Source organism: Aquarana catesbeiana, linkage group LG09 (genome assembly GCF_042186555.1).
Source record: "Aquarana catesbeiana isolate 2022-GZ linkage group LG09, ASM4218655v1, whole genome shotgun sequence".
In the NCBI taxonomy this organism is placed as follows: Eukaryota; Metazoa; Chordata; class Amphibia; order Anura; family Ranidae; genus Aquarana; species Aquarana catesbeiana.
The window spans coordinates 226,330,933-226,403,021 of record NC_133332.1 but is presented as its reverse complement, the minus strand read 5'-3'; the positions used below and the strand labels follow the sequence as shown (position 1 = coordinate 226,403,021).

The window sequence follows — 72,089 nt, the reverse complement described above, 5'->3', positions numbered from 1 at the left end:
AAAGTCCTTGTAGGTCTTATTTTCAGGGTAGGGCTTATTTTCGGGGAAACAGGGTAGGGCTTATTTGGGGGGTAGGGCTTATATTGCAGCCATCACTGACAATCACGCTAGGTCTTATTTTCTGGGGGAAACAGGGTATTGTCTTGTTAAGGAAAGAAATGAAGCCATGCTACTAGTATTTTCAAATAAAAAGACAATAATGGCAGCCTACATACTTCTCCCAGTACGAAGTTTAGCAATTCCAACCCTTCTTTGCAGATTATGTTGCCTGTTATGTCTGCCCAGAAGACCAGTGGCCCAACAGCAGAAGAAGTGAATGTATTCCTAAAGTCGTCGAGTTCCTTTCTTATGAAGAGCCCCTTGGTCTAGTGATGGCCTTGTTCTCCATTTTGTTCTCCATCATCACTTTGATTGTTCTGTACATATTCCTAAAGTTCCGAGACACAGTGGTGGTAAAAGCCAACAATCGGAACCTCAGCTACCTTATCCTTCTCTCCCTAAACCTTTGCTTTCTCTGCTCCTTGATGTTCATTGGTTACCCTACTAGACTGACCTGTACTGTCAGACAATTTCTTTTTGCAGTTACATTCTCATTTTGTGTTTCATGTATCTTGGCCAAAACTATCATAGTTGTCATTGCCTTTAAAGCTACCAAACCGGGGAGCAATTTGAGGGTATGGCTTGGTCTTAGGACAGCCATCATCATTGTCACGATTTCCACCTCTTTTCAGATGATTATTATCTTGGTGTGGTTGGCTAGATTTCCACCTTTCCTGGAACATAACTACCATGTCTTGGTTGGGACCATCCTTCTAGAATGTAACGAGGGTTCGACTGTAATGTTTTACTGTACATTAGGGTATTTGAGCGTCTTAGCTGTCATAAGTTTTATGGTTGCTTTCCTGGCCAGGAACCTACCAGATCGTTTCAATGAAGCCAAATACATAACCTTTAGCATGCTGACCTTCCTTAGTGTTTGGTGCACTTTTATTCCAGCTTATCTCAGCACAAAAGGCAAATATATTGTTTCAGTTGAGATTTTTGCCATCTTGATGTCTAGTTTTGGACTCCTGTGTTGTATATTTGGTCCAAAATGTTATATAATCATCCTGAAGCCTTCAATGAATACAAGAGAGTATTTAGCATCTAGGTCAAAATAAAATGCAGCCCCTCTCTTTTGTTAGATCAAAAAAGTTTCAGAAATGATTTTCAAGATGCTTATTTTTCTTTTAGTTTTTATGTATGTATTATTTTTTCTTTAAATAGTTCTCATAATGATTAATAGTTTATATACAGACCTATTATTTTTGTTGCAATTAGTAGGGCAAGTTCTGAGAATAATCACAATACTATTACTTAAAAAACACTCAAATTGATCAAAATGCCTACTAAAAAATACAACATGTAGGATAATGGAAATTATTACATACTGCTGCAAGTTAGTTGGTTCTTTTATCAATTATAGTGACAAAAGATGCCAGTGCAAAGTGCAGGTACAATCTCATGGTTTAAAGATCTATCTGACAATAAAAATCTTTTATGTCCATGGACAAAATTTATTAAATCTATTATTAAATGCAGCAAGTGTATATACCAGATTATTTTCTTGATATCACAACACCCCCCCCCCCAACCTCCTGTACAGTAGCACCTACACTACGAAAGTAAAGGGTGCACTAGGAGCCAAACAAGCTTTAGTGCAGTGTACATATATTGCTTGAACCTGCTGAAGGAAGGGGCAGAGTGTGCTGAATGATTGGGTTGGGGAGGCTTTTTCATTGTCCAAGTGGCTGTATGGGCCAATAACAAAGCTTTATTGTTTAACGTCAGTGTTGAAATATGAGGTCACCAACCTAGCCTACATTGCCAGATTACAAATCCTTTGACAAGTATAACAGTTCCTATTCATATATATATATATATATATATATATATATATATATATATATATATATATATATATATATATAGTGGCAGAGCGTTGCCCTGCCAGGGTCTAGAAGGAGGATGTGACCCAGAATTCTCGACCAGATGGATTGAGGGGCTCCAGGGAGCTTGTAACATGAAAAGGAAACTGGCTTTTCAGTTTCCTCCTTTCTTAGAAAGGTCCACTTTGGGACCTGAAACCTGGGGATTTCCGAGGGATCCGGGTGGGATGAAATCCCCAGTCCTGGGTCCTGATTTTGAAAACAGCCAGCATACTGATTGGTCAGGTGTGTGCTGGGCTTTTAGTAGTAACCTGACCATAGTTCTGGGCTTCACCCCGGCAGATAGGAAGTCTGAGTACCAGGTGTCAGGAGGGCTCCACATGGGAGCCAGTGCAGCAAGAGGCTGCTAGCTATATGCACCAAGGTGGTTGGATGGTGAAACAGTCTGTATGGGACAGACAAGGACCTGGAGTGTAAAGCCAGAGCAGCAGTGCTGCAAGTGAGAGCCAACTAGGCTGAATGTCATTTTTGTTGATGGAAAAAGGAATGCTGAAAACCCCTGCGAGGGAAACCTATGTTGTTTGCTGAACTTGCTTTTAAAAAATAAATGGGCAAACATAGTTACATAGTAGGTGAGGTTGAAAAAAGACACAAGTCCATCAAGTCCAACCTATGTGTGTGATTATGTGTCAGTATTACATTACATATCCCTGTATGTTGCGGCAATTCAGGTGATTATCTAATAGTTTCATGAAGCTATCAATGCTCCCCGCTGAGACCACCGCCTGTGGAAGGGAATTCCACATCCTTGCCGCTCTTACAGTAAAGAACCCTCTACGTAGTTTAAGGTTAAACCTCTTTTCTTCTAATTGTAATGAGTGGCCACGAGTCTTAATAAACTCTCTTCTGCGAAAAAGTTTTATCCCTATTGTGGGGGTCACCAGTACAGTATTTGTAAATTGAAATCATATCTCCTCTCAAGCGTCTCTTCTCCAGAGAGAATAAGTTCAGTGCTCGCAACCTTTCCTCATGACTAAGATCCTCCAGACCCTTTATTAGCTTTGTTGCCCTTCTTTGTACTCGCTCCATTTCCAGTACATCCCTCCTGAGGACTGGTGCCCAGAACTGGACAGCATACTCCAGGTGCGGCCGGACCAGAGTCTTGTAGAGCGGGAGAATTATCGTTTTATCTCTGGAGTTGATCCCCCTTTTAATGCATGCCAATATTCTGTTTTGGAGGAAGAATATTGGCATGCCCTTAAAAAGAAGAACCAGTGAGTGGCGGTGTCCTTAAAGCTCTACATTTGACGCTAGTCCTTTACACGTGGTGGAGAAGTGCTGTGGGCACAATCTGAGATCCCTACAAGCAAGTAAGTTCATCTATTATATGAACTGTGTTTTGCATGGTTGCCAACATTGCAAAAAAAATTTGTGGGATACTTTTTTGGCTGTAGGCGGAGCCATATAATAATTAGGGGACGGGGCATGCGTTTGTAGGCGTGGCATAGCATTAAAAAGAAAACTGCGGCGCGAGAAGTGCACCGTGGCGAAAAATGGGCATGGTTTACGTGAATAGTGGGTGTGGCTTAAAGGGGCGTGGCTCAAAGGGGGTGTGGTTAGAGTCTGAGATGATTGAGGGATGGAGAGGGAAAGGGGGAGAGAGGAATGAAGGGACAGCAGCCCTAGATCCTACACAACAATAGAAATATGTGTATTCTAGAAAGTTTAACAATCAGCAGATAAAGATACTCCAAACACCTGGTGTTAGCGCTTCAATCATCCCGGCACCATGATTGTTATGGTGTCAGGATGATTGAAGTGCATTATTTCTATTATTACATTGTAATATAAAATGAAATCATTCAACTCACCATAATGCCGAATCAGTGGGATCCCTGAGCGTGTCACTAGCCACGTCGCCTGCCACCAACAGAGTCCTTCCTTTCATCAGGTGCCCCCGGCAGAGTCCTTCCTTTCATCAGGTGCCCCCGGCAGAGTCCGTCCTTGCATCAGGTGCCCCGGCAGAGTCCGTCCTTGCATCAGGTGCCCCCGGCAGAGTCCGTCCTTGCATCAGGTGCCCCCGGCAGAGTCCGTCCTTGCATCAGGTGCCCCCGGCAGAGTCCGTCCTTGCATCAGGTGCCCCCCCGGCAGAGTCCGTCCTTGCATCAGGTGCCCCCGGCAGAGTCTGTCCTTGCATCAGGTGCCCCCGGCAGAGTCTTTCCTCGTATCAGATGCCCCCGGCAGAGTCTTTCCTCGTATCAGGTGCCCCGGCAGAGTCTTTCCTCGCATCAGGTGCCCCCGGCAGTGTCTTTCCTCGCATCAGGTGCCCCCAGCAGAGTCTTTCCTCGCATCAGGTGCCCCCCAGCAGAGTCCCTCCTTGCATCAGGTGCCCCCCAGCAGAGTCCATCCTTGCATCAGGTGCCCCTAGCATAGTCCCTTCTTGCATCAGGTGCCCCCAGCAGAGTCAGTCTTTACACCAGTGTTCCCAGCCTCAGTCCTAAAACCAGTGTACCAGGCAGAGACATAGTTACCCCCCCTGTACATAGTTACCCCCTCCCCCTGTATATAGTTTCCCCTCTCCCCCTAGTTACCCCCCTGTACATAGTTAACCCCCTCCTGTATATAGTTAACCCTCCCCTCTCCTGTACATAGTTAACCCTCCCCCCTCCTGTATATAGTTAACCCTCCCCCTCCTGTATATAGCTAACCCCCCTCCTCCTGTATATAGCTAACCCCCCTCCTGTATATACATAAGCCCCCCTCCTCCTGTACATAGTTACCCCCTCCCCCTGTACATAGTTTCCCCTCTCCCCCTAGTTACCCCCCTGTACATAGTTAACCCCCTCCTGTATATAGTTAACCCTCCCCTCTCCTGTACATAGTTAACCCTCCCCCCTCCTGTATATAGTTAACCCTCCCCCTCCTGTATATAGTTAACCCTCCCCCTCCTGTATATAGTTAACCCTCCCCCTCCTGTATATAGCTAACCCCCCTCCTCCTGTATATAGCTAACCCCCCTCCTGTATATACATAAGCCCCCCTCCTCCTGTATATAGTTATCCCCCCTCCTCCTGTATATAGTTAACCCCCCTCCTGTACATTAAAGTTAAATTGCTGCCAAGACAAGAGCCTGTGGCGTCACTACAGCTGGTGTCACCCGGTGCGGAAAAAAAATTGGTGTCACCCCCCTCCACCAACTATGGTCCCCCTTCAGTACAGACCCCCCTCCCTCAGTAAAGACCCCCCCCCACTAAGTACAGACTGCCCCTCCAGCAGTATAGATCCTCCTCCCTCAGTACAGACCCCCCCACTAAGTACAGACCCCCTATATAAGTTTAGACCCCCTCAGTGTAGACCCCCCTCATCAGTATAGACCCCCTCAGTACAGACCCCTCTCCCTCAATACAGACCCCCCTCAGTGCGGTCCCCCAATCTATCAGTATAGACCCCCTCAGTGCAGACCCCCTCAGTGCAGACCCCCTCAGTGCAGACCCCTCTCTCTCTCAATACAGACCCCCTTCAGTGAGGTCCCCCATCTATCAGTATAGACCCCCTCAGTGCAGACCCCCCTCCATCAGTGCAGACCCCCTCAGTACAGACCCCTCTCCCTCAATACAGACCCTCCATCAGTGCAGACCCCCCTCTATCAGTGCACCCCCCCTCTATCAGTGCAGACCTCCTCTATCAGTGCAGACCCCCCTCAGTGCAGACCCCCTCTATCAGTGCAGACCCCCCTCAGTGCAGGCCCCCCTCAGTGCAGACCACCCCCTCTATCAGTGCAGGCCTCCCTCAGTGCAGACTACCCCCTCTATCAGTGCCAGTGCAGACCCCCTCCCATAACGCCCCCCAGCACATGTCCATTAGAGCAGAAGGAACATGGCATGAGCGGCCGATGCTGTGTGTTCAGTGGAGAGGGGAGGAGCCGAACCGTGCAGCTAACCCCGGCTTCAGTATTGTAAGAGGAGCAGCCAATTCATTGGCTGCACGGATCAAGCCCCCTTCCTCTCTCCACTGAACACAATGGGAACGATCTAGCGGCGACGACGGCGGCCATTTTGCTGAAGCCAGATGTTGAAAAAAATGAAAAAGCAAACATTCCCGAATTCCCTGGGCAAAATCCTGATTCGGGACAGCCTCCGATTGGGACGAGGGTCCCAAAATCGGGATTGTCCCGGGAAAATCGGGACTGTTGGCAACTATGGTTTCGGTGCATGAGACTGCATATTCTGTGTGTGCAGGTGAGGAGAACCTGCAAGAGAAAGGTAACTATCCTTAAAGAGACAGTGCTTCAATTTGTTGCTGAACTGTGCAAAGCTGTTCTGGAGTGACTGTGAGTATGGGGCGATCAAAGCTCCTAAAAGAAGCAAGGATGGCTGAGATGATAGATAGAGCTCTGTGGCTGGAGGGGTTGTTACCGCCTGAGAGAACCCCATACATGCCTGAACAGAGTTTGCCAAGGAGAAAGAGGGCTGGTGTTGTCCTTAGCAACACTGGTGCAATGAGTGCACAGGTGGCTGCAAGTATGGAGAGTCCACCAAAGTCTGAGTCTGCAGTGGATTGGTGCAAGCGCACCTGGCAGCACTGGACCAAGTTAAAGGGGAAGTGCATGCTGTTGCCCCTGGCAACGAAGGTGCAAGCAGGCCAGCTATCAATGTGCAAAGTCCCAAGCTTACAAGAGAATGCAATTGGGGAGGCCCTGTTAAGAACCAAGTGCACTGTTTGCGCTACAGTAAGTGGGGGCATGCAGTCTCCAAGTGCCCTTTGTCCCAGGCTCCAGTGCAAAGCTACCTAGCAAAGCAAAGGTCTGCATCTGTGTTTGAGAAGCCTGCTCTGAGTGCCAGGAGTGAGCAAAACATAACCGAAAAAACTCTCTCCTGCGCTCGGGTATCTAGACACTCAATGTGTGGTAAGGCCAGAATGCTTCAGTGGTGTCTGCCGTCTTGCAGCCCTCTTCAGAATAATGGGTATTCATGGGCTACGAAAAGAAAAGAAGGAAAAGAGGGCGCACCGACCTAGTGCATTACCACTGATAGCATTTATTAAAAAAAAAAAGGTAAAACAGCAAATGAATACTCTCAAACGAGCATGAATGACAAGCATGAACAGTAGCTGCAGGTGCGCAGTAACAGACATCAGAAAGAAACCGGGACCGGACATCAGGTGGATAAGGCAATGGCTGACGCGTTTCGGGGGAGGACCCCTTTCTTCAGAGCCTAAGTGGGTGGTGACTGCTCGCAAGTAAGAGCTCCTCTATATATATGTATGTGTATGACTATGTGTATACTACCTCCGCTTGCCTGCATAAGAAGTCCATCCTTGTACACTATGATATGGTTTACTAACCGCATTTATTGAAATACTATTGATTGATTAATATACATATATTTTTTTTTCATGGATGTGTGGGGAATATCGCCATGGTGCTACTGTGGCGATATAGTGACACCAGGGAGGGTTTTTTACATCTTGGAGGGCTGTGCTTCCTGTGTAGGTGGGAGTGGCCTCTGTGGGCTGGTGCTGGTGGTGATTGGGATGCATAGTCATACACATACATATATATAGAGGAGCTCTTACTTGCGAGCAGTCACCACCCACTTAGGCTCTGAAGAAAGGGGTTCTCCCTCGAAACGCGTCAGCCATTGCCCTATCCACCTGATGTCCGGTCCCGGTTTCTTTCTGATGTCTGTTATTGCGCACCTGCAGCTACTGTTCATGCTTGTCATTCATGCTCGTTTGTGAGTATTCATTTGCTGTTTTACTTTTTTTTTTTTTTTTTTAATAAATGCTATCAGTGGTAATGCACTAGGTCGGTGCGCCCTCTTTTCCTTCTTTTCTTTTGCCAGGAGTGAGCAACAGGCTTACCAGAAGTTAGAAAGGAGTGCAGTTGTCCATAGCAACGCCTATGATGTCAGGTCAGAGGACTGCAAGACAAAGATATTGCCAATAGAGGATGATCGTGGCAAGTTTAAAGCGACACCTCTTCATAAAGAGAGAAATCTACATATTTGGGAGAGCCAGAAATGTGCAGCTGGGAGAGCACCGTTTCCATTAGCAACTAGAGAAAATGTGCCAATGGGAATGAGGAACTACAGGGAAGAGGTGCCCCACCATCCTCATAGAGATGCCAGTGAGATTCTGCATGTTGGGAGAGTGCCATCTCCCTTAGCAACCAAGAGAAAGTCGCCAAGTAACATTCCAGGAATGTGGTCAACTGGAGCATGGGATCTTTTCTTGTCCCAGCTTGTGGAATACAGCTGCTGATATTGTTGCTGGGCTGTTCGCCTGCAAGCCCGGATTCCTGTGTTAAAATGTTTGCAGTCACCCCTGGCAACAGATAGGAATTTCCAGTTGTGCCTGCTGTAGTTTCATCCCGTGGCCACCAGAGGGAGTCGGGCAGTAGAAGTGCAGTACAAGAAAGTCAATGTACTCAAATGAACATGGCAAGACCTGTTACTCGGATTTGTAAGACTGTTGCTGTTTAAGTCATGGGAAAGACGGACTGTGGGATTGCTCACACTGAAGTGGAAGTGATCCCAGAAGGGAGATCCACTGTTTGTGCAGAAAAGGACTTGCCTCACTGCAGTGCCCTGTCCAGTGGGGAGGCAAGTGTTAACCACTTCAATACCGGGCCAATTCTGACACTTTGCTCCTACATGTAAAAATCATCATTTTTTTGCTAGAAAATCACATAGAACCCCCAAACATTATATATGTTTTTTTAGCAAGGACCCTAGAGAATACAATGGCGGTTGTTGCAACTTTTTATCTCACACAGTATTTGCGCAGGAATTTTTCGAACGTGTTTTTTTGGGGAAAAAAACAGTTTTGTGTTTAAAAAAAAACAAAACAGTAAAGTTAGCCCAATGTTTTTGCATTTTGTGAAAAATGAAGTTATGTCGAGTAAATGGATACATAACATGTCACGCTTCAAAATTGCACACGCTCGTGGAATGGCGCCAATGTTCGGTACTTAAAAATCCCCATAGGCGACGCTTGAAATTTTTTTACTGGTTACATGTTTTGAGTTACAGAGGAGGTCTAGGGCCAAAATTATTGCTCTCGCTCCAACGTTCGCGGCGATACCTCACATGTATGGTCTGAACACCGTTTTCATATGTGGGCGGGACTTACGTATGCGTTTGCTTCTGCGTGCGAGCACACGGGGACAGTGGCGCTTTTAAAATTTTTTTTTTTTTTTTTTATTGTTAATTTTATTTTTTTTTATTTTGACACTTTTTTGAAAAAAAAAAAAATTGATCACTTTTATTCCTATTACAAGGAATGTAAACATCCCTTGTAATAGCAATATGACATGTCAGGTGCTCTTAATAGTGAGATATGGGGTCAATAAGACCCGATATCTCACCACTAGGCTGGGAAGCCTGAAATAAAAATAAAAAATAAAACGATCGCCGCTTCCCAGCCGAAGCGGCGCCGTTTTTTTGAATGGAGAGGCTGGGCGTGACGTCATAACATCGCGACCGGCCTCCGACGATCATAGAGACTCCGGGGACCATCTGGTCCACTGGAAATCTCTATGATCTACATCCGGCGCCGGCGGATCCACTCTCCGCCTCACCGATCGTAACGGTGAGTCGGAGCAAGCACCGGGAGGGCGGCGGGAGGGGGGGACGTCCCCTCTTGCCTCCCATAGGAACGATCAAGCGGTGGAACGGCCGCTATGATCGTTCCTATGGTGTAGAGATTCGCCGGCTGAAACCGGCAATATCTGAATGATGTCTGTAACTAAAGGCATCATTCAGATATACCTGCTCAAAGCCCAGGACGTCATATGACGTCCGTGGGCTTGAAGTGGTTAAAATCGAATGTGATGATGTGAAACATACTAAGGAGTATGATCATACTGGTATTGCTTTGTCTAATGCTGATAATGTGATGCTTAATGAGGTAGCGGTGATCGCTAAGCAGGATATGCTACTCCTCATAGCAACAGTATATAAGGCTGCAGAAGTGTCCCTAGAAACCTCAAGGGAGCTCTGTGTATTGGAGCCAGCGGTTGCCCGGGACAACTGTGGTGCCACTCTGATGGATAAGAGGGTACTTGACCTTGGTGATAATGTGTCAAATGGTAAAACTAAAATGTCTGAAATCACTTGTGGTAATAATGGGTTACTGCGGTCCGTCACTGCTGACAGCAAAAGTCTTCATGAGTTTAATGAAGCGCCACCCGAGCAAGGTGGTGAAGTTATGGTATTGCAACCTGCTGTGTTTAAAAATGTTTTGCCACAGGTTAGTTTAAACAAACACTGCCTTTTTATGACAGATATGCTGAGAGAAATGTTAGAATGTTGGAGTGTACAGCCGGTGTGTATCCCGCCTTCCTCTCCTGTGTTTGGAGAACTTGTACCATGGGGTATGCATAAATGGAGCTGGATATTACAGGCTGTACTATGGCAATCTTTGCAATTTTGGAAGCATGTAATGCAATAGTTGTTTTAATGGAAAATTGTCTCACAGTGTGCTGGATTGCGTCATACGGAGGTTGTGTATGAGAGGCACTCTGGAGTACTGTTGGACAGGACAGAAATTTGGGCGGAAGTGCCAAAGGGCACAAGTACATGGGATGTGTTTGGGGTCAACAATCCAAAGGTGAAATTGGATAGTGAGGATCAGGTATCAGGACAGTCGCTGCAGGAGCATCATGTGGCAGTGGAGTTGGTGACGTTGCCATGGTAGACAACCACTCCACTTTGTGCGATTCTCCTCCAGACACTGCCTTGCAGAACACTGGTGAAAAGAGTTCTGATAAATGTGGCGATACTTCGGACAACGAGGAAAAGTGCAACGCACTGGTAAATGTTTTGGTTACCATGGGTAACAACAAAAATAAGGGAAGACCTGATGGTCAAGGTGACATGGTTGCTCTTAATATTAAAAAATACAGGAAGATGAATGGTATGACAGACACAGAAGAGGGAATAGGTTCAATAGAATTGGGGCCCCTACAGGTTCAGGGTTATAATTCTGGGAAGGATTTCCAGAGGTCCAGGAACCTCCCAAGTTGCAAGAGTAAAAGGTCTGAGGACACTGGCCCAAAGCTTAACAAGGTGTCATTAAAAGAGTTTAATTCCCAAATAAAAGTGCCCACACTTATGGCTAAAAAGGTGTTTAACCATCTCAATACAGTGCACTTTCACCCCCTTCCTGCCCAGGCCATTTTTCAGTTTTCAGCGCTGTCACACTTTGAATGACAACTGCGCGGTCATGCAACACTGTACCCAAATTTTTATTAAGAGTGACAATTTCGAAAAAACACAATATTTTTTACTTTTTGCTAAAATAAATATCCATTTTTTTTTTTTAACAAATTTTTTCCTCAGTTTAGGCCGATGTGTATTCTTCTACATATTTTTGGTAAAAAAAATCGCAATAAGCATATATTGATTGGTTTGCGCAAATGTTAGTGTCTACAAAATAGGAAAATAGGGGATCTGCGTTTTTTTTTTTTTTTTTATCATGACTGCGATATTGTGGCGGACATATCGGACACTTTTGACATATTTTTGGGACCATTCACATTTATACAGCGATCCATGCTATAAAAATGCACTGATTACTGTGTAAATGTGACTGGCAGGGAAGGGGTTAACATTAGGGGGTAATCAAGGGGTTAATCATGCTGCTAGGGAGTGTTTCTAACTGAAGGGGGAGGGGACTCACAAGGGGAGGAGACCGATCGGTGTTGCTCTATACTGAGAACACACATCAGTCTCTTCTCCTCTCTGACAGGACGTGGATCTGTGTGTTTACACACACAGATCCACGGTCCTGCCGTGTTACCGGGCAATCGCGGGTGCCCGGCGGACATCACGGCCGCCAGGCACGCGCATCGGGTGCCCAGTGACACGGCGGGTGCACGCACCCCCTGGTGGGAAGGCGAGGGCGTCATATGACGCCCTCCCTGAACGAGGGCCGCGCCGCCTGGCCGTCATATGACAGCCGACGGGCGGCAATCGGTAAAAATGTGACCACTTTAGAAGTAAAGAGAAAAGGTTGAGAAACAATATCCAAGTCCTTGGCAAGTCCGTTTAGTGTTAAAGCGTTTGAAGGTGTGGCCCTAGGAAAATGGGCAGATGGCATTTTTGGAAGCGCACCTGTAAAAAGTCACTGGGGTGTCTTCGTAGTACCCAAGTCAGTGTAGCAGGGGGACATAGGGAAAGTCACCTGATAAGACTGGGTTTGGCCCTTGTTGGTGGTAACTGGCACTGAGGTGTCATTCTGAAGAGGTTTGGCTGGTGTGTTACGCCCCCTCCAGGGTCAAAACGGGGTGGGAGGATATGTGGCAGAGCGTTGCCCTGTCAGGGTCTAGAAGGAGGATGTGACCCAGAATTCTCGACCAGATGGGTTGAGGGGCTCCAGGGAGTTTGTAACATGAAGAGGAAACTGGCTTTTCAGTTTCCTCCTTTCTAAGAAAGGTCCACTTTAGGACCTGGAGCCTGGGGATTTCTGAGAGATCCAGGTGGGATGAAATCCCCAGTCCTGGGTCCTGATTTTGAAAACAGCCAGCATACTGATTGGTCAGGTGTGTGCTGGGCTTTTAGTAGTAACCTGGCCATAGTTCTGGGCTTCACCCCGGCAGATAGGAAGTCTGAGTACCAGGAGTCAGGGGGGCTCCACGTGGGAGCCAGTGCAGCAAGAGGCTGCTAGCTATATGCACCAAGGTGGTTTGTTGGTGAAACAGTCTGTATGGGACAGACAAGGGCCTGGAGTGTAAGGCCAGAGCAGCAGTGCTGCAAGTGAGAGCCAACTAGGCTGAATGTCATTTTTGTTGATGGAAAAAGGAATGCTGAAAACCCCTGCGAGGGAAACCTATGTTGTTTGCTGAACTTGCTTTTAATAAAAATGGGCAAACAAAGCCCTTAAAAAGAAGAACCAGCGAGTGGCTGTGTCCTTAAGGCTCTACATTTGACACTAGTCCTTTACTATAAATATATATATATATATATATATATATATATATATATATATAATTATACACAGTGGGGACGGAAATTACCGTATTTATCGGCGTATAACACGCACAGGTGTATAACACGCACATTCATTTTAAGAGGGAAGTTTCAGGAAAAAAACTTAAATTTTAAATAAGGAACTTTGAAGTAAAATAAGGGTCAGTGCCCATCTGCAGCCTTACCGTTGCCATCAATGCAGCCTGATCAATGCCCATCTGCAGCCTCACAAGTGCCATCAATGCAGCCTCATCAGTCCACATCAATGCAGCCTTACCATTGCCATCAATGCAGCAGCCTCACCATTGCCATCAGTGCAGCCTGATCGATGCCCATCTGCAGCCCAGAGGGGACAGGGAGGGGGGCGGGACGAGCGCCGACAGATTACATACAGTGAGAATCTCCTATGATAGGCAGAACAGCGGTCCAATGGTGGCCCAGGAGACAGGAGTTCCTATTATAGAGGCCACCAAGTAAACAGGAGATTCTCACTGTATGTAATCTGACGGTGCTCGTCCTGCCCCCCCTCCCTGTCCCCTCCGAGGCAGCTAAAACTGAAGTATTGGCGTATAACACGCACGCACTATTTGCACCCAATTTTCATGGTGAAAAAGTGAGTGTTATACGCCAATAAATACAGTATTCAGACCCCCTTAAATTTTTCACTCTTTGTTATATTGCAGCCATTTGCTAAAATCATTTAAGTTTATTTTTTTCCTCATTAATGTACACACAGCACCCCATATTGATAGAAAAACACAGAATTGTTGACATTTTTGCAGATTTATTAAAAAAGAAAAACTGAAATATCACATGGTCCTAAGTATTCAGACCCTTTGCTCAGTATTTAGTAGAAGCACCCTTTTGATATAATACAGCCATGAGTCTTTTTGGGAAAGATGCAACACGTTTTTCACACCTGGATTTGGGGATTCTCTGCCATTCCTCCTTGCAGATCCTCTCCAGTTCTGTCAGGTTGGATGGTAAACGTTGGTGGACAGCCATTTTTAGGTCTCTCCAGAGATGCTCAATTGGGTTTAAGTCAGGGCTCTGGCTGGGCCATTCAAGAACAGTCACAGAGTTGTTGTGAAGCCACTCCTTCATTATTTTATCTGTGTGCTTAGGGTCATTGTCTTGTTGGAAGTTAAACCTTCAGCCCAGTCTGAGGTCCTGAGCACTCTGGAGAAGGTTTTCGTCCAGGATATCCCTGTACTTGGCCACATTCATCTTTCCCTCGATTGCAACCAGTCGTCCTGTCCCTGCAGCTGAAAAACACAGCTCTAGGAGGGGTTCTGGTCGTCCCAAACATTTTCCATTTAAAGATTATTGAGGCTACTGTGCTCTTAGGAACTTTAAGTGCAGCAGAAATTTTTTTGTAACCTTGGCCAGATCTGTGCCTTGCCACAATTCTGTCTCTGAGCTCTTCAGGCAGTTCCTTTGACCTCATGATTCTCATTTGCTCTGACATGCACTATGAGCTGTAAGGTCTTATATAGACAGGTGTGTGGCTTTCCTAATCAAGTCCAATCACTATAATCAAACACAGCTGGACTCAAATGAAAGTGTAGAACCATCTCAAGGATGATCAGAAGAAATGGACAGCACCTGAGTTAAATATATGAGTGTCACAGCAAAGGGTCTGAATACTTAGGACCATGTGATATTTCAGTTTTTCTTTTTTTTTTAAATCTGCAAAAATGTCAACAATTCTGTGTTTTTCTGTCAATATGGGGTGATGTGTGTACATTACTGAGGAAAAAAATTAACTTTAAATGATTTTAGCAAATGGCTGCAATATAACAAAGAGTGAAAAATTTAAGGGGGTCTGAATACTTTCCGTCCCCACTGTATGTGGCATTTAAAAAAAGAAACACAAATTATTTTAAAATAAATGTTTTGCTGTACTTGATTAAGCAGAATTCTGAACTTACTTTGGCTTTTTATAATCAAATCTCCTTATATTCTTTCCTAGTGTGTGTATCTATATCTATATCTATCAGGGCTTTTTTTCTGCCGGAACGCCGTTCCGGCACATATAACAGCCCTCTCTGTTCCAACCTGTCATGACACACTAGCACTGTGCAGCTCTCGAGTTTTTTTCGGATCACAGCACGGCAACGTACAACTGCCTGCCTGCAGCTTCCGTCCCCGCCTCTACTCACATTGTAGCACAGAGAGCGGAGGAGCCCTGAAACTCTGCCCCAGCTACAGCTCCTCAATCAGCTGAAAAAAAAAGCCCGTGCATACCATATGGATTGGGACACTGGAGGTGGAAGAGGTGAGGGAGCTGGGAATGAAAACAGGGAGGAGGGAGAGAGCTCCACAGATACTGAATTTGTGGAGAGAGAACTGTGAATGGGGGGGGATTGTGCAGAGAGAATTGTGAAAGTGTGTGGGGGGATTTGAGTATGAGGTGGAGGGAGTGTGTGGAGGGGGGGAATTTATGCATAGAGGGAAGCTGGGAGCCAGTTCACCAGACACATTAGGATGCTCTTGCTTAACTTAGGCCTTGACCCCGGTTGGTAATCTGGATATTCCTTCCAGATCAGAGCAGCATCAGCAGCATCACAACACGGGGTACCGGACCATGTCGTCAAGAGAATGGGCAGGTGGAAATCCGCTTGCTTTGCCTGATACATTCTGATTCCTCAAGCAGAAATGTTGCAAGCCTCCAGCCAGATTGCCCAGTAGTACGTTACCAGCTCAATTAAATAATTACCTCCCTATCAAAGTGTTTTGCCCCCTTCTCTTGACATACCGTCCAGCAAACCAGGGCATACTTCAGGTCTACTTTATGATGTTAGTCTTGTGGCGTGTTTATGTGGTTCACATCTCTCCGGTCATAGGGCTCCAAATATATCTTTATCTCTCTATCTCTATCTCTATCAGTATCTCACAAAAGTGAGTACACCCCTCACATTTTTGTAAATTTTTTATTATATCTTTTCATGTGACAACACAGAAGAAATGACACTTTGCTACAATGTAAAGTAGTGAGTGTACAGCTTGTATAACAGTGTATATTTGCTGTCCCCTCAAAATAACTCAACACACAGCCATTAATGTCTAAACTGCTGGCAACAAAAGTGAGTACACCCCTAAGTGAAAATGTCCAAATTGGACCCAACTAGCCATTTTCCCTCCCCAATGTCATGTGACTCGTTAGTGTTACAAGGTCTCAGGTGTAAATGGGGAGCAGGTGTGTTAAACTTGGTGTTTTTGTTCTCACTCTCTCATACTGGTCACTGGAAGTTCAACATGGCACCTCATGGCAAAGAACTTTCTGAGGATCTGAAAAAAAGAATTGTTGCCCAGGCTATAAGAAGATTGCCAAGACCCTGAAAATGAGCTGCAGCATGGTGGCCAAGACCATACAGTGGTTTAACAGGACAGGTTACACTCAGAACAGGCCTCGCCATGGTCGACCAAAGAAGTTGAGTGCATGTGCTCAGCGTCATATCCAGAGGTTGTCTTTGGGAAATAGACGTATGAGTGCTGCCAGCATTGCTGCAGAGGTTGAAGGGATGGGGTTAAACTTGTCAGTGCTAAGACCATACACCACACTCTGCATCAAATTGGTCTGCATGACTGTCGTCCCAGAAGGAAGCCTCTTCTAAAGATCATGCACAAGAAAACCCGCAAACAGTTTGCTGAAGACAAGCAGACTAAGGACATGGATTACTGGAACCATGTCCTGTGGTCTGATGAGACCAAGATAAACTTATTTGGTTCAGATGGTGTCAAGCGTGTGTGGCGACAATTAGGTGAGGAGTACAAAGACAAGTGTGTCTTACCTACAGTCAAGCATGGTGGTGGAAGTGTCATGGTCTGGGGCTGTATGAGTGCTGCCAGCACTGGGGAGCTACAGTTCATTGAGGGAACCATGAATGCCAACATGTACTGTGACATACTGAAGCAGAGCATGATCCCCTCCCTGCGGAGACTGTGCCGCAGGGCAGTATTCCAACATGATAATGACCCCAAACACACCTCCAAGATGACCACTGCCTTGCTAAAGAAGCTGAGGGTAAAGGTGATGGACTGTCCAAGCATGTCTCTAGACTCTAACATCCACCAGCTCCGTGATGTCGGCATTTAGGAGTGGAAGAGGACTCCAGTGGCAACCTGTGAAGCTCTGGAAAATAATGGTGACCACACAAAATATTGACACTTTGGGCCCAATTTGGACATTTTCCCTTAGGGGTGTACTCACTTTTGTTGCCAGCGGTTTAGACATTAATGACTGTGTGTTGAGTTATTTTGAGGGGGCAGCAAATTTACACTGTAATACAAGCTGTACACTCACTACTTTACATTGTAGCAAAGTGTCATTTCTTCAGTATTGTCACATGAAAAGATATAATAGAAATATTTACAAAAATGTGAGGGGTGTACTCACCTATGTGAGGTATGTATATGTGTGTGTATATGTGTATGTGTGTATATAATAGGTTTTACAAATTGGATTTATTTAAAATAGGAATGAAATGAGTGCACACCAATTAGAATAATATAAGATGAATTATTTAACATGTATTTTTGTTAATTACATGTTTGTTTTAATAGATATAAACATTTAAAAATGAGAAATGAGCCATTTAAAAGCAAACTTAGTGGCAGCTGTAGTGGAAATACAATATTAATATTAAAACTTGACACATTACTTAACACATTATTTTATTTAGCATTAAAGCTCTTAACGTATAGTAATACTACAATTTTTTCTAACTCTTAGGAATAATGGAAATCTAGTGAATAAAAATGTAACTGTGGAAAAAGATATAAGAAACCCATAATGATACAGTAGTTTTTATTTTTCATAGATTGCATTTGTTTAAAATAGAAAAATTAAATCTTTGCATGAATAGTGTGGAATTAAAATGTAATATGTGTATTTAATAATTTCACATTTTAAGTAAATATTTGAACAATGTATTCAATCTCTTCAAAAATAGAAATAAAGAATTTAAAAGCAAATATAAAGAAAAATATTTAAATAATGCATTTTGTAACTGGAAATTCTTGCACTTAGTAACTTAAAGTAGTAGTACAGTAATAATATTAACATGTATACATTATTTTAAATCAAAGATTTAATCACTCTAAATTTCTCACTTCTCAGCAAATGTTAAAGCGGAGTTCCATCTATTTTTTAGTTTATTAAATTCAGCAGCTACAAAAAGTGTAGCTGCTGACTTTTAATAAACAGACACTCGCCTGTCCTACAGTCCAGTGATGCAGCCGCCCGGAGCCTCGCTCCTCTTCCCCTCCTCTCCACAGCGCCGTCATAGCAACTGTGGGCACCCGGCCGTGACAGCCTACTGCTTCACAGCCGGGCACGCACTGCGCATGCTCGAGTCGCACTGTGCTCTGCTATTGGCCAGGCAATCTTCTGGATCTGTGATGTGTCCCAAAAGATTACAGGGAGGGAGGGGCCACCTAAGGGGAGAGGAGGAGTCGCCTAGGCAGCCGAGAAGCAGAAGGAGGAAGTAGGACAGGAAGTCCCTCTAAAAATAAGGTACCCACTCCCCTCCAAAAAAAATGACATGCCAAATGTGGCATGTAAGGGGGCGAGGAGTGCTTAAAGCGGAAGTTCCCCTTTTGGGTGGAACTCCGCTTTAAAAAGGAGTTCAATTTACATTTAGATATATAATTACAAGGCTAAGCTAAAAAAGGTAAGAAATGCACACAAATAAGTTTTTTATTTTTATAAACCGTATTAAAGTAGAAAATGTAAATGACTGGGCACATAGTAGAACAACTCAGACGTCTAACATAATACATATTATGTTTATATACAATCATTTAAATGATTTACTTAATCTTTTTTCTAAAAATTAGAATTTAGGAATTTAAAATTAATATATTTTAAGAAAAAAAATCTAAATAATGCAGTTTCTAACTGGAAAAAAAGGCACGCTTTGTAATCTTAAGTGTAGCCATCGGCAGCTGTTGTGTTTAGATTTTGGATAAGCCTGTGTTCAACCAACCGTAGACAAAGGAACCACAGTGGTGCTGTGTTAACCCTATGGAAGAGATGTGGAATTTGAAAGTCCTATAAATAAATTCACATTAATAACGGTAACGTCTTACTTCTGCTTTTTTGTATTCATATTCTTTTTTAAGACGAGGTCAGAGAAGATTTTACATCAAAATATTATGACCATTTTGCATTTACATTCTGTATGTGAACAGCTAAAAAAAAGTACACCCAACAACTTCAAATGAGACTGGCACTTTAAAATAGAGTCTTAACTGCCACAATCTACTTCTTAAATCACTAAGCCTAGTTGTGAACAACGCTGTATCCTGGCCTAGGTAGACAAGGCCCATGCCTAGGGCAGCACTTTGCAGGGGGGCAGCACGGAAAGAGTCCCCGCCGGCTTGCGTTGTTAGTGTAGCACCAGTTTTATGGGGTGGACTGGGCTGAGAGCACCCCCATAAAGCGGCCGCACCGCTTCCGGTATGCAGGCGGCTGGCATTCCGAAACTGTAGGGGGGGTGGGCGCAGCTTCTAATTTTGACTGTCCTATCATCCTGGACTACAAACCTTCCTCACTGTGCTATGTTTTCTGCTGCACCACTGGCATTGTTATATCTTCTTAGTCCTCTCCATGAAATTAAGAAATTTGTGCTTAAAGTAGAACTATAGGAAACACTTTTTTTTTTTTTTCATTTTGGATAGAGTAAAGGAGGGTTATAACCCCTGTCAGTTTTTTTTTTTTTACCATCTCTGTTCCATTGCAGAGATTTCTCTTCACTTCCTGCCCCATAGCCAAACAGGAAATCTATGAAAATTAAGGGAATACATTGCCCCCCCCCCCCCCAGGCCCTCAGAACTAGTGTCCCCACTCGGAAATTTGAGGGCGGGTCTTAAACAGCAAGGGGTGTGGCCTTGACAGGAAGGGGTGGGTCATATTTAAATTAGGGGGGAACGAGTTTAGTCAGGCCTAGGGCAGCACAAAACCTAAATACACTACTGGTTGTGAAGAAATGTTTTTTGAAATGTTTCACATTTTTTTCACATGTCTTAGACATTTCAGAGCCTCTAAAACCTGGTTGTTCCTCAAGCTGTAAATGATAGGGTTTAGCATGGGGGTGACTGTTGAGTAGATCATAGAGACTGCAGAATCCAGCTTTTCTGAAGAACCATTGCTAGGTAGAAGGTACATGAATATGAGGGCTCCAAAGTATAGTATAACCACTGCAATATGGGAAGCACAAGTTGAGAAAGTCTTCTGTCTGCTAGCCCTACTTGGGATTCTGAATATGGTCACCAAAATAAAAATATAGGAGGTTAGAATGAAAATGAGGCAGCTGACGCCAAACACAACAGCTGAAAGTGTAGCCAAGATGTCGTTTATGTGGGTGTCAGAACAAGAGAGACGAATGAGAGGTTGAACCTCACAGTAGAGGCGCTCTATGGAGTTTTTACCACAAAACCAAAGACTTGTTGTGAACACAGTGTTGATTGTTGAGTTTAGAATTCCACTTAGCCAAGAAAGTGCTGTCAAACACAGGCACACCATCCTATTGATGATGAATGTGTAGTGTAAGGGTCGACAGATGGCCACGTAGCGGTCATAAGCCATACAAGCAAGAAGAATGCATTCAGTGGTGGCACACAGTGTAAATAGGTAGACCTGGATGATGCAGCCAGTGAAAGAGATCACATTGATTCCTCTTGCTAATGAGAATAATATATTGGGTATTGTGATAGATGTATAACACATCTCTAGGACTGAAAGGTTAGAGAGGAAAAAATACATGGGAGTTTGAAGCTTATTGTTTACTCTGACTGCCAAAATAATAAGACTGTTTCCTACAACAGTCATAAGAAATATGATCAGAAAGACCACAAACATCACCATGTTCCACTTAGAGAAAAATGAAAATCCAAGAAGGTTGAAATTAGTCACAGTGGTCAGATTGTGCATTACTACTAAATTATATAAAGCTTCAACCTTTAACAATTTAATTTATGAAAATGGTCAAATTTGTTCAACCTGAGAGATAATTCAAAAAGGATTTGTGGAGTGGCTTTTTACATAATTTCCTTTTTTTAATTATAGCAAGACAAAATATACAATCTTATTGTTTTCTACTTCTAGCCAGGTAAATATGAAATATTGCATAGTAAAAGTTTAACATTCTTGTGAGCCAGCAGGTGCACCTTTTGACTTTTCACCTTTGTTTACAGGCTATATAGCTCAAGCTGAACCTTACATCTAGAAGTGAATAACTCATCAGCAGTGACTCTTATTTTGTATGTTTTAGTTTGAATTTTCAGTCAGAGAAATGGAGCTCCTAAAAAAATTATAAAAAGATAAAATAATACAAATAAAAACTACTAACACCTTCCACTGCCCTACTGGCACCAAATTCTGCCCTAATGACACCGTCCACTGATCTACAGAAAACCATCAGTATATATACACATGCGCACACCCATGTGTTTGAGCTTTGAGGTGAACACCCTAATGCAATAGGCTATGCACACCTATGATCATGATAATAATGATAATATTTTTCTGTACTATGGGGGTCATTTACTATAGCACTGAAAAATGATCTTGCAGTCCCAGAAAATAGCACCCAATTAAGGCCAATTAAGACTTCAACTCTCAGAAAGTGAGCGCTAATGCAAATGGAAAGCAGCGCTATTGCGGACAAAAAAACCTGTCAGATCACATATGCGGGAATAGTGGAAGTCAATGGGGCTTGAACCTGCAAAATCCAAAGTTCTCGCTGAAGACTTATATGCAAGTTCTTTGCCATAAAAAGTATATGGGGACCCAGGTCCTGCCCCAGGGGACATGTATCAATTGGAAAAATGTTTTTAAAACGGCCGTTTTTTCAGGAGCAGTGATTTTAATAATGCTTAAAGTGAAACAATAAAAAATAAAAATTCCTTTAAATATCGTGCCCGGGGGGGGGGGGGGGGGTGTCTATAATATGCCTGTAAAGTAGCGCACCTTTCCCGTGTTCATTACTGTACCGCAGCAAAGGAAAAAAAAGGAAAACATTTCATTTAAAATTGCTCACTGCTGTAATGAATTGCGGTTTGCGGCAATATAGAGTTAAAATCAAAGAAAAAAACGACATAGGTTCCCCCCACCAGTCCATACCAGGCACTTCGAGTCTGGTATGGATATTAAGGGGAACTCCACGCCAATTTTTTTTCTTTTAAATGGCAAAGGGGTCCCCCCCAAAATCCATTACCAAACCCTTCATGTCTGGTATGGATATTAAGGGGAACCCTGCGCCAAAATTTGAAAAAAATGGCGTGGGGTCCCCCCCGAAATCCATACCAGACCCTTATCCGAGCACGCAACCTGGCAGGCCGCAGGAAAAGGGGGGGTTGAGAGAGCGCCTCCCCTTCTCCTGAACCGTACCAGGCCACATGCCCTCAACATAGGGAGCGTGCTTTGGGGTCCCCCCAAAACACCTTGTCCCCATGTTGATGGGACAAGGGCCTCATCCCCACAACTCTTGCCCGGTGGTTGTGGGGGTCTGATGGCGGGGAGCTTATCGGGATCAGGAATCCCCCTTTAATAAGGGGGCCCCCGGATCCAGCCTCCCCATGTGAATGGGTAGGGGTACATTGTATCCCTACCCATTCACCAAAAAAAAGCAGTGAAGTGACAAAAAACAATAGCCGGTTTTTGACAATTCCTTTATTGTAAAATAGCTCTGAGTGGTCTTCTCCTGGTGCTGTCTCTCTTGTCACCATCATCTGTCGCCGTCTTTCCCACCACCGTCTAATTCTCCTGCTGCCGTGTTCTTCCTCGCTGACATGTTCTTCCTCCCGCGCCATCTTCCTCCGTTGTGTTGTCCCTACTGTCTGGCATCTCTTACACAGCCACGGGGCGTGACCATCTGTTGATGTCACACGCAGAGCCCGCCCCTTTATTTTCTGGAAAAAAAGGGGAGGGATTTCCGTGTGACGTCAACGGATGGTCACGCCCCATGGCTGTGTAAGAGACGTTAAATAGCAGGGAAAACACAACGGAGGAACACAGCGGCGAGGAAGAGCATGACGGAGAGGCAGAACACTGCAGCGGGAGAAGTAGGCGGTGGCGGGAGAGACAGCACCAGGAGAAGACGGCGGGATAGACCACTCAAAGCTATTTTACAATAAAGGAATTGTCAAAAACCAGCTATTGTTTTTTTGTCACATTTCACTGCTTTTTTTTTGTGAATGAGTAGGGGTACAATGTACCCAATACCCATTCACATAGGGGGGTCCGGATCTGGGGGCCCCCTTCTTAAAGGGGGCTTCCAGATTCCAATAAGCCCCCTGCAGACCCCCACAACCACCGGGCAAGGGTTGTGAGGATGAGGCCCTTGTCCCCATCAACATGGGGACAAGGTGTTTTAGGGGGGACCCCAAAGCACCCTCCCCATGTTGAAGGCATGTGGCCTGGTATAGTTCAGGAGGAGGGGGGCACTCTCTCATTCTTCCTTCTTTCCTGTGGCCTGCCAGGCTGCATGCTCATATAAGGGCCTGGTATGAATTTTGGGGGGACCCCCATGCAATTTTTTTTTTGATGTGAGGTTCCCCTTAATATTCATACCAGACCCAAAGGGCCTGGTAATGGACTGGGAGGGAACCCCATGCAATTTTTGTTAAATTTTGGTGTGGGGGTCCCCTCTGAATCCATACTAGACCAGAAGGGCCTGGTATAGGCCTGGGGGGGATACCCCATGTATTTTTTTTGCGTTTTTTTTTCCCCAGTGGGGAAGCCGCTGACAGCTGAAGGTTCATTGGTTGTTAAGGACGCGGCAGCTGGCTTCCCGGCCCCCCGGTTAGCAACCAGATATATACAGTGTTAAAATAATAACAGCAAAACACATCAAAAATCACATCACAAACGCAACAGTTGCATTTCTGGTGTGGTTCCATTGAAATCTGTTACCCACAAATCGCGTGAAAAAAGTCCACGACCATTTCCAAAAACGTACTGGCCGCAAAACTCATGGATGTCAACTAGTACCATGTTAAATGGACTGTATAGTGTTTCTGAAAACTGAAACGCACTAAAAAATGCATAGGTGTGAGCCTAGGGTCAGGGCCAGTTCACACTGGAGTGAGAGGAGAGGCTCTTTACAGGCGCTATTTTTAGCGTTATAGCGCCTGCAAAGCGCCTCCAGTGTGAAAGCAGCCTAAGATATAAAAGATCTTTCACTTCCCCAAAACTAATTAAAAAGAAGAAAGAAAGGAGAAAAAAAAACACAACACAACAACAAACAAGCTCAATAATGTACTTTTATTTTGCCAGCAGAAACAAAATTATGTACATTCATTTACTAGCTTCAAACTAACTTCTAATGGATATATGGTGCTACATTTAGCAAAACAGTTAGCAATTGGGTTTTAAGGGCACTGCTCATAGGAGCTTACAATCTAAAATTTGTCTAAACCTAATGCCCCGTACACACGGTCGGATTTTCTGACGGAAAATGTGTGATAGGACCTTGTTGTCGGAAATTCCGACCGTGTGTGGGCTCCATTACACATTTTTCATCGGAATTTCCGACACACAAAGTTTGAGAGCTTGCTATAAAATTTTCCGACAAAAAAATCCGTTGTTGGAAATTCCGATTGTGTGTACACAAATCCAACGCACAAAGTGCCACGTATGCTCAGAATAAAGAGAATAAAAGAGATGAAAGCTATTGGCTACTGCCCCGTTTATAGTCCCCACGTACATGTTTTACGTCACCGCGTTCAGAACGATCGGATTTTCCGACAACTTTGTTTGACCGTGTGTATGCAAGACAAGTCTGAGCCAACATCCGTCGGAAAAAATCCATGGATTTTGTTGTCGGAATGTCTGATCAATGTCCGTGTGTACAGGGCATTAGAGTGGACACAGCTTTACTTTCAGTGTATAACGGCAACACATCACATGTTTATCGTCAAGATATAGAAACATACTTAACAGTCATTCTTACAAAGCATTCCAACATAATAATAAAAATGTCACATGTTCAAAATATAACACCCACCACCACCCCACAAAGCCATACATATACATACATTGGTGACCATGTTCTGCTGGAAGCTGCATTTCTGTGTAGATGATTAAAGCAATGAAATCAAAGAGTAGAAAGTAAGCACATGCTCCCAAACCATGTTTGCATGGTCAGACAGGAACAATACACAAAGATTGACAGCATGGCCACATAAATCCACGTTTGATTGAAAAAAATGCACAAGAATTTCAGCAAACAAACAGCCCTAGTTGGGCATTTGTCAATAGACACAATATCACAGCAAAAAACCTGACCTTCTCAGGCCAAACGAACCCCCCTACTGCAGCCCTTTATATAAGATAGGTTGTATTGTTAGCACACTGACACGCCCAATAGAAGTACACACCCACCAGTATCTTTCAATCTATCTGTTCGTGTATGTCTAAAGTGATTGCACCTGATGGGCAGGAACACAATACTATTTGCAACTGTGTTAGCCCTTGGCTATGTGCATCAAATCTCCAACTACAGGCCAAAGATCGAAGTCCATTTGCATGCACATAAACAAAACAACAGTTTTCTAAGCATATGTACCTGTGCAGTGTAAACCCTACAATTTTAAATGTCCAAGTCCGTGGGCATGATTAGTGCTAACAAACATTAACATCAGTCCCTGGCTGCAATGAACTTTCAATCTAAGTCCAAAACTAACTTTCTTACATTAGAGACTATTTTGACAGGAGACAAATAAAATGCCAGCCTGTCTTTTTGGATTGTAGTGAGAAACCCACACAGGGAGAACATATAAACTTCGATACAAGCATTAGCATGTTGGGGAATTGAACCAGCAACCCCAGTGCTGCTAGACAGAATTGCTACTACTTAGCCAGCAGGCAGCCTCACACAAGTTATTTGCATCTCTGTGGTGTGAACCAGCCCTAAGTCCATAGCCATGCTCAGTGTCACAAGCAATATGCAATATATTGGCCTAAGTATTGGGACACCTGCCTTTAAACGCACATGAACTGTAATGGCATCCCAGTCTTAGTCCGTAGGGTTCAAAATTCATTTGGCCCACCCTTTGCAGCTATAACAGCTTCAACTTTTCTGGGAAGGCTGTCCACAAGGTTTAGGAGTGTGTCTATAGGAATGTTTTACCATTCTTTCAAGTGCATTTGTGTGGTCAGGCACTGATGTTGGACGAGAAGGCCTGGCTTACAGTCTCCGCTCTAATTCATCCCCAAGGTCTTCTGTTATGTTGAGGTCAGGACAGTCAAGTTCCATAAAGACATGGATGAGTGAGTTTGGGGTGGAGGAACTTGACTGGCTGCACTGACCTGAGTCCTGAGTCCTGACCTCAACCCGATAGGACACCTTTTGGCTGAATTAGAGCAGACTGCGAGCCAGGCCTTCTCATCCAACATCAGTGCCTGGCCTCACAAATGCACTTCTGGAACAATGGTCAAACCTTCCCATAGACACACTTAACCTTGTGGACAGCCTTCCTAGCCTTCCCAGAAGCTGTTCTGGCTGCAAAGGGTGGGCCAAATCAAAATTTAACCCTACGGACTAAGACTGGGCTCCCATTAAAGTTCATGTGTGTGTAAAGGCAGGTGTCACAGTTCTTTTGACTAGATAGTATATCTGACAAGAATTACAATGGTGGCTTGACCCTCCTACACATAAATACTACATTTAGACATAGTTTTAGAACCTGGGAGATGAGACAACTTCTCTAAATGAAGCAGCATGTTTGGGAATCCAACCCAGATGCTCAGGGATGCTAAGCAGAAGTTCTAACCTCTAAACCACGGAGCTGCCACATGTGAAAACCTCCTACACATAAATAATCATAAGACCCCTTTCACAATGAGGCGTTTTTCATCAAAACATTCCACATTCTAGCATTCTTAAAAACAAAATATTTGAAGTAGAAGCAACATTGTTGCAAAGGAAAATTTACTTCAGAGAAAGATACATTTCATCTTAACATCAAAAGGATTTATTTGGGAAAGTTACAATTGTTCCATTAGAATCAATGGCTAAAACTTGCATTGGACTATAATAGCGCCGATTGTCACTTCCAAAAAATGCTCTTTAAGGCTTCATGCACACAAGATGCCGGTGGAGTGCCTAGCACCAAGTGGCCCCGAGATACGGGGCCCCAAATTTGGGTCGCAAAATGTCATTCTCTAATTTTGGGGCCCCGTATCTCGGGGTCACTTGGTGCTAGGAACCCAAAATTTGGTGTGCTAACACAGTGGAACACTACAACATATCCATATTTGGGGTTCCTAGCACCAAGTGGCCCCAAGATACGGGGTCCCAAAGTCGGGTCACAAAATGTCATTCTCTGCTGCAGAAAAGTGCTTGACATTTTGCGACTCGAATTTGGAGCCCCGTATCTTGGAAAAAAGAAAAACTAAATGGTGGGACTTTAAATGAAGCAAATGACGTTCCCTATAATGCTTTTTACCTGTGATACCATCTACACTCATATCTTTATACTACAATTAGGTGAGAATGTTTGGGACCCTTTTTCCCTTTTATGCTTGTTTACAATTTTATATTTTTATTAATATACTCATTTTGGTAATTGTATTTCATTATAGATACCCCCTAATTCTGCATCTGCTTCTGACGAGTGGTATAACCACGAAACGCGTAGAGCTTTCCTATGATGCGCTGTCACAGTATTTATGCCCAATATTTGTACTATACCTTATTTTACTTTAATGAATCAATCTACCATTGTTTTTATACCCTTACATTGCTTCTGCTACTATTGGGGTCCACATACCTAAGTTAAAACTATGTATACCATTAAACCAACTATGCATTGATATGGAATGTTCTGATCTTGTTAATCGATGTTCATTAATATACCATACTGTTATATTATTATGTTCTTGTTAATGCACTTACCATGTATTACTATGTATTGCCCAGATCTGCTCATTGAGAACTATTAGTGCATTGCTACATCAATTTACTATTTATTACTTCATAGGTTATGTATAAACCCTGCAATCAATAAACATTGTGTATACTGATTGGTTTATATATATATATATAACTGATTTGCTTCATTTAAAGTCCCACCATTTAGTTTTTCTTTTTCTTAACGTATCGGGGATGGAGGTGTATGTGTAGTTCACTGCCTCATCTAAAGTCCCACTTCAGCCTTAGGGTCAATATGTCCCGTATCTTGGGGCCACTTGGTACTAGGAACCCCAAATTTGGATATGTTGTAGGGCTAGGTCCACTGTGTTTGCACACCAAATGTGGGGTTCCTAGCACCAAGTGACCTCAAGATACGGGGCCCCAAATTCAGAGAATGACATTTTGCGACCCGAATTTGGGGCTCCGTATCTCGGGGCCACTTGGTGCTAGGAACCCCAAATTTGGATATGTTTTAGTGCACTAAGTGGCCCCGAGATATGGGGCCCCAAAATGTCATTCTCTGCTGCAGTTTACCATCATATTTCTGTGTTTTCTGGTCCAAAAAATAGGGTTCCTTTAAAAACTTATAAACGCAAACGCGGCTAAACACGGTACCGGCGTTTAGCCGTGTTTAGCCACGTTTGGCATTTGAAACGTGGAAAACTTTTGCGTCTGAACCCATTTTTTTGCTTCTGGAAAAACGAGGTTAAACACAACTGCCTAAAAACGCCAAAAAGCGAGACTGTGTACATGGACACATAGAATAACATTGAATGAGTCCAGGGGCAGTTGAAAAAAGTGTCCAACTGCCTCTGAACACGTGTTTAACAGCATCTCATGTGCATGAGGCCTAACTCAGTGCTCATTTTTACTTTTACTATAGTGCCCTGTAAAAAAGACACTGGAGCTAAAATGAGAGCTATTTGCAGATCTGAGCATGCTTAGTTGTGTTGGCACCTATTTGTACAAAAACAGGGAATTTATCTCTTCTCAGACTTTTAAAGATATTTCCGTGTAGAAATCACTTTTTCACACAGTTTAAAAGCAGATTATCTTTAAATAACATGCCGAATATTTCAGTACTATTTAGGCAATTATATCATGCTCTAAACAATATTTCACACTATTGGGCGCTATTTGGTTTCATGGAACTATAGTAAATTCGATTTTGGGAGTATTTTCTCACAAGCACTATAGTGAATATCGTTTTTGCTCTAATTAGCGCTAATTACCACGATTAGCACTAATTTGCGGCAATTAGCACTAATATGACCCCCAAAGTGTGCTTCTTGCATTTAGAGAAGAAAGGTGAATTTAATTAGCATTTCATATTTTCTTCTGTATGTTAAGATTGTTACAAAAATAAATTCGCTAATAATGAAAACATATCTTAAACATTTCCTAAGTAATGCAAGACTTGCCTAGGTGTAAAATAGTTTGATAGACAATACTGTAAACGAAAAAATAAATAAATGGGCAGACTAGATGGACTACTAGGTCTTTTTCTGTTGTCACCTTTCTATGTCTCTATGATTCTGGTAGTATGCTTTTGTCAGCTTGAATAGAAATATGTAATTGTCTTCCTGAACTAACCCATACAAATTATTATAATAAAACACAAAACGGAAACCTCACCTGCTTTTAACAGAAAAAGCAACACAACCGAGACTACTGGAGAGAGAGGCTTATGTACAGAATATTGTAGACTTGAAAGATTCCCATTAGGACCCTAGAGTCCCTCCTGAATATGTTCTTTATAAAATTAGAATTGTAAATAAGACAATGCAAAACACAAGGCCCATAATGCATTTTATTAAGATAGTCTAATAATGGCCATTGATGGGCAGATATCCTAGTGGAATAGGGCAGTGCCTAGGATTGGGAGACAGGATGCTTAAATGGATTGACTCAGTTTACACTGACCTCACAGCTCGGGTCCGTGTGAATGGAGTCCTGTCAGCCCCCTTTGCGATCAGGAATGGAACACGTCAGGGGTGTCCATTATCCCCACTTCTCTTCGCCCTGTCTCTGGAGCCCTTTCTGCGAACCGTACGTGCCCACCTGGATATTACCGGAGTGACCATGGGAGAGACACAGCAGAAAATTGCTGCTTATGCAGATGACATGTTGTTCACTCTCACTAACCCAGTAGTTTTTCTCCCCAATTTACTACAAGAATTCCAAACATATGGTAGTATTTCCAACCTGAAGATCAATTTTTACAAGTGAGAAGCCATGAGCGTGGGATTGCCCTCACACCTTCTCACTACTCTAAGGGATAGTTTCAATTTTAAATGGACTAACACAGCCCTAAAATATTTAGGCACATATATTCCCCCCAAAATGTCCCAGTTATTTGCTTTGAACTTCCCTCCACTATTGTCCGCAGTCCGGGCCTTACTTACCGCATGGAACACAGGGTTACATTCATGGTTTGGTAGATGCAACATACTCAAGATGTGCATGCTCCCAAAGTTCCTGTACCTTTTACAGGCTCTACCGATCCAAATACCCTCTCATTATTTCGACCAGACAAGTGCCCTTTTCTCTAACTTTATATGGGCAAATAAAAGGCCCAGACTTAACAAACGACTGCTCACACTACCCAAACTATATGGAGGCTTGGCGGTACCAGATCTCCGCAAATACCAGCAAGCAACCCATTTGACCAGACTTATTGACTGGATCCGGCATCAGCCCACTAAATTGTGGACCCAGCTGGAACAGACTCAAATGTGCTCTACCATTGAACAGAGCACCTTGGTGTCACGACTCACTACCACGTACAATGAAGAACCATCCCTTGATAGGTGTAACTACGCGAACTTGTTCGTCCCTCTTCACACACTTACAACTTACGTCTCTCAACTCCCTGTTATGCCCGATTTTGGGAACTCCAGATTTCGCTCCAGGATACATGGACCCAGTCTTTCGATCCCTGCGTGGCCTAGGCTACTTTCAGGCATCTCACTTTGTCACAAATGGTCGGTGGCCCTCAGCAGCTGACCTCATGAGCCCAGAAGGGCCGTTTCGTCTAGATTTCTGGAGGGCTCTTCAACTTAATCATTATCTTAAAACATTACCTCCTTCTGGAAGTCTTGATCGGACCTTGACTGCCTACAAAACTTATTGCTCAGAGGAGGGAGCCCTACCTCACACGATGTCGGCCACTTACCAGTTGTTGATCACACCACCAGAAAACCACCAAATACACGCCCTCGGGGCATGGGAAAGGGAAATACAGTGTACTTTTACGTCACGGCAAAAACAAAACATTCTATACTTCACATTTAAATCCTCGATATGCACAAAGATGCAAGAAACTAATTTTAAACTACTCACTAGATGGTACAATACACCTGCAAAACTACAAAAGTTCTTCCCATCCTCCTCGGGACTCTGCTGGAGATGCCGGGGAGATCGGGGTACGATTCTCCATATCTTTTGGAGCTGCCCCATGCTGGGGCAGTTCTGGAAGACCATACAGCAGACGATACAAAAATTCACAGAACGCCCTATCTTGGCTGACCCTGGCTTCTTCTTATTACATGCGACTAGCATGTCGGGCAAAGCATACAAAAAATCTTTGATCCGCCATCTATTAGATGCAGCAAAGTCATGTATCCCACTACTGTGGAAGTCTACCAAACCCCCAACCGTGGGTATATGGCTCAGAAAAGTAGAAGACATCAGGAAAATGGAGGATTTTATCCTCACGACCCAACATCAAAATGATCTGTACACCAAAACCTGGTCGAATTGGCTGATGTTTATATTCTCCAATGAGGAACAGAATCTCCTGGTGGGTGACTGAAGGCACCTGACCTCATAAATTGACACATATGCCCCAAGTCAAGTGCATGCACCGCCTCCTTGCATCCCTGCCCTCCCCACCCCCCTCTCCCCCACTCTCTGCACCCCCCCTTCTCCTCCACCTCTTTCCTTTTCTCTTTATAGTCTTACTACTCTCTTCTATCTACTGTTCTGAACAAGGAAAATGGCAGAAGGAAAGGGACGTCCAGATATATATAGGAACTGTGGCAATGTTGAACACTTTATACATAGCTCAGCAGAATGTATATGTCTCTGTAATGGAATAAAATATTGTTGTGTTCTCAGTTATGATGTTGTGAGAGGCTGCGTCCTCGAATTTCATTCTTGTTCATGATGTTACATTGGGGCAATGCCCTTTCTTATGCCTGAATACACTTATATTTGGAATAGGGCAGTGCCACCCCACCAGCAATCCTCTTTCTGGTTTAATCAGTGGAGTGGATGTCATGCACCGCCAGGGACTAGCCATGTTTTCTCCCAGCATAAAAGGGGATGATTGTCAGCTGCGTGTACAATCATATTCCAACATGCCTTCAAATATATTTTGGAAACGTTTGAGTGGAATGCCTACTAAGTTCAGGATAAAAGCTGTTATGGCCAACATTATTTAAATGTATTTTTTGTCTGTTATAAGCCATTTATCCCAATGCTCTATTACAGTATTGTAACTACTCTAGCAGAAAATATTACATTTTCTCCTGATTGGAACTTTTCTGTAAAGTACACCTATCAATAAAAATGGATAAAATCATCTCGTTCAATCAAGCCCGAGGTCAACCAAAACAAAAAAGCTGACTCTGGAAGAGGAAAGCATTAACCTTTATCCATCTTCTACAGTGCCCTGGGAGCGCCACGACATTCACAGTCTGTCATGGCAGACTGCTCCTTACACCATGCACATCTCTGGACTGTGCTTTCCACTTCATAGTAAGGAAGCCCTATGGGCCTTTACTCAGCACTTATTACAACCACAGTTACTTATTGGGGATGAAATCACTATTGATGCTCACCTTTTGTTCTCTGTTCACCTCTGTGTTGCCGCAGTTATCGCCACCTCAGTTTCCAGTAGGGATGAGCCGAACACCCCCCGGTTCGGTTCACACCAGAACCTGCGAACGGACCGAAAGTTTGCGCAAACTTTAGAACCCCATTAAAGTCTAAGGGTCTCAAACGTTCAAAATCAAAAGTGCTAATTTTAAAGGCTAATATGCAAGTTTTTGTCCTAAAAAGGGTTTGGGGACATGTATCAATGCAAAAAAAAGTTTTAAAAACGGGCGTTTTTTCAGGAGCAGTGATTTTAATGATGCTTAAAGTGAAAAAATAAAAGTGAAATATTCCTTTAAATATCGTACCTGGGGGGCGTCTATAGTATGCCTGGCACGTGGCACGTGTTTCCCGTGCTTAGAACAGTCCCTGCACAAAATGACATTTTTAAAGGAATAAAAGTCATTTAAAACTGCTTGCAGTTTTAATGTAATGTCGGGTCCTGGCAATATGGATGAAAATCAGTGAGACAAACGGCATGGGTACCCCCCACCCCCCAGTCCATTACCAGGCCCTTTGGGTCTTGTATGGATATTAAGGGGAACTCTGCACCCAAATTAAAAAAAGGAAAGGTGTGGGGCCCCCAGGCCCTATATACTCTGAACAGCAGTATACAGGCGGTTCAAACAAGACAGGGACTGTAGGTTTGTTGTCAAGTAGAATCTGTTTGTAATTTTGAACTGGAAACATTTTTAAAGTGTAGCTCCAGCCAAAAAATCTATTTTTAAGCTTTTCGGAAAACCTAGGGAAGGGTTATCACCCCTGTAACATTTGTTTTGCTGTCTGTGCACCTCTTCAGAAGATTTCACCTCACTTTCTGTCCCAATGACAAATGTTTTTGAAAACTTGGGGGTTTTAGTGAAACAAGGATTGGTGATAAAGCATCAGTGAAGAGGAGACACGTTTTTCCCATATTAACTCTTACAGGAGAGAATCTCCCTTCCTAGGGGTAGATTTCAACTTCCTGTTGTCTCCTTCCGTTTGCAAGTAGGAGTCGTTTGTAAGTTGGATGTTTGAAAGCAGGGGCCTACCATATATACTCTGCAGCAATTGGGGCCTTAGGTGTTGGTGTTGCCACAATACTGTAAGCCCTCACAGTTACTCTTGGTGGGCGCAGGAACGGGCCCTGCTGTGAAATATTAGATCAAGAATTGTAATTACATGCCATTGTTGAACAGTGGTAGAAAAATTGGGCCTTTGGTGGTGGTGGTGATGCTGGTGCCACAACACTGTAAGTCCTCACAGTTACTCTTGGTGGGCGCTGGAACGGGCCCTGCTGTGAAATATTATATCAAGAATTGTACTTACATGTACCTGTTGAACAGGGGCAGAAAAATTGTGCCTTTGGTGGTCGTGGTGGTGTTGCCACAACACTGTAAGCCCTCACAGTTACTCTTGGTGGGCGCAGGAATGGGCCCTGCTGTGAAATATTAGATCAAGAATTGTAATTGCATGTCCCTGTTGAACAGGGGCAGAAAAATTGGGCCTTAGGCACTGATGCCACAACACTGCAACCCCTCACAGATGCTATAGTTGGAGCGCAGGAATGAGCCCTGCTGCAAAGTACTGCATCAAAAATTGTAATTATACACCCCTGTTAAACAGGAGCTGAAAATTTGGGCCTTGGGCACAGGTGCTGGTGCCACAACACTGCAACCCCTCACAGATACTCTGGTTGGAGCACAGGAATGAGCCCTGCTGCAAAGTCTCCCTGTGCCTGCGTGGGTTTCCTCCGGGTACTCCGGTTTCCTCCCACACTCCAAAGACATGGTAGGTTAATTGAATCCTGTCTAAATTGTCCCTAGTATGTATGAATGTGAGTTAGGGACCTTAGATTGTAAGCCACTTGAGGGTAGGGACTGATGTGAATGTACAATGTATATGTAAAGCGCTGCGTAAATTGACGGTGCTATATAAGTACCTGAAATAAATAAATAAATAAAAAGTATTGCATCAAAAATTGTAATTACACGCCCCTGTCAGAGAACTCACAATACTAGCTCGCGTCTCCATGCAGCAGTGACTAACGGGCATGCGCGGTGTCCCCGACAGAGGCGAACGAGTTCCGGATCGAACGTGCACACCCACGCACCCGTACGAATGTGTGCGTGCACCCGCACGAACGTGTGCGTGCACCCGCACACCCATACGAGCGGGTGTACGTTCTTACGCACGCACATTCACGTCAACCAATCCTGGCGCTCAGCACCATAAATACACTAGTGCTGGATCGTCTTCAGCAAGTTCCTAAGTTCTTGATTCCTGTGTGACCTGTTACCTTGCTCCTGACTACCCGGCTTCCTTGACTACTCTCCTGGATCTCTCTTGCCTGTTACTTACCTTTACTGATTATACCGACCCTGGCTTGGACTGTCTACTACGGCTCTGCTTTCTGACTATGTACCTCACTGCCCGCCCGTTGCCAACCTCTGCCTGACCTTGACCACGAACTTGCCTTCTGTGTGGATACCTTGTTGCCAGCCAATTGCCAACCTTTGCCTGTCCTGACGTTGCAGTTGTTCTTGAATCCATACCTACCTGCCTGGCTTCTACTGAGCAGTTCTGGTGATCAGTCTTCTCATCTTCTCCAAGAGGATCCTGAATCTCCAAGTTCCAGCTTCCAGCCGCAGGCACCTGCACCCTTCCGTGCCCCAGCACTCCCTGTCCTCACTACCAGGGGTGTTGGGACCGGAACCGTGCGAGAGGCCTCCCTCAGCATTTCAGACTCCGCTGTAAGGTATGTGACAGTACGATCCAGCCAAGATGGAGTCTGAAAGGGGGACCTCACCTTTGGACGCTCTGTGCCAACAGATTTCGGCCCTTACCCAGGCAGTCCAGGGCCTACAAGATGGCTACCGGCAACTTGAGCAATGAGTGGAGTCATTGTCTCCAAATCGCTCAACTCACCAGGCGGCTACAGCATCTCGGCTTCCCGGCCCAGCGGCCTCAGCATCAGCACCCGCAATAATGGTGCCACCCCCAGAATCTCGAGTCCCCACTCCAGAGAGGTTTTCGGGAGATCGCAGCAAGTTCCTTGCCTTCAAGAATGCCTGCCAGCTATACTTCCTGCTACAGCCCCGTACCTTCTCTTTGGAGAGCACCAAGGTGGGGTTCGTCTCACTACTCCAGGGGGGACCCCAAACCTGGGCGCATCGCTTACTGGAGTAGGCCAGTCCGCTGTTAGACACTATGGACTCTTTTCTGAATGAAATGGCCAAATTGCATGACGACCCTCAACGTGCCACCACTGCAGAGGCCAGTCTCCATGCCCTCCAGCAAGGACGTAGGCCAGCGGAAGACTACGTAACAGACTTTAGGCGGTGGAGTTCCGATACCCAGTGGAACGATGCCGCCCTCCGCTATCAGTTCCGCATTAGACTCTCTGAGGCACTGAAAGAAGCATCTTCTGACTTCTGATGATTTCCTTGATAAATATGCGGGCGGTTTCGATGGCAGATGGAGTTCCCCTTAAAGGAAGGAAATGGGCCATCTTGGTTAGACGGTCTACCACCACAAAGATGGCTGAACACCCCTCAGAGCAAGGAAGCTCTACTATAAAATCCATGGAAATCATTTTCCAGGGTCTATCAGGTACAGGCAAAGGTTTTAACAGACCCCAAGCTCGATTTCTAGACGTCTTGTTCTGGGTACAGATAGGGCAGGAGCTGACGTACTTTTCACAAAAGTCTTTCAGATTGGGCCACCAGAATGTGCGTTGCACAAGTTCCAGGGTCTTGCGGACCCCAAAGTGACCTGCCAGCGGATGATCATGAGGTAGCGTCAAGACCTTAACTCGAACCTCCTCAGGAACAAAAATTTGGCTCCCCTTCCCGAACAATCCATCTCTGATCGTCAGAGTAGTCCCTGTGGGTCTAGGTAAGTCAGAAGATGCTTCTTTAATCTGGGAGAGCAGGTCTGTTTGCAGGAGTAGGAAATTATTTGTGGGGGTATGAATACTTTTTCAAGGCACTGTATATAAATATATACAGTGCAATCAGTGTGGAATATATATATATATATACAAAGCAGAGAGTGTAATTAAAAAAAAATAAAAAAAAATAAAAAAAATATATATATATATATATATATATATATATATATATATATATATATATATATATATATATATATAGTGCAGTCAGTGTACAGTATATAATACAGTGCATTGAAGTGATTAAGGGAAACCCTATTACAGAATTAAGGGCAGGTGATTGACGATGGATGGACATCGCGGGACACTTTTTTTTTTTTTTTAAAAGAGGAAGTAAACCCTGATGGACTTTACTTCCTCTTTTGTTCCCTGCAAAGTAAAAGCATAATGGGCTAGTATGCATCGCATACTAGCCCATTATGTGGCACTTACCTGCAAACGAAGCTCGCGATGTCCCCACTGGTGGCCGCATCCCTCTTAACCCCGCTTCCTTCCAGGGCCGTGGACTCTGGTTCTGTGACTGGCCAGTCGCGCAACGTCACTCCAGCGCATGCGCGCAGGTGCCGATGGTCATGGCACAGGCCCTGTAGAAATGGCACAATCCCTTTCTTCAGTGAGCCGATGACGTTGGTGCAAGCATATATGGTAAATATCTCCTAAACCATGCAGGTTTAGGAGATATTTCCAGTACCTACAGGTAAGCCTTATTATGGGCTTACCTGTAGGTAAAAGTGTAAAAATGTAAGGGTTTAAAACCACTTTAATAAAGGAATTGTCAAAAACTGTCTTTTGTGGTTTTTACTTTTTGACACTTTTTTTGGTGAATGGGTAGGGGTACAATGTACCCGATACCCATTCACATGGGGGGGGCGGGATCTGGGGGGCCCTCTTGTTAAAGGGGGCTTCCAGATTCCGATAAGCCCCCGACCTTTACAACCACCGGGCCAGGGTTGTGGGGACAAGGCCCTTGTCCCCATCAACATGGGGACAAGGTGCTTTGGGGGGGACCCCAAAGCACCCTCCCCATGTTGAGGGCATGTGGCCTGGTATAGTTCGGGGGGGGCACTCGCTCGCCCCCCCCATACTGTCCTCCAGGCTGCTTGCTCGGATAAGGGTCTGGTACGGATTTTGGGGGGACCCCATGCTGTTTTTTTTTTTTTTATTTTGGCGTGGAGTTCCCCTTAAAGTCCATACCAGACCAGAGGGGCCGGGTATGGACTGGGGGGGCACGCTGTTTTTTTTCCTTGATTTTTATCTCTATTGCTGGGAGCTGGCAATACATTATAGCCGTGAGCAATTTAAAATGAAACGTTTTCCTTTAGAAATGTCATTTTGCTGCGGTACTGTAAAACACATCACACAGATGCACCACTTTATAGGCAGACTAAGGGGACCCCCAGGCACGATATTTAACCGCTTCACCCCCGGAAAATTTTACTTCCTTCCTGACCAGAGCACTTTTTGTGATTCGGCACTGCGTTGGTTTAACTGACAATTGCGCGGTCGTGCGACGTTGCACCCAAACAAAATTTACGTCCTTTTTTTTCCCACAAATAGAGCTTTCTTTTGGTGGCCTTTGATCACCTCTGCGGTTTTTATTTTATTATTTATTTTATTTTATTTTTATAAACAAAAAAAGAGTGACCATTTTGAAAAAAAACACAATATTTTTTACTTTTTGCTATAGTAAATATCCCCCAAAAATATATAAAAAAACTTTTTTTTTCCTCAGTTTAGGCCGATATGTATTCTTCTACATATTTTTGGTAAAAAAAATTGCAATAAACGCATATTGATTGGTTTGCGCAAAAGTTATAGTGTCTACAAAATAGGGGATAGTTTATGGCATTTTTATTATCAATTTTTTTTTTTTTTACTAGTAATGGCGGCGATCTGCGATTTTTATTGGGACTGCGACATTATGGCGGACACATCGGACAATTTTGACACATTTTTGGGACACATTTTTGGCATTAATATAGCGATCAGTGCTATAAAAATTCATTGATTACTGTAAAAATGTCACTGGCAGTGAAGGCGTTAACACTAGGGGGAGATCAAGGGGTTAATTGTGTTCCCTGTTTGTTACTAACTGAAGTGGGGAGGGGACTATGTAGGGGAAGAGATAGATCGCTGTTCATACTTTGTATGAACAGACGATCTGTCACTTCTCCCCTCAGATTACCGGAAACTGTGTGTTTACACACACAGATCCTGATTCTCCATGTCTCAGCAGCGATCGCGGGAGCCAAGCGGTGATCGTGACCACCGGGCACTCGCATTGGCTCGCGGGAGCGTGCAGCGCACACCCCTAGTGGCCACATAACATCGCTTCGCCTAGCCGTGCCATTCTGCCACAGTAAAACTGCGGCGGCTGGTCGGCAAGTGATTAAAGGAATATTTCATTTCTATTGTTTCACTTTAAGCGTTAATAAAATCACTGCTCCTGAAAAAAAAGGTCGTTTTATAAACTTTTTTTTAGCATTGATAGATGTCCCCTGGGGCAGTACCCGGGTCCCCATGCACTTTTCATAGCAATAACTTGCATTTAAGCCTTTAAAATTAGCACTTTTGATTTTTCATGTTCTTGTCCCATAGACTTTAATAGAGTTCACATGTTCGCACAAATCTTTTGCCTGTTCGCATGTTCTGGTTCTCCCCTCAGGCCAATCTGTTCCCCAGTATAATCTTCCCAGGATAGTCTGTCCCCCAGTATAATCCTCCCCAAGTCAGTCTGTTCCCAGTATAATCCTTCACCCTCTGCCCCACGTCACTCTGTCTCCCAATATAATCCCTCCAGGGCAGTCTGCCCCCATTATAATCCTTCTCCCTAAGCCCCAGGTCAATCTGTCTCCCAATATAATCTCCCAAGTCAGTCTTTCCCCCAGTACAATGCTTCCCCCAAGGTCAATCTGTCCCCCAGTATAATCTCCCCCAGGTCAATCTGTCCCCCATTATAATCCTCTCCAAGGTCAGTCTGTCCCCAGTGTAATCTTCCTAGGTCAGTCCGACTGATTGTCCTGGGGAAAAGAATGACCCTCAGTACAATCCCCATAATAGTTGATTTTTTTCATGTCCTGTAATGGTTGCACAAATGTTTTTCAAATCACTTTTTCACAAAAAATACACGAAAATCATTATTAGCACACATAAACACAACACAACCTACAAAATTCCTGTTAAATTGTTACTGAGGCCTTGATCACAAAAGTGTACGCCCGTGTGAGGGCCGAGTTTACGAATACAGGGGATGCACAGGTGTTCCTTGCACCCCTGTGCGGGCAGTCCAATTTATGTCAATTGAGATGCAGTGAATGCACAGACAGTCGCTGCTCCCAATCTGACATCCATGTGGGTGCGGGGGCACAGCCCCAAACATAGACTTTATGTGTTCAGGGACATGCACCCAGGATTGTCAGTGCTGCTCTGCACAGAAGTCTATAGGCTTGCTTGCCTCTAGCTCTCCCCCCTGCCGACTGGAGGAAAATCGTGCAGCATAATATCAGTATCTCATTAAAGGGAGAGAAGAGTAAAAGTCAATGTCTCCAACTCCATGTTGCTTTGGGGGGGGGGGGGTATGTCTCTTTTTTCATACGGAGACGGGCAGCTGAAGGCTATGTCCTCAGTCTCTTTCTTTGCAGCCTCAGCTGCACTGCAGATGAAGGAATAGAAGTCTCTCTACAGAGGCTCCTATTCATTCACAAACTGCAGGGAGGGGGCGCCGGGTGATAATGGGGGGGACAGTACGGAGGAGGGGGGTCAGAGCAGCTGGCTGCAGCACCTAAAGTCAGCGGAAGGGCAGAGGAGGAGAGCAGAATGGATTCTTGATCTCCGAGTCAAGATTCTGACCAAGAGTCTGTCTTGCAGCAGTCACTAGCAACAGGGTCCTGGTCTCACTCAGTGGCGGGCTTCAGCAGCAGGGTTCGGGACTCTCTTGGTAGAAGCCATCAACAGCAGGACCCCAGTCTCACTTTAAAACAGTCACTGGCAGCGGGAATCTAGTCTCACTTGACAGTGGTCACCGGCAGCAGGGTTCCTTACATTTCGTAGCGTGATTCGCCAATCTCTTGCTTGCGCTCACTCACGTCTCTCATCTTCCATTCTGTACAGTCCTTGCCCTTTCTGATTGATCCAGACACTGCAAAAATTGCCACACTGCTGTATTATTGGATGCTCAGCTAGTGATCTTGATTTTATATACAAGTAAATTAACTCTGTCAGTTCCACAGTAGAATAATGCAGCAACAAAAAAAGGAAGCAGAAAAGGCACTGATGGGCAGCACTGATGAGCAGGCACTGATGGGAGGCACTGACTGGCATCACTTATGGGCACTGATTGGTGGCACTTATGGGCACAGATTGGTGGCACTGATTGGTGGCACTGCTGGGCAGTGGCGGTGCATCCATAGAGGGCGCAGGAGCGCTGTCCCCTCTCTCCTGCACCTGTCAATCTCCAATAGATAGATTCATGCATTGCATGAATCTATCTATCTATTGTCACCGCTGCCACCCCCTATTCAGGTGTCCGGCCCCTTGTCAGGTGCCGGGCATTTGAATTACAGGAGCGGGCGTGTTTTTGGAAGTGCCTGATTAGAGCCGTGGGTTCTAATAGGCTTCCAAATTGGTAAACAGCGGGCGCACTGCTGTTCGTTCGCTGCTTACGTAGTGCTGTGTTAGGGAATCAAATAAATCGCTTCCCTAACACTGACCCGCTTCTCAGCCAATCAGGTGCACCGGGTCTGGTTACCTGCCACCTGATTGGCTGAAGCGACAAGCACTGTGGCCGGAGCCGCGATGATGTCACTCCCCCGCATGCGCACAGGAGCCGCTGGGAATGGCACAGTACAACTGAAGCAACGGCAGTTGTACTGATGATGTCGGCACATGCAAATACAGTGATATCTCCTAAACCATGCAGGTTTAGGAGATATCCAGTGTAGTTACAGGCAAGCCTAATTATAGGCTTGCCTGTAGTTTAAAGTGGTTGTAAAGGATTTACAACCACTTTAAGTACTGTTTCAAAAAATTCAAAATATATTTTACCACCCCAATCAACCTAGTTGCACTGTGTGTCCTACAGAGGAATCACAGGGCTATGGACCAATAATACCAATAATACCAATGGAGGATTTCTACATGTACTAGCTATATTATTCTAATTGCTAAAAGAATAGCATGAGTCTATGACCATATTTACTGTACTGTATATATAACTATTAAGCTACATAATTGTCCCAGTTTTAGCGTTCATAAACCTATGTATCTCGCCTTAACTGGCTTCCTTACAATTTCCTGTCATAAACCTTTTATTTAGTATCCCATTTCCTCCGATAATCAAATAAAGTGCTATGTGCCAAGAAATGTGCCCAATATCCAAAACGCAACACATTTTGCCTTAAAGTCTTCCTCAGGGGTAAAACTTGGATCACATAATATACCATGCAACAAAACATAGAATGCATCAAGATAAAAAACCTTTTGCCTTTAGAACCATTTTATCCCTTTGGCGCTGGCGCCTCCTGCCCCTTTAAGAGGTTTTAGATGCCGGGAGGAGGGGCAGGTCTTATGGTCATGTGACCGCCGTGATTGGCTGTCAGAGTGGTCACATGATCAGAAAGCTCCAGATCGTGAATAGCTATCAGGAGCTTTCCGTTAGCTGCCGGTAACTGTGCGCTCTCAGCACAGCTGTTTTTGCAATATTGCACGCAAATATGTGGCCCCTCAGAGGGTGGGCTGCAGCCACATATTTGCGCGCTGTCACTGCCACGAGGGTAATGTTATACAGGATGTCTTCCCTTGCCAGGAAAGAAGTCATTTAAACCTGATCGCGGCTGTAATGAATTGTTGGGTCTCGGCAATATAGATAAAACTCATTGAAAAAAACGACATGGGTCCACCCCCAGTCCATTACCAGGCCCTTTATGTCTGGTATGAATATTAACCGGTTCCCGACCGGCTGGGCAAATGGGCTTACCCGTACCTCCCTTTGAATTTGCTGCCGTGCCATTGCGCGCGCGCCAGCCAGGAGCTCCGTGAGTTGGGTCACGGGTCCCGCGGACTCGATCGCTGCGGGGATACCCGTGATCGCCTCACGGAGAGGACGAACGGGGAGATGCTAATGTAAACAAGCATCTCCCTGTTCTGCCTAATGACAGCGTCACTGATCTCTGCTCCCTGTGATCGGGAGCAGAGATCAGTGACGTGTCACATGTAGTCACGCCCCCCCACAGTTAGTAACACTCCCCAGGACATACGTAACACCTCCCTAGCCCCCTAGTGGTTAACCCCTTCACTGCCAGTGTCATTTACACAGGAATCAGCGCATTTGTATAGCACTGATTGCTGTATAAATGACAATGGTCCCAAAAATGTGTCAAAAATGTCTGATGTGTCCGCCATAATGTCACAGTCATGATAAAAATCGCTGATCGCCGCTATTACTAGTAAAAAAAAAATAATAATAAAAATGCCATAAAACTATCCCCCATTTTGTAAACGCTATAACTTTTGCGCAAACCAATCAATAAACGCTTAGTGCAGGTTTTTTTTTACCAAAAATATGTAGAAGAATACATATCGGAAAAAAAAAATGTTTTTTTGAATATCTTTGGGGGATATTTATTATAGCAAAAAGTAAAAAATAATGCGTTTTTTTTCAAAATTGTCGCTACTTTTTTTGTTTATAGCGCAAAAAATAAAAACCGCAGAGGTGATCAAATATCACCAAAAGAAAGCTCTATTTGTGGGAAAAAAGGACGTTAATTTTGTTTGGAGGCCACGTCGCACGACCACGCAATTGTCAGTTAAAGCCACGCAGTGCCGAATCGCAAAAAACGCACTGGTCAGGAAGGGGGTAAATTCTTCTGGGGCTGAAGTGGTTAAGGGGAACCCCGAACCAAAAGTTAAAAAAAATTGTGGGGGTCCCCCTCAAAATCCATACCAGGCCCTCCAGGCCCTTCAGACCCTTATCAGAGCATGCAACCTGGCAGGCCGCAGGAAAAGAGGGGGGGAGAGAGAGCGGCCCCCCTTCTGAACCGTACCAGGCCACATGCCTTCAACATAGGGAGGGTGCCTCCCAATGCACCTTGTCCCCGTGTTGATGAGGACAAGGGCCTCATCCCCACAACCCTTGCCCGGTGGTTGTGGGGGTATGCGGGCGGGGGGCTTATCGGAATCTGGAAGCCACCTCTACCAAGGGGACCCTCAGATCCCGGCCCCCACTATGTGAATTGGTAAGGGGTACATTGTACCCCTACCATTTTACAAAAGAAAGTGTCAAAAATAGTAAAGACAGGAGACTCTTTGGGACAAGTCCTTTATTAAAAAAAATAAAAAAATAAAAATGTCTGCAATGTCCATTCATCTTCTATCACGCCGCCCGATAAACCGAAAAAAGAAAAAAAAACTGCAACAGCTCTGCCTCCGTGGGAGGCTCCCACCGAGTGATGCTTCTTCTTGGTGACAGCTCTTATATAGCTGAGGGCGGGGCCACCCGATGACGTAAACGGGTGACGCCACCCCCCCTCTGATGCCTCGTGACCTCAGAGGAAGACGGGGTAACCCGTTTACGTCACCAAGTGGCCCTGCCCTCAGCTATATAAGAGCTGTCACCAAGAAGAAGCGTTACTCGGCGGGAGCCTACCATGGAGGCGGAGCTGTTACGTTTTTTTTCTCTTTTTTTGTTTCGTCGGGCGACATGATAGAAGATGAATGGACATCGCTGGACATTTTTATTTTTTTTATCTTTTAATAAAGGACTTGTCCCTAAGTGTCTCCTGTCTTTTTTACTATTTTTGACACTATTTTGTGAAATGGTAGGGGTACAATGTACCTGTTACCAATACACATAGGGGGGAGGCTGGGATCTGGGGGTCCCCTTGTTAAAGAGGGCTTCCAGATTCCGATAAGCCCCCCGCCCGCATACCCCCACAACCACCAGGCAAGGGTTGTGGGAATGAGGTCCTTGTCCTCATCAACTTGGGGACAAGGTGCTTTGGGGGGCTACTCCAAAGCACCCTCCCCATGTTGAGGGCATGTGGCCTGGTATGGTTCAGGGGGGGGGGGGCGCTCGCTCATCTCCCCTTTTCCTGGCATGCCAGTCTGATTGCTCGGATAAGGGTCTGGTATGCATTTTGGGGGGACCCCCTACGCCATTTTTTAAAAAAATTTGGCTCAGGGTTCCCCGTAATTTCTATACCAGACATGAAGGGCTTGGTATGGATTTTGGGGGATGCTCACTTTTTTTTTTTTTTTTTATTTTTGGTTCTGGGTTTCCCTTAATATTCATACCAGACCCAAAGGGCCTGGTAATGGACTGGGGGGGAACGCTCACCGTTTTTTTCAATGAGTTTTATCTATATTGCAGAGACCTGACAATTTATTACAGCCGTGATCAGTTTTAAATGACTTTTTTACTTTTAGAAAAGTCATTTTGCTGTGGTACTGTTCTAAACACGGGAAAACTGCGCCAATTTACAGGCATATTATAGACACCCCCCAGGCACGATATTTAAAGGAATATTTCATTTTTATTGTTTCACTTTAAGCACTATTAAAATCACTGCTCCCGAAAAAACGTCAGTTTTTAGAACTTTATTTTGCATTGATACATGTCCCCTGGGGCAGGACCCGGGTCCCCAAACACTTTTTATGACATTAACTTGCATATAAGCCTTTAAAATGAGCACTTCAGATTTTTCATGTTAGTGTCCAATAGACTTTAACGGTGTTCCGCAAATTTCAAATTTGCCATGAACACTGCATATTGTTCGTTGTTCACCGAACGTCCGAACAACCAAAGTTCAGCTCGAACTTATGCTCGGGCCGAACTGTTCGCCCATCCCTACTGGGGAGTGAAGGTAAGAAAAATATAAGCAGCTGCACTGGCCAGTTGAAGGGCTCTTTCACATTCGCGGTGGCGTGCAGTACTCTCAGAAGGGCGATCCACATTTGGATCACTTTCCAGAGGGCATCTGACAGGTGGTGAGGAGGCAGTATATTGCCTCCTTACCGCTTAATTTAACCCTGTAAAGCCACACTTCTACATTGCAATTGTGTGGTTGCGGCACTGCTCCATTGAACTCAATGGGTGAGTTTGACAAGCGGTTCTGCTTATCCAACTCTGCACCCCAAGTTAAAAATGACACAGCCACTATGCAAAGCATCACAGCCATGGCATGTGTACAGCTCTGTCTGGCTGTATTGTGACAGTTCAGATGGGTGGCCAGATAAAACTGCTGCTAAGCCTGTGTTGCTTTGCCCTCCATGAGCAAAGCATAGGTTCATTTTAACAATTACATAGTGAAGCCCTCAAAAAGCACAGGTTTATGCCAGGTAGGAAACAAAATACTGCAAATATTAGGTTTAGGCTATACTCCGTTTCCTCTATAGATACATTTTCACTTTTTATCATAAAAATAGTGAATTTGTTTACTGATCTTTAACAGTGATGCTTTCACCTCTTCGTTCCTTAAACTGTAGATCAGTGGGTTTAACATGGGTGTCACAACACTGTAGAAGAGGGCGAGGAAGCGATCAGTATTTAAAGAGTACAACGACCGAGGTCGAAGGTACATGAAGGAAGCAGTACCATAGAAGAGTGTCACTGAAGTTAGGTGGGACACACAGGTAGAATAGGCTTTTCTGTGGCTACCTACTGATTTCATTCTCAGTAATGTTGAAATAATTTGGGTGTAAGATCCAAGAATGAGCAAAAATGGGGTCAGAAGGATGACTACACATACGCTGAAAATTGCAACCTCATTTAGGTATGTTTCAGTGCATGCCAACTTCAGGACTGGTGGTATGTCACAAAAGAAGTGATCAATGACATTTGGACCACAAAACGGCAGGCTGAAGATAAAAGCTGTCTGACCCAAGGACAGAAAAAACCCAGATGACCATGAAAAAGCTGCGAGGTGGGAGCACCTTTGAACACTCATAATCAAGTTATAATAAAGAGGTTGGCAGATGGCTGTAAAGCGGTCCAGTGCCATAACGGCCAGAAGAAGACATTCTGTGGTCCCCATTGCTAAAAAAAAGAACATCTGAACTGCACAGCCCAAAAAAGGTATTGTTTTGTCCTTGGATAATAGGTTGGTGAGAATTTTTGGCATGGTGACAGATGAGTAGACCATCTCGAGGATGGAGAGGTTACAAAGAAAGAAATACATAGGAGAATGAAGACTTGGGTCAGAGCGTAGTATGTAAACAACGGCTGTATTGCCCATCAGAGTGGCAAGGTAAATGAAGAGGAAGAGCAAGAAGAATGGTAGGTAAATATCAGTAAAAGCTGAGAAGCCAAGGATGATAAATTCAGTCACTGTGGTTTGGTTCATCTTTGATGTCAATTCTCAGTTTTCATCCTGTTAATCAAATAGAAGTTCAGACTCAATCATACAAATTCACAATAAACTGTATGCAGGAAACTAAGGCTGGTTTCATAATGTCATATTACTTTACAAGCTAAATAATGCATCATTTGGGCAATAAACCTTTAATTGCAGATGTCCGCTCACATTGAATAAAATAATCGATACCAATGCCAATCAACTAGTAGCAGTTAGTCATATTCCATAAGGCTTGTTTCATAATATTGAAGCTATTTTAAAGCTTATCCAAGCTACTGCTTAGTTCTAATTAGTATCAGGAAAATATCTTTAACTTTACAGAATAAGTCCAGTTGAAATTGGCTAACTACTACTAGCTATAACATGACCTGTATAAACGAGAACCTTCACAGACACCAATCAACCATGTTGTAAATTTGGTTGCCCTACAACTATACCCAGGCCCGGAGTGGGACAAGAAATAGGCCCAGGCATTTTAGACTGGGCAACCTGAGCCCTGGGGGGAGGGGTGGAGATCAGGGTGCAGGAATTCGCGTGGGTGGTTGTGATGGGATATTCATCCTGAGAGACATCCCAATCCAGCAAAGAGACACCGCAGTGGAGCAAAGAGACCGCCTCAGTCCAGCAAAGAGACAGCCTCAGTCCAGCAAAGAGACAGCCTCAGACCAGCAAAGAGACAGCCTGAGTCCAGCAAAGAGACAGCCTGAGTCCAGCAAAAAGACAGCCTGAGTCCAGCAAAGAGACAGCCCCAATCCAGGAAAAGACAGCCCCAGTCCAGTAAAGAGACAGCCTGAGTCCAGCAAAGAGACAGCCCCAATTCAGGAAGAGACAGCCCCAGTCCAGCAAAGAGACAGCCCCAGTCCAGCAAAGAGACAGCCTAAGTCCAGCAAAGAGACAGCCTCAGTCCAGCAAAGAGACAGCCTCAGTCCAGCAGAGAGACAGCCTCAGTCCAGCAGAGAGACAGCCTCAGTCCAGCAAAGAGACAGCCTCAGTCCAGCAAAGAGACATCCTCAGTCCAGCAAAGAGACAGCCTCAGTCCAGCAAAGAGACAGCCTCAGTCCTGGATCAATTCAGTGCACTAACCTTCCTCCCTGTGCAGCTGTCACAGTGTACCGGCCATTGTTAGGAGAGAGTGGCTGCCGTTGTCCCGAGTGCAGGTATATCTCCAGCAGCTGGCTTGGGAGGTAGCTGTCCCCTGCAGGTACTTCTCTCCGCCTTCTTCTGCACATCCTAGTTTGCTGGCGCTGACCCTGCTTCAGGCATGGCCGCATAGCGGGAGGTGAGCGGTGGCCGCGGTCTGTGTTAGCCCTGTCCAAAGCGCGGTCGCTGCTTATCTCCTGCTGTGCGGCCTGGTCATCAACAGGCTGCTCTTCTTAGGACATGCAGCCTGGAGGCCCCGGCCTACTGAACAAATGCCTGGTGTGCCCTATGGCCAGTCCGGGCCTGGCAGGGCAGTCTAGGTGTGTAAGGGGTCCTTCTACCTTTGTTCAGCATCACTCGCATTGTGTAAGACCCCTTTCACACGGAGGCGTTTTACAGGTGTTTTTGCGCTAAAAATAGCGCCTGTAAAGCGCCTATAAAGTGCTTCTTCTGCAACCCCCGTAACAAAGCCGAGTGCTTTCACACTGGGACGGTGCGCTTGCAGGACAGGAAAAAAAGTCCTACAAGCAACATCTTTGGGGCGATGGGGAAGCGGTGTATACGCTTTGAAAGCAGGGCTAAGCGGGCGCTTTTAACCCCTTCTATAACAGCGGTAAAGTGCCGCTAAAACTAGTGATGCTTTACCGCTAACGCCCTCACCGCCTCAGTGATGCTTTCATCATGAATAGTTTAAAACATTGGCAGGCAATATACAATAAATAAATAAATAAACATTGGCAGGCAGGATACAAAAAAAAAAATATAATAAATATACATTGGCAGGCAGGATACAAAAAATAAATAAATAAATAAATAAATAAACATTGGCAGGCAGGATACAAAATAAATAAATAAATAAACATTGGCAGGCAGGATACAAAATAAATAAATAAATAAACATTGGCAGGCAGGATACAAAATAAATAAATAAATAAACATTGACAGGCCGGATACAACAAAAAAAAACATTGACAGGCTGGCATAGTGTGACTTGCCTTTCTGTCAGTCCAGGCTCTTTCACAACATCAAGCAGAAGGGGTCTCCTCCAGCTCCTCCCCCTTCACGGTCACATGACCTGACCTCTTCATTTCCTCCGTCCAGAGCTGAATAGGAGGCTGTCCGGAAGGATGCGGGGCCGGCTGTGGTAAGCGGCGCCGGAACAAGGAGCAGCCCAGCTGCCTTGAGAGTGGGGACCCGAGACATGCGGCCCTCTCCGCAGGGCCGGCGCAAGCAGGTGAGAGTCGGGAGAGGTGACATGTGGCCCGGCAGTCCCCGGCCCACCGGGCGCATGCCCTGTGTGCCCTATGGCCAGTCCGGGCCTGACTATACATAAGTGTGTATGTAGTAATCTTGTTAAATGAATGTCCTTGGCCCAAAATAGTGTTAAAGTGAAAAATATATGGATATATAGATATATAGATAGATAGAGATAGATAGATAGATAGATAGATAGATAGATAGATAGATAGATAGATAGATAGATAGATAGATAGATAGATAGATAGATAGATAGATAGATACCTTTTCATGTGACATCACTGAAGAAATGACACTTTGCTACAATGTAAAGTAGTGAGTGTACAGCTTGTATAACAGTGTAAATTTGCTGTCCCCTCAAAATAACTCAACACACAGCCATTAATGTCTAAACCGCTGGCAACAAAAGTAAATACACCCCTAATTGAAAATGTCCAAATTGGGCCCAAAGTGTCAATATTTTGTGTGGCCACCATTATTTTCCAGCACTGCCTTAACCCTCTTAGGCATGGAGTTCACCAGAGCTTCACAGGTTGCCACTGGTGTCCTCTTCCACTCCTCCATGACTACATCATGGAGCTGGTGGCTGTTAGAGACCTTGCGCTCCTCCACGTTCCGTTTGAGGATGCCCCACAGATACTCAATAGGCTTTAGGTCTGGAGACATGCTTGTCCAGTCCATCACCTTTACCCTCAGCTTCTTTAGCAAAGCAGTGGTCACCTTGGAGGTGTGTTTGGGGTCGTTATCATGTTGGAATACTGCCCTGCGGTCCAGTCTCCGAAGAAAGGGGATAATGCTGTGCTTCAGTATGTCATAGTACATGTTTACATTCATGGTTCCCTCAATGAACTGTAGCTCCCAGTGCCAGCAGCACTCATGCAGCCTCAGACCATGACCCTCCCACCACCATGCTTGTCTGTAGGCAAGACACACTTGTCTTTGTACTCCTCACCTGGTTGCCACCACACACGCTTAACACCATCTGAACCAAATAAGTTTATCTTGGTCTCATCAGACCACAGGACATGGTTCCAGTAATCCATGTCCTTAGTCTGCTTGTCTTCAGCAGACTGTTTGCAGGCTTTCTTGTGCATCATCTTTAGAAGAGGCTTCCTTCTGAGATGACAGCCATGCAGACCAATTTGATGCAGTGTGCAGCATATTATCTGAGCACTGACAGGTTGACCCCCCGCCCCTTCAACCTCTGCAGCAATGCTGGCAGCACTCATGCGTCTATTTTCCAAATACAACCTCTGGATATGATGCTGAGCACGTGCACTCAACTTCTTTGATTGACCATGGCGAGGCCTGTTCTGAGTGGAACCTGTCCTGTTAAACCACTCTATGGTTTTGGCCACCGTGCTGCAGCTCAGTTTCAGGGTCTTGGCAATCTTCTTATAGCCTAAGCCATCTTTATATAGAGCAACAATTCTTTTTTTCAGATCCTCAGAGAGTTCTTTACCATGAGGTACCATGTTGAACTTCCAGTGACCAGTATGAGAGAGTGAGAGCGATAACACCAAATTTAACACACCTGCTCCCCATTCACACCTGAGACCTTGTAACACTAACGAGTCACATGACACCGGGGAGGGAAAAAGGCTAATTGGGCCCAATTTGGACATTTTCACTTAGGGGTGTAATCACTTTTGTTGCCAGCAGTTTAGACTTTAATGGGTGTGTGTTGAGTTATTTTGAATGAAAAGATATAATATTTTAAAAAATGTGAGGGGTGTACTCACTTTTGTGAGATACTGTAAATAAATAAATATATATATATATATATATATACTGTATATATATATATATATATATATATATATATATGGCTTTTTTTCTCAGAGGATAGGTGCAGGAACTCACCTCTTCCGACTCACCCCTTATCTCTGCCCCGTACTAACCTCTGAGCACTGTTCCTTGGTTCCACCCCCACCCCACCTCCCAGTACCGCCTCTTTTACAGAACACAGAACCAAGAATCATTTTGTGGTGCTAAGTAATTTGTATGGAATTTGTTAATGACAACAAGAAAGACAGTAAAATAGATTCCCTGTAGCTAGCAACAATAGACCTTTGAGCAACAATAGATCCACCCCAGCAAGTTAGACTCCCAACAGCCAGCATCAATAGACCCTCCAGAAGCCAGCAACAATAGACCCTTGTCTCAACAGTAGATCCCTCCCAGCAATGACTGATTCCCCCTAGAAACTTAAGACCCACCCCCAGCAGCAATAGATCCTTCCCCAGCAACAATAGACCCCTCCTGTATAAATAAACATCACACACACACACACACTATATTACCAAAAGTATTGGGACATCTGCCTTTATACGCACCTGAACTTTAATGGCATCCCAGTCTTAGTCCGTAGGGCTCAATATTGAGTTGGCCCACCCTTGGCAGCTATAACAGCTTCAACTCTTCTGGGAGGGCTGTCCATAAGGTTTAGGAGTGTGTCTATGGGAGTGTTTGACCATCTTCCAAAAGTGCATTGGTGAGGTCAGACACTGATGTTGGACAAAAGGCCTTGCTTGCACTCTCCACTCTAATTCGTCCCAAAGATGTTCTATTGAGTTGAGGTCAGTACTCTGTGCAGGCCAGTCAAGTTCCCCCACCCCAAACTTGTTCATCTGTGTCTTTATGGACCTTGCTCTGTGCACTGGTCCAAATCATTTGGTAGAGGGGGGATTATGATGTGGGGTTGTTTTTAAGGGGTTGGGCTTAGCCCCTTAGTTTCAGTGAAGGGGACTCTTAAGGTCATAGGGCATACTAAGACATTTTGGACAATTTTGTGCTCCCAACTTTGTGGGAACAGTTTGGGGATGGCCCCTTCCTGGTCGAACATGACTGCGCGCCAGTGCACAAAGCAAGGTCCATAAAGACATGGATTGGGAGCGAGTTTGGGACGGAGGAACTTGACTGGCCTGCACAGAGTCCTGACCTCAACCCGATAGAACACCTTTGGGATTAATTAGAGCGGAGACTGCAAGCCAGGCCTTCTCGTCCAACATCAGTGCCTGGCCTCACAAATGTGCTTTTGGAAGAATGGTCAAACATTCTCATAGACACACTCCTAAACCTTGTGGACAGCCTTCCCAGAAGAGTTGAAGCTGTTATAGCTGCAAAGGTGGGCCAAATCAATATTGAACCCTACGGACTAAGATTGGCATGCTGTTAAAGTTCATGTGCGTGTAAAGGCAGGTGTCCCTATACTTTTGGTAATATAGTGCCCATAAGAAACAACACAGTGATCAAGGAGCCTTGACTCCTATGTGATACGCTTACTGGAAGTAATAAAATACGCCCCTTACCAGATCAGCTGGACCATTAATTATTTTATTTTTTATTTATTTATTTCAGGTACTTATATAGCGCCGTCAATTTACGCAGCGCTTTACATATACATTGTACATTCACATCAGTCCCTACCCTCAAGGAGCTTACAATCTAAGGTCCCTAACTCACATTCATACATACTAGGGACAATTTAGGATGCAATTAACCTACCAGCATGTCTTTGGAGTGTGGGAGGAAACCGGAGTACCCGGAGGAAACCCACGCAGGCACAGGGAGAACATGCAAACTCCAGGCAGGTAGTGTTGTGGTTGGGATTTGAACCAGCAACCCTTCTTACTGCTAGGTGAAGGTGCTATGCACTGGTCATAAGCACTCAGCATAACTGAAACAGAAGTGATTCTATAGACCAGGTCAGCACCCCCTAGCATGAGTCAGCCTGTTCCCAAAAGACATCACTATGAAGAAACATTTTGAGTGTGGCCTGTCTGTGGCGATGTTATGCGGCGACGTGGGTCTGTGCTGCTAGTCGGCTTACCTCAGTGTCTTGCTATTTTTTTGAGCCATCAGCCTGCTATATTATTTTATCTGCACAAATCATTTGATCTTGTTTTTGTTGCATTGAAGCTGTCATTGAATAAATGCACTGAGTTTTTTACGTACTTCACTATGTTAGTTTGTAGGTTATTTTCCCACTGGTAATCTCAATGCTGGGAGTTGCTCACCTGGTCTAAAGAATCGTTTCTGTTCCAGTTATGCTGCGCGTTTATGGCCATTTTTATAATTTAATCGTCCCGCTTATCTGGCAAGGGGCGTATTTAATTGCTTCACATGGTGGTTGATTTTCCTTGCACAATAGATCAGTAGTTTTTGTGCACCATCCAGTGAGTGGATCACATATGAGTGAAGGCTGCTTGATCACTATGTTTTTTCTTATAGACACTTTTTTTTCATATGGACATTTCTTTTATATACTAAATACTACTGTGAGTCCTGCCCCACCTGTCAAAGAACTGCCCCAACATCCAATTTTCGCAGCCTGCTGGAACCGCTCCCAATTATTGAGGTTCCCTTTGACTGCATAGCTACGGACTTGGTGGGCCCCTTACCCAAGTTAGCTAGGAGACACCAATATATTTTAGTTGTCCTGGACTATGCCACCAGGTACCTGGAAACGGTCCCTTTAAGAAATTGTTCGTCCAAGGTCATTGCATGGGAGTTGTTACATACAGTCAGGTCCATAAATATTGGAACATCGATAACAATTCTAATCTTTTTGGCTCTATACACCACCACAATGGATTTGAAATGAAACGAACATGTATTGTATATGTGCCTCCCACTTTTTAAGGGACCAAATGTAATGGGACAATTGGCTGCTCAGCTGTTCCATGGCCAGGTGTGTGTTATTCCCTCATTATCCCATTTACAAGGAGCAGATAAAAGGTCCAGAGTTCATTTCAAGTGTGCTGTTTGCATTTGGAATCTGTTGCTGTCAACTCTCAATATGAGATCCAAAGAGCTGTCACTATCAGTGAAGCAAGCCATCATTAGGCTGAAAAAACAAAACAAACCCATCAGAGAGATAGCAAATACATTAGGTGTGGCCAAATCAACTGTTTGGAACATCCTTAAAAAGAGAGAACGAACCGGTGAGCTCAGCAACACCAAAAGACTCGGAAGACCACGGAAAACAACTGTGGTGGATGACCAAAGAATTCTTTCCCTGGTGAAGAAAACACCCTTCACAACGGTTGACAGATCAAGAACACTCTCCAGGAGGTAGGTGTATGTGTGTCAAAGTCAACAATCAAGAGAAGACTTCACCAGAGGGAATACAGAGGGTTCACCACAAGATGTAAACCATTGTCGAGCCTCAAAAACAGGAAGGCCAGATTAGAGTTTGCCAAACAACATCTAAAAAAGCCTTCACAGTTCTGGAACAACATCCTATGTACAGATGAGACCAAGATCAACTTGTACCAGAGTGATGGGAAGAGAAGAGTATGGAGGAGGAAAGGAACTGCTCATGATCCAAAGCATACCACCTCATCAGTGAAGTAAGGTGGTGGTAGTGTCATGGCATGGGCATGTATGGCTGCCAATGGAACTGGTTCTCTTGTATTTATTGATGATGTGACTGCTGACAAAAGCAGCAGGATGAATTCTGAAGTGTTTTGGGCAATATTATATGCTCATATTCAGCAAAATGCTTCAGAACTCATTGGACGGCGCTTCACAGTGCAGATGGATAATGACCCGAAGCATACTGCAAAAGCAACCAAGGAGTTTTTTAAGGGAAAGAAGTGGAATGTTATGCAATGGCCAAGTCAATCACCTGACCTGAATCCGATTGAGCATGCATTTCACTTGCTGAAGACAAAACTGAAGGGAAAATGCCCCAAGAACAAGCAGGAACTGAAGACAGTTGCAGTAGAGGCCTGGCAGAGCATCACCAGGGATGAAACCCAGCGTCTGGTGATGTCTATGCTTTCCAGACTTCAGGCTGTAATTGACTGCAAAGGATTTGCAACCAAGTATTAAAAAAGTGAAAGTTTGATGGATGATTGTTAATCTGTCCCATTACTGTTGGTCCCTTAAAAAGTAGGAGGCACATATACAAACTGTTGTAATTCCTACACCGTTCACCAGATTTGGAAATACCCTCAAATTAAAGCTGAAAGTCTGCAGTTAAAGCACATCTTGTTCGTTTCATTTCAAATCCATTGTGGTTCTGTATAGAGCCAAAAAGATTAGAATTGTGTCGATGTCCCAATATTTATGGACCCGACTGTATGTTTATGAGAACAGGGCTTCCATCCAAGATCTTTACGAATCAAGGTACAACCTTCATGTCTAAAGTGATGAAGGAGATCTGTAAACTGTTTAAAATTAAACAACTGCGGACCTCGGTGTATCATCCACAAACAGACGAGTTAGTGGAGCAGTACAACAAAACTTTGAAGGGAATGTTAAAAAAAAGTGGTTGAGAATAATGGTCGTGATTGGGATTGCTTGTTGCCTCCCTTATTGTTTGCCAGAAGAGAGGTACCCCAGGTCTCCATGAGGTTCTCCCCCTTTGAATCGGTTTATGGGAGACACCCCCGTGGACTACTGGATATAATGAAAGAGACATGGGAACAAGAAGCTTCCCCGTATCGGACAAACAAAAGTTATTCCTATAGTTCAGGAACATTTGCAGGCTGCACAAAAGGCCCAGAGTTATGTGTACAACCGATCTGCCAAGGTTAGAGAGTTTAAACCTGGGGATCAGGTGTTGGTATTAGTGCCCACCGTAGAGAGTAAGTTTCTTGCCGAGTGGCAAGGGCCCTTTGAGATAGTTTAAAGGGTAGGGAAGGTTAACTATAAAGTCCATCAGCCCACCAAATGTAAACCCTACCAGATTTACCATGTCAACCTGATAAAACCGTGGAAGGATAGAGAGGTGTTGACAGTCAGTCAGAAGGTCCCAGAAGAACCTAAACCCCAGATTATGAAGGGATTGCAGAGGTTCTGTCCCGTTTGCAAAAATAGGAGTCCTGGGAGTTTCTGCAGAGAAATTGAGACATTTTTTCAAACTTTCCCGACTTAACCTCGGTCATTGAACATGATATCATCACAGACCCTGGCACTCGGGTAAACCTTAAGCCCTACCGCATACCTGAAGCTCACTGGAATATTGTCTCGGCTGAGCTTAAGAGTATGCCGGACCTTGGGATCACTAAGAAGTCTTCAAGTAGCTGATCCAGACCTATAGTACTTGTACCCAAGCCGAATGGAACCTGGCGGTTCTGTAATGACTGAGAGATTAGGATCGGCCCGTTACATTACCACCCTGAACTTGACCAAGGGATATTTGCATATTCCTCTATCCCTAGGGGCTAAGGAAAAAACTGTGTTTGCCACTCCAGAGGGCTTATGGCAGTACGGCAGAATGTCCTTTGGTTTGCATGGGGCCCCAGCCACCTTCCAGCGGGCCACAGACTTCATTCTGAGACCCCATAAGGATTTCTCAGGAGCCTACCTTGACGACATTGTCATCTTTAGTCATGACTGGGAGAGTCACTTGCCAAAAGTCCAGTTGGTCTTGGATGCGCTCCGAAAGGCCAGGTTCGCGGTGAACCCAGAAAAAAGCAAGATTGGGTTGGAGGAGGCCCGCTACCTGGGTTATGATGTAGGCAGGGGTGTGATTAAACTCCAACTAAACAAGGTTGAAGCCATCCAGAAATGGCCCTGTCCACTCACCAAGAAACAGGTGCATTCCTTCCTTGGCATTGTGGGCTATATTAGGAATTTGGCCCCAACTTTGCTAGCCTAGCAGCACCACTGACTGATCTCACCAAGGGAAGGAACGCGACTGTTGTGCAGTGGAGTACTGAAGCTGAGGCAGCATTCTGCCATTTGAAGCAAGCTTTGTGCCTGGAACCAGTACTAGTATCCCGATTTCCAAAAAGTCCCTGGTACAAACCGATGCATCAAAGTTGGGTCTGGGTGCAGTACTCTCCCAGATGGTTGGGGGAGATGAGCACCCCGTCGTGTACTTGAGCGGAAAGCTCACACCGGCTGAAAGGAACTATTCCATTGTGGAAAGGGAGTGTTCTGCAATCAAGTGGGCTTTGGAGACACTCCGCTACTACCTGTTGGGCTGGCCCTTCAAATTAGTTTCAGATCAGGCATTCCTTAAGTGGATGGCCCAAAATAACTCCAGAATCACCTGGTGGTTTCCCACCCTAGTGGACTTCAAGTTTATAGTAGTACATAGACCAGGAAAGGTACATCAGAATGCGGATGCCCTTTCTCGGGTCTATTTCCACTTTGTTTGTGGTGTCCAGACCCCTGGTCTGGAACAGAGGGGAGGGCGGCGGGATATGTAGGGAGTCAGCCTGGGGCCCGGTTAAGAAGGGGTTAATTTAGGAGGGCATGTCATTTTTCTTCAGACCTGCTTATTAGTCAGCTGGTCTTGAAATGTCAGTGGAGCTGTGTGCTTGGAATGAGAGAGACATCATCACGTTGGGAGGAGAGCTCCATTGCTGGATTGTGGCCTGCTGGGATGAGCTAAACTGCATAAAAGACTTAGCTCTGGCTAGAGCTGTGTACTGTGCATACCAGCCTGTTGGCTGCAGAGACTGAACTTTTCCTATATGTGCGCCTGTGTTACAAAACAAGCCTTTCGTTTCTTCTTTGTTTTGACGTTTTGCAGAATAAAGCCATATATATATATATATATATATATATATATATATATATATATACACAGGCACAGGAAGGAAAGCGGTCCGGGATCTTTTGTACAGAGGGAGGAAGTTGTCCCCTGTTTTTGTTTTTGGCTCAAGTTGGGCATCCCATAAATCCCTTCACCCATCCAAGTTGTTACCCCTAATAAAACATAAAAACAAATCCAAGGGATGGACTGCTTGTGTCTGGATGCAAGCGAAGAATGTGTGTTGCCTTCCTTTGCAGGAGTAGGAGAGCGAGTTACCAGCAGCCCCTGCGGGGGTAGTGCTACATTACAATAATAGTTGTCAGTCAGTATTACGCAATTTCCCTGCTGGCCAGCATGTTGGGGCCCATATCGGCATTGGAGCACTCAACATAAGTTCCTCCAAACCTAAGTATATGCAGCTGCACTGTGTCCCAAGCACTCAATACTGTTCCTCTGTAATAGGGTGCAGCAGGGTTTGGCCAGAGGCCTCTTACTAATTCCTGGGGTGACAGTTGGTCCCCCTTTAATCGTTTTTAGTGGCTCAGCGAAATCAAAGGCAGCAGTGGTCTATCAGGCGGCAGCACCAGTCAGCAAAAATGGCATTCCTGTGTACCAGGAGATGTCTGCTACTCCACCTCACTGCATCCCTGAAGCCAAGGGCGGCCAGTCCATTAGGGGCACCCGGGCACCGCCCCCCATCCTCTCCACCCACTATATCAAGTGGATAGATTCATGCATAGCATGAATCTATCCCTGGCCCCGCTGCCACCCCCTATTCATGTGTCCGGCCCATTTCGGGTCACCAGGAATATGAATTAGAGAGGCCAGGTTTTTTTTGGAAGAACCTGATTAGAGCCATAGGCTCTCATAGGCTTCAAAATAGGGTGGACTCGGGGCGCAGAGAATTGCATCTGGAGCCCACCCAGGTGTGTTGCAACAGTGAATGAAAATTCGCTGTTGCAACACTGATCCTCCTCCCGGCCAATCGGGAAGCAGGTATGAAACCTGTTCCCCGATTGGCCAAAACATCAGGCAATTCTATTGGATGCCTAGCGCCAGGAGGAAGAGAGAGGAGGCACCGTGGGAGCTTCTCCAGGAGAGGACACTGTTCACCGGAGCAGCTTTCCCCGAGCCTGCCACAGCCCGCATTCAAGGTAAGAGCAGCGGGTGGTGGTGGGGGTGTGTTAGTGCCGCGGGGGGGAGAGTGCCGCTCCACCAGCAGCCCGGGGGGGTTATGTGCCGCCCCCCCCCCCCCAAAAAAACCCCACCAGCCCCCACTGCCTGAAGTGACTAACTGCCTGCAGCAAGGCCTGTCTCCCACAATGTTCAGACCTCACCTGCCTTGAGTTCAGAAACAAACCTTCCTTTTCCTTTCCACAGAGCCCCAGTCATGTTGGTATGTGTAGTTCCATTGCCAATCTGGAATACAGGTTCAGTCTGTTTGGGGACAACATCTGCCAAAACTTATAGTTAAACTGAGCAGGCTCTGCCTTTCCCACTGTCATTTTTTTGTTTTGTTTCTTGTTTTTATGCCTTCTATGTTCTACTAGGAAGATTCACATTCACTTCCTTGTCCCATACCCAAAACAGGAAGTGAGAAGAAATTCTTGCAAATTAAGGGAATTCATTGATATAACTCACAGCTCTGCACAAGACAAAACTCTGCCCATAAAGAGAATGAGATATCTGATAGTTTAGCCACTTTGCTATGCATGCTATTGATCTGTGTTAGCTGATATTTAAAAAGCACAAAAATTGGCATCAGAATGACAACTTCTAGTTTTCCAGTAAGGATGAGCCGAACACCCCCCCCGTTCGCACCAGAACTTGCCAACAGGCAAAAAATTCGGACGAACACACAAACACCGTTAAAGTCTATGGGACACGAATATGAAAAATCAATAGTGCACTGCTCATTTTAAAGGCTTATATGCCAGTTATTGTCATAAAAAGTTGTTTGGGGACCCGGGTCCTGCCCCAGGGGACATGTATCAATGCAAAAAAAAGTTTTAAAAACGGCAGTTTTTTCGAGAGCAGTGATTTTAATAATGCTTAAAGTGAAGCAATAAAAATTAAATATTCCTTTAAACATCGTGCCTGGGGGGTGTCTATAGTATGCCTGTAAAGTGGCACAGTTTTGCCATGTTTAGAACAATACAACAGCAAAATGACATTTCTAAAGGAAGAAAAGTCATTTAAAACTGATCGCAGCTGTAATGAATTGTTGGGTCTCACCAATATAGGTAAAACTCATTGAAAAAAACGGCATGGGTTCCCTCCCAGTCCATTACCAGGCCTTTTGGGTCTGGTATGAATATTAACCACTTGCCGACCGCCGCATGTACATATACGTCGACAGAATGGCACGGACAGGCAAATGGGCGTACAGGTACGTCCCTTTAATTTTGCAGCTGTGTGGTCACGTGCGCGCCCGGGCCGCGAGCTCCGTGAGTGTGATCGCGGGTCCCGCGGACTCGATGTCTGCGGGGATACTTGCGATCGTCTCACGGAGAGGAAGAACAGGGAAATGCTGATGTAAACAAGCATTTCCCCGTTCTGTCTAGTGACAAGGACACTGATCACAGCTCCCTGTAATTGAGAGCGGTGATCAGTGTCGTGTCACACATAGTCCATCCCCCCCACAGTTAGAACACATCCCTAGGACACACTTAACCCCTGCAGCGCCCTCTCCTGGTTAACCCCTTCACTGCCAGTCACATTTACACAGTAATCCATTAATTTTTAATCTCACTGATATAAATGTGAATGGTCCCAAAATAGCGCCAAAAATGTCCGATCTGGCCAAATGGTCCGGGGCTTAAGTGGTTAAGGGAAACCCTGAACCAAAATATAAAAAAAAAAAAGCTGCCTGGGGGTACCCCCAAAATCCATACCAGGCCCTTCAGGTCTAGTATGGATATTAAGGGGAACCCTGCGTCATTTAAAAAAAAAATGGTGCAGGGGTGCCCCCAAAATCCATACCAGACCCTTCAGCTCTGGTATGGATTTTAAGGGAAACCCTGCGCCAAAATTAAAAAAAAAATGGTGTAGGGATCCCCCCAAAATCCATACCAGACCCTTATCCAAGCATGCAACCTGGCAGGCTGCAGGAAAAGAGGGGGGACGAGAGAGCACCCCCCCTCCTGAACTGTTCCAGGCCACATGCCCTCAACATGGGGACGATGCTTTGGGGTCCCCCCAAAACATCTTGCCCCCATGTTGATGGAGACAAGGGCCTCATCCCCACAACCCTTGCCTGGTGGTTGTGAGGGTCTGCGGGCGGGGGGGCTTATCGGAATCTGGAAGCCCCCTTTAACAAGGGGACCCCCAGATCCCGCCCCCCTATGTGAATTCGTAATGGGTACATTGTACCCCTACCAATTCACAAAAAAAGTGTCAAAAATAGTAAAAAAGACAGGAGATACTTTGGGACTAGTCCTTTTTTAAAAAAGAAAAAAAGAAAAATGTCCTGCAATATAAATCCATCTTACACCGCCCGACAGACTGAAAAAAACAGAGTAAAAAGGAAAAAGCCTAGACAGAGGGCCAACATGACTGGGTTAGAAGGGGTTTGAGCACAGGGGGAGTTATGCTAGTGCAAAGTAATGAAGGAGATTTGCACTCACCAGATTGGTGAAAAGATGAGGGGCTTCAGGAGTTGGTACATTAGAAAGGTTTGGGAGGAGTTTAGTTGGAAGAGCGCGTGGACGGGACAACTTCAACAGCGCAGCCCTGCTTTCTTCCACTCCTACAACAAATAGACAAAACTTTGCATCAATGGGTGATTTGGAGAGCTTTCTCTCCCAGCTTAGGGCTGCTGCTGCAAGTAATGGCCAGGATTGGCTGAAGGGAGCAAGTCTCCAGGCTGCTGGAGGGAGTCAGGCAGATCCACCCCCCTCCTGCCACTACACGTGTTCAGAGGTCCCGGCCTCCAGTGCGCTTGAGTCCCGATCTGACTCCCCGAGCAGTCTTCCGAGGACCCTCCGGGACCATCCCCCAAGCGCCGGTCTGCTGCAGCCCCAGGACACCCCATGAGGAATCCCCATCTGTCAGAGAAATACCAGAAGCCTGAATTGCTATCTGCATTTTTCCACGCGCATGAGTGGTAGAATGGTGCTTCAGTGCATGTGGGTGCACGATGCAGCGGGACATCGCGGGCACATGCACGGTGAGGGGCGCATAACGAGAATCCCTTTGCTGGCCTATAAAAGGCTGCTCAGCCCCATGCTAAATTGCTGGATTGTCTCTCAGCTTAGTGTGTTCCTGCCTCAGCATCCTGTTATCGTGTGATTACCTGTTGTGACCCGGATTGACCCTGACCTGCTCTAACCTCTCTCCAGTACTTTGACCTCGGCTTGCTTTAAAGACTCTGCTTACCCTGCCTGCTCCCTGTGTTTGACCCCGGCTTGTAATAAGGACTTCTTTCTGTCTCATCTGCCTTACCACCAGTATATGACCCCAGCTAGTAATACGGACTTGCTTCTTCTTCTATTACCTGATTACCTGTGTTTGACCCCGGCTCTCTCTACGCACTCCTCTACAACTATCACTTGCCTGATCTTCCAGGTTAGAGCCTCAGCCGGGCTTCTTACTCAAAGTGGTATCAAGCCTAAACCACCGCACAGAGTTACAGCTCTTCCAGGACTCATCTCCTTCAAATGGTTTCCCAGTGATCACCACTTAAGTCCTGCTTAAGCCTGCTGGTGACTCGTGCCTCTTTGTGCCCTATACCGTCTGTACCACTTCCAGGGGTACAGTACGCTGCAAGGGGAGCCGCACTGAACATCTCAGCCTCGGTAAGGTATGTGACGCCATCTCGGTGAAACCCACAGGGTGAGCCACGTGGTAAGCTCCCTTCTCTCTCCACCTCCCCTGCATCTACTGCTTACCAGGAGTGGAGGGTGGCGAGTCTACAGGCAGGTGTTTGGTGTGGGAGAGTGACGCCGGGGTCCCTCTTGCCAGCAAAAGAGGCTTCCAGGCAGCATCCGGCAGGCGGAGAGAGGCAGCTTCCCGGCCCCGGCGCCGGATCGGTAGAGCCCTGCAGGGACAGGCTGTGGGTGGCTTTTGGCTTCGGCAAGATGGAGCGGCATCAGCGGGGGCGAGCCCCAATTTCGGCCATGGGCAGCAGAGCCTGGTAAGTCACATGTGTCTGGTGCTGACCGTATGTCTGCGAGTGTGAGTGGGGTGTTGGCACTGGATGGCGGTTTTGGGGTTGCGGGTGTGGCCATGCCTGGAATGGATGCGCTGGCCTTGGGAGTGCTGCTGGGTGGTTTGCGGGAGCTCCTTCAGCGCTTGGAGGCATCATCGGCACCCGGTGCACCTACAGCGGTGTGGGTATCAAGGGGTTCCCTCTTAGCCAAGACGGATGTGGAATCTGCTTTCCGTTTGTTGCCGGTCCATCCCCATAGTTTTTATCTCTTGGGTTGCCATTGGCAGGGGTTTTATTTTGTCGACTGATGCCTATGAGGTGTTCAATTTCCTGTTCTTTATTTGAGACCTTTAGCACCTTCCTGGAGTGGAAGATTTTTTTATGCATTGGCCCGGCAAATTCTAACATTTGTACTTTGTTGGCCACGGTCCAGCACATTGCGGAGTTGTTTGGGTTTCTTTTAGCCCCTGACAAGACAGAGGGGCCTTCCACGGTGCTTAGTTTTTTTTTGTGCATCTTGATTGACATGGAGGCTATGAAGTGTTACCTCCCTGAAGCAAATTTTGTGGATTTGTAGGCAGCTGTGCGTTCAGCCCGGCAGGGTACCAAGGTTACCTTGCGCCAGCTGCAGTCTCTGTTGGGCAAGCTTAATTTTGCCTGCAGGATTATGCCGATGGGCAGGGTGTTTAACCGTCAGTTGGCAATGGCCACGGTGGGGTTGCAAGCTCCAGGCTATCATGTTCAGTTGACCCGAGAACACAAGGAGGACTTGTTAGTGTGGGAACAGTTTTTAGATTCCTTCAACGGGAGATCAGTGTGGATGGAGGGTGTGACCAATACTTGCGATGTAGAACTATTCACAGATGCCGATGGACCGGCGGATTATGGTGCGTATTTCCAAAGTCATTGGAGTGCGAGTCCCTGGCCTGTAGAGTGGCTGGAGGCGGGGTTCACTAGGAACTTGGTCCTCCTGGAACTGTTCCCCATCATACTGATGGTAGAATTTTGGAGATTTTCCGCAATAAACAGCTACATTTTAACTGTGATAATTTGGGTGTGGTTAAGGCTATCAATAGTGTTTCTGCTTCTTCTCTACTGGTGATTAATTTGCTTCATCATTTGGTTCTGTCCTGCTTGCGTTTGAATGCATTTATGTACGCTGTGCATGTTACGGGTTGCACCAATTTAGTGGCCGATTCTCTCTCTCGATTTCAGTAGGACAGGTTCCGTCTGTTGGCATCAGGAGCAGAGCAACACAGAGTTCCTTGTCCGGTTGGGCTGTGGAAGATTCCCTTGGGTTTATGGCATCATTGGTTTGTCGTTCGGTGAGTGAGACTACCTGGTCGTTTTATTCAAGGGTGTGGGAGGAGTGGTTTGTATTGGTGCGGGGAGTTGGTGGTGTTGTTTCAGAGGATGACATCTGGTTGTTGGTGTTGTATTTCATTGGCCGTAATGTGGAAAATCGGCTGTCCGTGTCTTCCTTGAATAGGAAGTTGGCAGATTTGGCACTCCTGTTTAAATTGCTGGGTCTTTGTAATCATACTAAGGATTTTTTAGTGCGGCAGGCCATACGTGGGTACAGGAGGGGCTGCAGACCGGTCTTTTATGATTTGTTGGGTTCTTTGGTGCGGGTGCTTCCTTCTATCTCTTTTTTCTGCGTGTGAGGTGACCTTGTTTCCAGCAGCGTTTGTTTTGGCATTTTTTGGGGCTTTGCGCATAGGCAAACTTGTCTGCACTTCTACGCGGTCGGCTGATAGTTTGCTCTATGCTAATGTTCATTGTTCTGCCACAGCTGTGGTTCTTTGGATTTGACGCTCCAAAATTGATCAGGTTGATCGGGGGCCAAGAGTGGAGTTGTTCCTTGTTCCCGGTTCGGACGTGTGTCCGGTTCAGATGCTGTCCTGATTTTTGTCACGGTGGGAGGGCCGGAATGGCCCTCTATTGCGGCACGCAGATGGTTCTGCTTTGTCCCGTTTCCAGTTTGTAGCAGTGTTTCGTAAATGCTTAGCGGCATTGGGTCTCCGATCCACCGATTATGCTTCTCATTCCTTTCGGATTGGGGCAGCGACAGAAGCGGCCAGGTGCGGTCTTAGCGACAGTGTAGTCAGACGTATTGGCTGCTGGGAGTCAGTACGCTACTGGTTGTATGTCCGTCCTCACCTGTTATGATTGCTGTGGGGGGGTGTGTGCTTTCTGAGTCAACGAATTTTTGTCTGTTATTGCCTTTGTTTTTGTATGGTGGTTGCCTAGGCAGTGATTGCTATGTACGCTGCTTTGCTGTGTTTTATTTCAGGTGCAGCCCCTTGTCTGATCTGGATCTTGGGGCACGCCTATGTCGCCTGGGGAGCCAGGAGGGCAGATGTGAGGCCGAATGGTCGTCAGCTGGGGTTCCCCAAGGATGTAGCCTTGGTGCGCTGGATCAGGGCACCCGGCATGTCATGGAGTCGAGTGATGGCCCAGGTTCACCAGTTTGCCCGGCTGGATCGAGTGCCTGACATCCTACTGGTACATGCTAGGGGGTATGATCTGGGTTTAAGTTCTATGAGGAAATTTATCCAGGACATTAAGTTTGATTTTTTACGTTTGTGTTCTTTTTATCTGGATTTAGTGTTTGTTTGGTCCAATATAGGAGTGCGCACTTAGTGGCGTATGGCGCAGTCAGTTGTTAGCCTGGACCTGGCCCGTATTAAGACCAACAGGGAAGTGTCTTCTTTTGTTGTGAGGAATGGGGGTTGGCAGTTAGGCATGTGGACATGGAACAAGATTTTTGGCAGTATTTGCGGGGTGATGGTGTGCATCCTAATGCGGTTGGGATTGACATGTGGTGCCTGGACTTGCAGGATGGCCTTCAGGGGGCCCTGCAGGTGTGGAGGGGCACACAAACATAAGTTGTCATGTTTGTGCATTGGTGGAGGGGCACGAAGTCCTTGGATGTGTTATAATTAGGGGCTCCCATTATTCTGGCTGGTGGTACCTGTGATGTTGGTTGTCTCCGAGCTGGTGCTTTCTGCAGCTGGAGGCCTAAAATGGTGGCCCTTAGGGCCCCTGGAATACTGTCTGATGTTCATGTGTTAATATGTTTAATATGTTATTTGTATATTTGGTTAATAAAAGGCTGCTATGGTCATTAAACTTCAGTCTGTGTCATGTCTGGTCAAGTGGTTGGTGGTCAGGCACTTGGGTCAAAGCCTCCTTGGTACCATAGTCAAGCGAGGCCCAGAGTAAAAAGGAAAAAGCCTAGACGGAGGGCTAACATGACTGGGTTAGAAGGGGTTTGAGCATAGGGGGAGTTATGCTAGTGCAAAGTAATGAAGGAAGTTTGCACTCGCCAGATTGATGAAAAGATGGGAGCAGGAGGGGCTCCAGGAGTTGGTACATTGGAAGGGTTTGTGAGGAGTTTAGTTGGAAGAGAGCACGGATAGGACAACTTCCCACCCTCCTTTTTTAAGGGTTTTTTGGGTTATTGTGGTTTTGTTTTTTTCTGTTTTTCTTGCAGGTCACGGATCTGGGGCATTTTTGTCATAGTGGCTGGCGGGGTACGAGGTCCTTGGATGTGTTATAATTAGGGGCAAAAGGGTACATTTTTCGGGACCCATCTGAGGTACGGCTCCCATTCTGGCTGGTGGTACCTGCGATGTTGGTTTGTCTCCAAGCTGGTGCTTTCTGTGGCTGGAGGCCTAAAATGGTGGCTACGCAGGTACTTGGAGTGCATGCCCACAAGGACCTTGGGGCCCCTGGAATACTGTCCGATGTTCATCTGTTAATATGTTTAATATGTTATTTATATATTTGGTTAATAAAAGGCTGCTATGGCCATTAAACTCCAGTCTGTGTCATGTCTGGTCAATTTATTTATAAGTGGTTGGTGGAGTGGTGGTCAGGCACTTGGGTCAAGGGCCTCTTTGGTAGCCTAGTCATGTATAGCTTTAGCCTGAAAATCAATCATAACCAGGCTAGTCCATTGAAGCTGAATTTAAAATAAACAGCTAAACACACAGTTAAAATACATATATCTGTGTTTTACTTACCAAAAGATTTGTATTTTTTCCATTCAATTTTTACAGCTCTGCCACATAGCACAGGAAGGACTAGAGACCTGACTTGTGTTATACTTGCAGATCCTGTCCCTCCCCCAGCTTGTGGCTGGGTGGTAAAGAAAAAAACAGCAGATTAAGGAGCTCATCTATCTGTCACTGTTTTCTTCTCTTATCAGCATTTTCCCTCTAATGCCGCGTACACACAACCGGATTTGCCGTCGGACTAAACTCCAAAGGTTTCTCCGACGGAACTCCGACAGAATTCCATTCAAGCGGTCTTGCCTACACACGGTCAACCCAAAGACCGACCAAAGTCCAACTGTCTAGAACGTGGTGACGTACGACACGTACGACGGGACTAGAAAAAGGAAGTTCAATAGCCAGTAGCCAATAGCTTCCGTCTCGTACTTGCTTCAGAGCATGCGTCGTTTTTGGTCCGTCGGAACAGCATACAGACGATCGGTTTTCCAGGGAGGAATTGGTTCAGTCAGAAATATTTAGAAGATGTTCTATTTCTAGGTCCGTCAGAATTTTCGGAAAAAAAAGTCCGATGAGGGCTACACACGATCGGAATAGACGATGAAAAGCTTCCGTCTGACTTTTTCTGTCAGAAATTCCATGTACGCAGCTTTAGCCTATGAATACTGCAGAAAAACTGACTGGCTCCTTTTGTTGCTTCTCCGCTCCCTGTCTGAGCTCTGCTGCAAGGGCATTATATCCTGTATTAGAGTAAAACAACTCCAGTGGTGATTTGGTCAGTGCATCTGAAGAATGTCTGCATGCAGAATTAAAAAAAACACAATACTTGGTACTACAGCATTTATTTCGAAGTACGTTTGAATGTGACCTTCTTACCCTAGATGATCTTATCAATGTATGTTCCCTATCCAGGCTACCCACACCCACTGATACTGACCTTCTCAATGCTCCCCAGTGCTCTGTTTGAGCTATTATATACAGGCAGTAACGCTTACTGCCCTCTGAAAAGTGACCCACAGTGGCTTACTTTTCAGAGGTCAGTATACTAGTGACTTCAGAAGGCACTACTGCTGCCTCCTGATGCCTGTTTTTTTTTTTTTTTATTGCCAAATGACAATTCTACATTGCAGGAATGTGCCACAACTGCAAGTCAGGCGGTACACACTCGCAGTTGCGATACGCCCCCATTGATCTCAATGGGTGAGTTTGACAGGCGATGCTATCTGTCACACTCTGCAGTCCGAGTTAAAATTGTTGTGGCAGCCAGTGTGAAAGAGTACTTTATTAGAGATATGCATCTAAATATCATTCTATTCTCAGTCATAACAAAGACATTAAATCACAGATTTAGACAAATAGATTGTTTTAAAGTGCAGAAAGAAAACCCTTAAAGATAATCTTATAAGTAATTACTTTGAAGGACAAGCTGTGCATGACCTACAACATGCTGAAAATGTGAAAAGCATTGATGTCTATGTAGTACGTACGGTGTTTAATACCCTGGCTGTAGCACACTTTCCTGCAGCCCTACTTGTGATTTCCATATTTATAGAGATCAGCTACGCACAAGTGTATGGAAGGCCCCTCTCCAGGGAAGGGACTGTGACTGCAATGCTTATCTCAAGGTAAAAATAAATCCTGTTCAAATTATTATCTGCATATTATTTGGTTCCAATTACTACATTTGTTTGTGTAGCACCCTGGTAGTTTGGCAGGGTTGCTAACAAAATTTAGCTTGCTAGGTGGTAACTAGCCTGGCTGATTGATGGGGAGTCACTGGCTTTTCCCTAACTCTGGATTTGATGCACCTCTCTCTTCTGTCACTGGGTAGCATTGTTACCTGTGGCATTAGAATGACCAGGGCATAGTGAATTCAGAATAGGAGTGGAAGGGTTGTCTGAGCCAATTGGCAGGAGTTTGTTTAGTTCCTTGGCCTACTGGGAGAGCCTATTTATTCGGGAGGAGTCAGGTGATCGGTGTTCTGTGCCACCTGGATGGCTGTCTGGATGGACGCATGTCACAAGGCTCCGGGCTGCCAGGCCAGAAGCCTGAGGCCTATCCCGCGAGCAGCTGGCTGCTAGTCTGTCTGAGGCCTATCCAGGTTTGAGAGAAGGTTCCGCCGGACGGGAACTGGTTCATTGCCAGTGGTGAGGGAGAAGCAGTTGCCACAAGAGATGACCACTCCTGTCGCCAGGGGCAAGTGATGATCAAGGCCAGAGGTAAAGGGAGGAATAGTCACCAGCAAGGGACAACCGTTCATGTTATCAAAGGCCAGTGTATGGAAGTATGAAGAAGTACCAGAGCAGCCTTTTCACCAGCCAGGGACGGTAAAGAAGTGGGAAAGCTTCAGCAGAGTGCCAAGCCAGGGTCCCAGCGGGTTAGCGTGGGTGAAGCTTAAGGAGTTTACGACAGGTTTGTTTTTATTGCCAGGTCACAAGTATGCATTGGGTGGATTTGGCTGTACATCCAAGCCTCCCCTTATTGTTAGTTTAACATTTTTCTTATACCTGAGGCATCCCCGAGTTTTAGCTTTTTTCTTTTTTGCTTACACCTTTAGACGCTAACCACAGCTTTTCTGTGCGTCTCTGTCAGAGTTTAGATAACCAATAAAATGGCCGCCTCCGTACAACCTTGGGAAAATGGCCGCTATGGCGTTTCCCCATTGGACTACGAGAAAATGGCCACCGCACATTCACTTAACTAATACTATTTAAATACAGCTTTGTGTGCCTCCTAGTATCCCCTGATGAAGTCACGAAGTGTGTGACGTCACGCGCAGGGACGGGACAGGCACTTTCCACTGACAGATGCGTACGAGCTCGCCGCTCGTTGGAGTTTTGCAATGTTTGTCTTATGTTATGTGAGTACCGCTTGTTTTAATAAATTGATTTTCGTTCAAACTACTGCACTATGTGGCATCCCCTTCTCTTTATTTATGGCCGCCTCGCCTGCTGAGGGTTTTAAGGCATATGAAGATCGTGTTTAGGATCCAGGACCCACTCTTAAAGGAGCCGGTACCAGCGGCTTTTGATTTATGCTGTAACCTCAGTATAATGAGGTAAGGGGCCACTGCTCACTGGTGTAGGATTGTTGCATGAAGAAGAACCACTATTCCTTTCTGGTCTACACATTCCACGGCTTCCATCTACCAGATTGATTGGTCTATGGAGATATCTTGCTATATGCATTGATTCACCGAGTGGCACTATATGGACTGATGAGCTATTGAAGTCACTGTTTTTTATTGCACATCACTTTTGGATTGTTTGTAATTTTTAGTGTTACCCTATATCTAAGCACTGTCTTTGTTTGCACTGGACACTTTAGACTGGTTTATACGTCCCGAGATTTGCTTGGACGTGCAGCACAATACTGGTTTACACTGAACGTTTTATATTATCTATTATTGTTATACTGAGTGTATTATTTTTTAATGTTCACATGTTTTAAAAACGCACGGCTTATTACTGGTTCACACTGTATGATTGGTATTAATTACTATATTGGATGTATAATTTTTTAAGTTTTTGTGCACTAGCTGATGAAGGGATATTGATTGATTACTATAGAGAGTATATACACCCCACTGCACCCTGCACTTTACTTTTCTTTACATATCAGCAAATTCACTTTCAGTGCACTCCACACCCCCACAAGGGTAGTCTTATATTCACCGTGATTGTGAGTGTCACATCACGATTTTTATTAATTTTGGATTAGCGCAGCACCATATTTAATATATAGCCTATCTGCCTATTTTGTCTCAGAGTCTGCCAATTACTATTGCATCTGCCTAGTGTCTTGGCCCTGCCCCTCTCTCCCCCAGTTCTGTTTAAGAGACAATAAATCTCTTTTCTTGCATTCAAAAAGTGACTGGTGCCCATGTTTCCAACTTGCAATATACCCACCATGCCTAATAACCCACACTACAAGGAAGGATGTCAGCTCTGCCTGACTCTGGAGGTCACCATTAGGCCTTTGGAGGTCTGGGATGCTGCTACATTTGCTTTTGCCCTTAATATCATACATAAAAACAGAACAATACCTTCTTTGTCTTCCCTTGACATTGAGCAAAAAGATATTAAAACCTCAGTTTTGTATCACTATCTGAGTGTAGACACTGTTCTCAGAGGTAGCTAGTAAATGTAGTTCTTCTGGGTAGTAGTTTGGCCAGGGCAATTTTTTTCACTTGGCTCTTTCCTCTAGGTTTGGGGGGCTGCAGTTCCCTGTTGCTGCCACTGAGTCTCACAGACACTTGGGGCACTTGACACGGGAGCTGTAGCAACTTTGAGTTATGAGCATTTATATCCCCTCTGGACAACCACTAGGAGGTTCATGACCAGTGTGCATGATGGGGGAGGCTATAAATGCTTGGGGCGTGGCCTATTGATCCCCCCCCCCCAGGCTGGCTGTGGTCTGGGGAGGTGTATAGAAGATTTAGTGGTGGCTAAGGCATAGTTGCCAACATTGCAAAAAAAATATGTGGGACACTTTTTTGGCTGTAGGCGGAGCCGTACAGTAATTAAGGGGAGGGGCATTCATTTGTAGGCATGGCTTAGCAGTAAAAAATTAACTGTGGCGCACAGAGCGCTGCGAAAAATGGGCATGGTTTACGTGAAATCATGGGCGTGGCTTAAATGGGCGTGGCTCAAAGGGGTGTGGTTAGAGTCTGAGATGAATGAGGGATGGAGAGGGAAAGGGGATAGGAATGACGGGACAGCAGCCTCAGATCCTACACAAGGGGGAGCTTTCTAGCGGTGGCGGCAGGACCGGCCGCCATTTTACTGAAGCCTGTTGCCAAAAAATAAAAAATAAGTAAAATGCAAACATTCCCGAATTTCCCTGGGCAAATCCCGATTTGGGACAGCCTCCAATCGGGACGAGGGTCCCAAAATCGGGATTGTCCTGGGAAAATCGGGACTGTTGGCAACTATGGCTAAGGCTGGCCATACACGTTCAATTTTCTTGTACAATTTTCCTTTAGATTTACCTTAAACTATGTAGTGCAAGGGCCTGCCTAATTGAATGCAATTGAAAGTTGTTTAGTTTTGAC

At 45.3% G+C, this 72,089-nt stretch overlaps 2 protein-coding genes across 2 annotated transcripts; both read right to left on the bottom strand.

Moving 5' to 3' along the window:
- Positions 1–19,907: 19,907 nt before the first annotated feature.
- On the bottom strand, positions 19,908–20,834 carry LOC141109002 (olfactory receptor 11L1-like). The gene has a single exon (XM_073600960.1). The coding sequence runs from the start codon at positions 20,832–20,834 to the stop codon at positions 19,908–19,910; it is 927 nt and encodes a 308-aa protein (XP_073457061.1).
- Positions 20,835–46,026: 25,192 nt separating this feature from the next.
- On the bottom strand, positions 46,027–46,965 carry LOC141109001 (olfactory receptor 10C1-like). The gene has a single exon (XM_073600959.1). The coding sequence runs from the start codon at positions 46,963–46,965 to the stop codon at positions 46,027–46,029; it is 939 nt and encodes a 312-aa protein (XP_073457060.1).
- Positions 46,966–72,089: the final 25,124 nt, after the last annotated feature.

Bases quoted from the DNA above. Each gene is read 5' to 3' on its own strand.
- LOC141109002 (XM_073600960.1), bottom strand. From the start codon at position 20,834: ATGCACAATCTGACCACTGTGACTAATTTCAACCTTCTTGGATTTTCA.
- LOC141109001 (XM_073600959.1), bottom strand. From the start codon at position 46,965: ATGAACCAAACCACAGTGACTGAATTTATCATCCTTGGCTTCTCAGCT.